At 48.0% G+C, this 70,830-nt stretch overlaps 2 protein-coding genes across 5 annotated transcripts; one reads left to right on the forward strand and one right to left on the reverse strand.

Moving 5' to 3' along the window:
• Positions 1–22,023: 22,023 nt before the first annotated feature.
• On the reverse strand, positions 22,024–34,572 carry LOC138990489 (spidroin-2-like). The gene is made up of 3 exons (XM_070382036.1): positions 34,474–34,572; positions 22,632–22,963; positions 22,024–22,573 (listed from the first exon to the last, which is right to left on the reverse strand). The coding sequence occupies exons 1-3, from the start codon at positions 34,570–34,572 to the stop codon at positions 22,024–22,026; spliced, it is 981 nt and encodes a 326-aa protein (XP_070238137.1).
• Positions 22,207–60,526, forward strand: JCAD (junctional cadherin 5 associated). Of its 4 annotated transcripts, none has more exons than XM_070381830.1 (4): positions 22,207–22,344; positions 36,615–36,956; positions 48,956–52,554; positions 57,903–60,526. In XM_070381830.1, exons 2-4 carry the CDS (start codon positions 36,673–36,675, stop codon positions 57,935–57,937), a joined length of 3,918 nt encoding a protein of 1,305 aa, XP_070237931.1. In that variant the 5' UTR covers positions 22,207–22,344; positions 36,615–36,672; the 3' UTR covers positions 57,938–60,526. The 4 variants fall into 4 exon arrangements, with proteins under 4 accessions (XP_070237931.1, XP_070237932.1, XP_070237929.1 ...); XM_070381831.1 differs by lacking the exon at positions 57,903–60,526 and adding an exon at positions 52,932–53,267; XM_070381829.1 differs by lacking the exon at positions 57,903–60,526 and adding an exon at positions 33,284–33,391 and having other exon boundaries at positions 22,217–22,344; positions 48,956–53,267.
• The last annotated feature ends 10,304 nt before the right edge of the window (positions 60,527–70,830 follow it).

A 70,830-nucleotide genomic window follows, 5' to 3' on the forward strand; every position in this document is an offset into this window, starting at 1 on the left:
GAGTCTGGGACCTTGATGTACTCAGAGGATCTTTAGTCAAATTAGCTCTGGATATAAAGAACTGTGTAGAACACCATTATCCCATGGCTGGGCTCTGCAGCTTTCTGGGTGATACCCCTGCATCAGCGGTCTCAACTTTTTTGGCACCAGTGACTGGTTTTGTGGAAGATAATTTTTCCAGGGGTGGTTTCAGGATGATTCAAGTGCATTACAGTTATTGTGCACTTTATTTCTATTATTATTATATTAGCTTGACCTCAGATCACCAGGCATTAGATCCTGAAGGTTGGGGACCCCTGTCCTACATGAAAGATGGTAACAGATCAGCACCATTAGGTTGAGAAGGTGAGAGTAACCAGGTCATTGAAGTTCACTAGTGGGACACAAGGACCATTTTGGACTATTTTCATGACCATAATTGGGAACAAAACACATTTTGAACTCATTTTGGCACAATCACATTTTCATGAATTGCAAATAGCTTTTATACTTAGGGGCTTCCCTGGTGGCTCAGATGGTAAACAGTCTGCCTGCAATGCAGGAGACCTGGGTTGGATTTTTCCTGTGTGGGGAAGATCCTCTGGAGAAGGGAATGGCTGCACACTCCAGTATTTTCGCCTGGAGAATTCCATGGACAGAGCAGCCTAGCAGGCCACAGCCCATGGGGTTGTAAGAGTCAGACATGACTGAGTGATTAACACTTTATACATACAGCAGAGTTGATGGGAGTGTGTGTGTGTGCACTTTAAAAGCCTCAAAATACAATAAAGCCTTGCTGTTCACTAGACAGCTGGCATCAGCTGTTCTCTTCCGAGTGATTAACTCACCTACGTGATTCCTCACCACCCTGGATAAATCAGTGTCACTGGCTACAAAAATGGCGGTGGCCATCCCATATCCTAGGAAACAACTGTCCAGTGAGCACCAGGTCCAAAAGGGTCTCCCAACATTTCTGTCCCTAGAAAGCCATTAGCGACAAATAAAAAATCTGGAAGGCACATCCACGTTTCACAGCCCACATCCCCGATGTTCCTCGGAGATTCCCCAGATGGAGGCACAGCAGTCGTTTTGTGAGTGACTGCCAAATGGGGCAGGCAGACAAGCAGGGGAGCAAGAGATTCTGGGAGACAGATGCTGGTCTCTGAGCCTTGCTCACTCTCAGGTAGCCATGCTCCCATCAACACCTCCGCAGTTCAGTTCCTCTGCCAGGCGGAGGCAGCTGGAGGCAGAAGTCCCGCCCTCACCAGCAATGGCTTCTCAAAATTTACCCCAAAGAGGGAAAATAAAAATCTCCATTTTGATTCATGAGCATTACTGTTTGTACATCATCATCCTTCTTGGGATCGAGATCAATGGTCCGTGTCATGTCTTTTCTTCCCACATCAAGGCTTGGAAACCAAATGGACTTCGTCCAGCTCCTGCTTTAGGGTCACTGTGTTCCTGACCCTTATTATTTTTAAAAGAGAAAGAAACTGAAATGCAATCAGGCCCTTTATCTTGCTATCTCCTCAACTCTTTGATTTAAACCTGAACCCTGAGCTGGCAAACATCTCCCTTTGTTCTAAGTCAACACATAAATCTTGGAGTTGGGGCGGGGGGACTTCTTTGAGTTCCTGCAGCGTTGGCTGAGACCCCAGACTCAGAAAGGTCGTGTGTTCTGGAAGTCCTAAGGGTGACCATTCTCTCCTGAACGTCCCACGAGGAGAAAGACTGCTGTTTGCTCTTAGAATGCTAATGATCTATCTTTGGGAGTTGGAAGTCACATCAACTACTTCCAACTGCCTGTGTATAATCTTCACACTCAACCTGCTTGGTTTTTTTTCCTACCAGATCCACTCTCTCTACTTTCATTCATTTTAAGCCAAATTGACAACTCCAGCGGGGTTCCAGGGTCCATGCTAGGTCTTTTTGACTAGAGACAGAGAAACAACCTCCCCTACTAACCTTCCCCTCCCACACTGGGAACTGGTTAAGCCAGGCAATTGTATTACTGACAAAATGATGTTGGACAATGTTCCTCCCCAACTTGACAATCAGATACTAAGTTGGCTTCCTGCCTGGGATAGAGAATGTGCAGTTGTGAGAGGCTGATAGGGGGAACAGGTCTGCCTCCACCACACAGCTATTCCTAACTCAGAAGAACTGGGACTCCCACCCTTGGCTCCAGCCCCCAATCTGGAGTTCATCTTCTATGTCTATCCTGCTATTCTTTTTTTTTTTTTTGCTGCCCTGGGTTTTCCTTGCTGCGAGCAGGCTTCCTGTAGTTGTGGTGAGCAGGGGCTACTCTCTAGTTACAGTACTCTGGCTTCTCATTGCGGTGACTTCTCTTGATGCAGAGCAAGGGCTCTAGAGTGAGCAGTCTCAGTAGTCGCGGTGTGCAGACTTAGCTGCCTCATGGAATGTGGGATTTTCCCAGACCAGGTATCGAACCCACCTCCTCTCCATTGACAGGTGGATTCTTAACCACTGGACCACCAGGGAAGTCCTATCCTGCTGTTCTGACAGGTAACATTGGAACTTCTTTAGCAAGAGATAAAAATCTCCCAAAACTAAGATGTGCATTCCATACTTTCCAAATATGAGAGACATTTATCAGTGTACCTTTTAGAAAGACTACTTCTGACTTATCAGGAAGACCTAGCTTCTTTGTATATAAGAAGTAGGTGAACATATTCAGATCATATGCCTCAGATTGGCAAGCGTTCATATCTGCTGGCTGGAAAAAGCTAGATGGACATTGCCCATTTCTTGATCCAGAGTATAAGCTGCGAGAAGGCCCAGGATGACAAAAGTGAGGAGGCCTTTGTCTGTTGGGACAAAACACTGAGTGACTTTTTCCAATAGTGGAATTGGATTTCCACCCAACCTACATAGTATTAATGATCTAGATTTGCAACATGTCTCTCAGTATGAAGAATTCACTGTTGAAAGTTCAGCACTAAGACAATTGCTAAGGTTGAAATACAGACAGAACGTTCTACCTTGGGCCTACTGACACCATCCTGCAGGCAAAGAAAAACAAATGAGCTCTTCATTGCGTTGTTGAAGGCAGCTCATTTCAAACTGGGGAGCAGACTCTGTTTTCTGCCCTGTCAGTAAAAAGCACAACAGACTTGTCTGCCAAAGGGACAAACCAGGCCTTTGTGGAGGGAAAAAGTTTAATATCTAAAAAGAGGCAGACAATAAGTAAGCTTTGTTTTCCTGGGCAGTTAATCTTTACTGTGCTTCGTACATGTTCATTTTTCCATGAGAAAAATCCCTTTTTATAAAATTTCATGTACAGTTTTATTTTTTTGGTGACAGTTTAATGCTAAAAATAATTCTAAATTGCCCATTTTTCAAGAGTTGGTAGAGATACAGAGTTTTGTCATTTTTGTCTATGAAATTTGTCATGTAATTTCAATTTTGAACATTTTACTGGAGTTCATTTAAACAAGTAGACTTTTCAGAGGAAGGACTAGATTGATGTTAGAATCTGGTTAAACAAAATTCTCTCTGATGCCATAGATTTCTGCTGTGCTGATGAGAAGGGCAGGCAGTTAGAACCCCATGGATTGGACATCACCCTGAGTCCATGGGACTCTTAAACAGAAAAGTAAACTGAGGCATGGATGGTGCTGGAGATGAGTTCTCAGCACAGTTGCAAAACAACTGAAGAGCATCTTGGGGGTCAGCCCATCATTCCTCACTCACACACACACTTTCCAACACACCCCTGTGGTTCTTGAAACTGCTTACATCTTTGGCTCATAACTCCTATTGTCCATTACTTGGGAGCCCTTCCTTCTTCCTATCCTGTAAGTTATCTCATCTCCTTCAAGTACCCTTCTGTGAATGCGTAGCTCTGACTGGCCCGCCTTCTCAGATTTTCCACAAAATCTGTGTTCCACATTGTAGTCCAGCACAGTTCTTTCTATTTTAATTATTAAACTTTTTATTTTGTATTGGAGTACAGCCAATTATCAATCTTGTGATAGTTTCAGGTGGACAGTGAAGGGACTCAGCCATAAGTATACATGTATCTATTGTTTCCCAAACTCCTTTCCCATCCAGGCTGCCATTTAACATTGAGCAGAGTTCCCTGTGCTATATGGTAGGTCCTTATTGGTTATCCACTTTATATATAGCAGTATACACATGTCAATCTCAAACTCCCTAACTATCCCTTCTCACCTTTGGTCTAACTTGACATTAAATTTATTGAAAGCAAAATTATGACTTTGATTCATTACAGAATTCTTGAGCTAGAGGGAATCTTACAGTAAAGACTAAAGGACAAATATAGAGATAGTGAAAGTGAAAGCAAAGTCGCTTAGTCGTGTCCGACCCTTTGTGACCCCATGGACTGTAGCCTGTGAGGTTCCTCCATCCATGGAATTTTCCAGGCAAGAGTACTGGAGTGGGTTGCCATTTCCTTCTCCAGGGGATCTTCCCAACCCAGGGATTGAACCTGGGTCTCCAGCATTGCAAGCAGGCAATTTTACCATCTGAGCCACCAGGAGGCTCTGGAAAGTAAAGACCAATGCAAGGTCACATAAAAAGAGTGGCAAATAAGCACTATTCACAATAGCCAAGACATGGAAACTACCTAAGTGTCCACAACAGACGAATGCATAAAGATATGTGGTACATGTATACAATGGAGTAGTACTCTGTTATTAGAATGAAATAATGCCATTTGAAGCAACATGGATGAGCCTAGAGATCATACAAAGTGAAGTCAAACAGAGAACTCGTGCGTATTTGAAAACTCTGGAAATGTGCACTTTTAGTCTGGAATCAGTGGCATCACTTTGATTTAGGTTTCACATCATTTGATCAAAGAAGCTTTTTTTTTTTCTTCCAGTTTGTGACCTTCATTAACAGTGAGCTGTCATAGTCTTCCCAAGGCAATTTTTTTTACAAAAGAATTCATATCCTAAGGTATTAGAAAAAGTGAAAGCTTTTCTTAGCACTATCTGAGAACTGACTCTATTTTTCTTCCCATGGGAAGCTGAGTTTGACAGCTAATGGGTCTGTTTTGCACTAAAACTACTATCTGTTCCAAGGCACTTTAAAAGGTTCCATCATCACCATTATGTGTGAGATACATAAATATATATTCAAAATTATTCATTTATAAGAAAGAGATAAAAACAGTTACACTTAGGCTTCAGAGTATATAACATTTATACAAATGCTGCTAAGTTTAAACTGCAACAAATAAATGAAATTGATATACCTATAGACCTCCTACTTATATACACAATTGACTGATAGCCCTAAAAACTAACAGAACATCTTTTTGCACCAGGATTTCAGGCAGTGCTGGAGGTAATAGTATTATGGTGGTAGTGGTGGTGGTTTAGTCACTAAGTCATATCCGACTCTTTTGCAACCCCATGGACTGTAGCCTGCCAGGCTCCTCTGTCCATGGGATTTCCCAGGCAAGAATACTGCAGTGGGTTGCCATTTCCTTCTCAGGGGATCTTCCAGACCCAGGGATTGAACCTGCATCTCCTGCTTTGGCAGGCAGATTCTTTAGCACTGAGCCACCAGGAAAGCCCGTGTAGAAATTAGAACCATCATTCGTTGTTAGTGGGATGTGAAATGGCACAGTTAGTGTAGGAAATTGTTTGAAAGTTCCTCAAAAAGTTAAACATAGAGTTACTGTATGAGCTGTAATTTCACTCCCAGGTACATACTCAAAAGAATTGAAAGCAGGGACTTCAACAGACATTTCTGCACCACAGTTCCTGAAAGTATTATTCACAATAGCCAAAAGGTATAAACAACACAAGCATCTATTGATCTATAGACAAATGGATAAACAAGGTGTGACATATACAAACAATGGAATATTATTCAGCCATAAAAAGGAAGGCCATTCCAATCGATGCTGCAACATGGACGAACCTTGAGGACATAAACCAGACAGAAAATGAGAAAACATAGAATAGGTAAATTTATAGGCAGAAAATAAAATTGAGGTTACTAGGGGCTGAAGGGAGGAAGAATGAGGACTTACTACTTAAGGGGGAGAACTTCTATCAGGGATGATGAAAAATTTCTGGAAATGGATATAGTGATGGCGGTTGTACAACATCATGAATGTACTTAGTGTCACTGAACTATACACTTAGAAATGGTTAAAAAAAAAAGGTATGGAAAAGTAAATTTTTTTTGTTCAATTCCTTGCCAATGGTGTAGACACCTCAGTTCCAGATACCACCTTCTGCCCATACCTGTGTGTCACCTCACCACAGGGAATCCTGGGAGCTCTCCCTCTGGTGTAGGTGGCACTGGACTGTTCCTGGTGCCTTGCAGCAGCATCGTTAATATTCTCTGTGATTCCAAATGTTTTTTCCCATCTTCCCCAGCTCAATCACCTACATGTCCATTTTTTCTGCCTGCCATTCTGGGCAAGTGAATTCTGCTGGGGAATGTCCCTTCTCCTCTCCCTCAAGCAACTCTCCTCTGAATAAAACATGGACCCAGGCAATTCAGCCTTTGCAGCTGGTTCTTGCAGGCGTATAGTGTGGCTTTTGTTTCCTTCCAGCCTCAACAAGTATGATGGCTCAGGCTGATTTCGATTTCTGGGAAGTTGAGGCTGGCAGGTGTCTTTCGGTCCCATCACACCAGAGTCCAATTAATTTGTTTATTTTTCAAAAGACTTATGCATTTATTTTTTTTATTTTTGGCTGTGCTGGGTCTTTGTTGCTGCACTGGGTGTTCTCTGGTTGCAGCAAGTGGGGGCCACTCTTTGTTACGACGCACAAGCTTCTCATCACAATGGCTTCTCTTGTTGCGGAGCAGAAGCACAGGGGCTTCAGTAGTTGTGCCTTGAGTTGTGGTGGCTCAGTAGTTGTGGTCCATGGGTTTAGCTGCCACATAGTGAGTGGGATCTTCCCAAAGCAGGGATTGAACTTGTATCCTCTGCATTGGCAGGTGGATTCTTAACCACTGGACCACCAGGGAGGCCTGAGAGTCCAATTTAGATGGACTGGCAAGGCCATGCTCCCCAGGACTACATGTGTGTACTATTGTCCTCCCCCGCCAGAGATGGCCATTCACAATCCAACCCCACAACTAGAGAAGGGATAACCCACACACTGGGATGCGGTCCCTTGGTGAATGGGGCAGCCTCACCTCTCTATCTGGTGGAGTGAGCCCCACAGTCTTGGAGCATCCCACTTTGAAATCCAGCCCCAGCTGTGGTTCTTGCCGTCAAGGACCACCTGGGCAGTGTAACTATTTTGATAAAACACTGGTGTGCAAACTCAAGAAAGGAATCCCTCTGTCAGATTTCTGAGTGGGTACCAAATGCTCAAAAAGTCCCTGCATGAACCATATTTCTAAATGAGAAGTGAAAACACGTCTGCCCCAGGAAACATCAGGCTAACTCCGTTTGTCATCTCAGTGGAGAAGATTCAGAACAAATGACAGAGCTGGGAAGCGCATGTTATCACGAAATGAGGATACAGGAGCGGCAGGCTGGGCAAGCAGAGGTGTGACAGCTCTTTGCTTTTTTACTCTAAGTCTTCCAAGATGCTTTTTCCCCCTTTAGCAGATATTACTGAAACAAAGACAAACTGCCCTCATTTCGAGTGCATTTTCCCTTCCCCGCTTGCTCTGGGTTCTTCCACCGTGGTGCTCCATAATCTGATGGCACGGTTCTGACAGGCTGGCATCTGCCAGTGTTTGGTGTTTGGCATTTCTGATGTGGCACTGGCTTCACTGGATGCAAGGCATTTTTCTCTGGAATCAATGTAAGTTTCTAGAATGGGTTAAGGGGAAAGCCTTGTCTCGAAATCCACCCAAGTCGGAGCCAACCTTGGGCACCCTTTCTGCTTAGCACACTTGTTATATAACAATTACCCAGTGTCATTGCTGCTGACAGGAAGATTAGATCAATGAGGCCATTCCCTGGAGTTGGGATAAAGCTGTGTGAAAGTCACTAGGCTAATGGGTTTAACGAGGAGAGGACTTTATTCCTAAGGACTCCTACTGAAAGCAGATTGAAAGCAGCATGTCACAGAGTCTGTGCCGTGGGCTTTTTCTTGGACTCAGAGGGAACTGTGATTATGTTGGACCCTCCATCCTTAAAACCTGTCTATTCCCTTCAGAGAGGAGGACTACTGTAGCCCACTACCCTCTGGATTCCAGAGGCTTTTGCCCCAGGGAAAAAGCTGTCTATAGAGATCTGCTTGTGTAATCTAGACTGAAATAAAATAACTGAAGCTTCTCTAAACTAGTTGAATGTAGGAAATGAAAAAAAAAAAAGTGGGGGAGGGTCCTGCCTTCCAGGACTCAGCAGGTATTGAAAGCATCATGTGATGGGATGGGTGGATACAGGACAGGCACTGGGGGGTATGACACAGCTGACATCTGCCCCGTCACCTTCCACCACAGCCCTGCTCCCTTTGTGGGTTCCTGCCTGCTGTAGGCGTCACGGCAGCTTCAGATCCCCGGAAATCACAGCCAACATGTGTCCAGATGGATGCAGAGCTGTGGCCATGAGCACTACACCTGCCATGACACACCCACACATGAGGAACTGAGACACGAGCCACCTGGGGACATTTAGAAGCCAGGCCAGACAGCCAGGCTGGCTCTTCAGAACGTCTAGGTCAGAGAATCTGCCTCAGGACACACAAAGAGACTTAAGCTTGAAATCATTCGAACTTTCAGTGAATTTTTTTTTTTTTGGTGGTGGGCATGCCACGTGGCTTGTGGGATCTTAGTTCCCCAACTGGGGATTGAACTCGGGTCCTCAGCAATGAGAGCATGGAGTCCTAACTACCGGACTGCTAGGGAAGTTCCTCGGTGGGTTTATAACATGGTCACACTCTGTTATAAAATCTCCTCCCATTAAATTTGGAAGAAAAGGGTGCAAGTCAGTGCAGTAGTGTCCTGGTGGCAGGTACACTGTGTGTATCATCCGGAGGAAGTCCCGCTGATTTACCCACTCAGGGATGCTTCAGAGCACTGAGTTAGTGTCAGGTGGTTACTCGGTCCACAGTGTTTTTGTCAAGATTGCGAACACATTTCTGCATCCTCTCATCATTGGGCTAAAACTACTCTTCTAAATCCTGAAAGCTAGCCCTTTTACTGCCCTCTTGTCAGACACACACACATACAGAGACACACCACACACACACACCCCACAGACACACACACATACACAAAGCCATGCGCTCAGATTAAGCTCTGAGCTGTCACATCTCACATTAACTGAGTCCTCTCATTAAATGTTCTCTGGGGATCTTGTGATACCTGGGATTCCTGGCGGAATGTAGGGAGCTCTTAGCATCCTGTCTTACGCGGTCTCTTATCTGAATGCATTTGACGTTTAAGTAGCTTTCAGAAGCTCTGACCCTTTGTTATAACTTGAAAATGCACATGCTCTTTGTGATACCATTCTCTCATCTGCAGAGAAGGAAGGAAGGAAGGAAGGAAACCAGCCTTGGTTTTCAATTAAGAGGCTAAGTGGAACAGTCCTTCTTACAATCTGTTAATCACCTAATATCTCTGTAACGTTTTTCCTGCAAAAAGTGAATGAATCCAAGCAGGCCTCACAGATATTATGGGTTCAGCTCCAGACCACCTTGATAAAGTGAAGACAGACATAAAGCAAGTCACACAAATGTTTTTGTTTCCTAATGTGTATGAAAGTCATGCCCATACTATGCTGTAGTCTCTGATGTGTGTAATAGCATTATGTCTAAAAAACATTTTATTGGTAAAAATACTAACCACCACCTGAGGCTTTTTAGTGAGTTGTAGTAACAATGATCACAGATCACCATAATAAATATAATCATGAAAATATTTCAAATACTGTGAGGATTATCCAAATGTGATGCAGAGACACACAGCAAGCAAATATTATTGGAAAAATGACGCCCATAGACCTACTCAGTGCAGGATTGCCATGAACCTTCCATTTGTCAGAAACACGCTATCTGGGAAGCACATTAAAGCAAAATTCACTAAAACAAAGTCTGCCTGAAGAGAAATAATTTTCTCTCTTGGCTCTCAAATTAGGGGATGGCTCTCAGAAGTTACATGTTGTCTCCAGAACATGAAGACACTGGGAGCTCTTACTGGGAGAACACATGATGGCCAGGAGTTCACATCACTCTCACTCATTCTCGTGTGGACCCCTGGAAAGGCACAACCTTTAACATTTATAATGGCTAACATTTATGGAATGTCAACTCTATTCTGAATGCTTTCATAAAAGATCTCATTTGATCCTCGTAACCACAGTGTGGTTTGTTATCCTATAAGGAAACTGAGGTTCAGAGAACAAAATGATTTCCCTAAAGATACATGGTCAATGAATGACACCCTGGACACCCAACCCAGACCTATCTGACTGCAGTCTCAGTGCTTCTTCAGGTTATGTCACTGCCTGACAAGCAGGGGGATGGGGAGGTAGGTCACACGTGAATGTTTTATTCCCCACCCTGGACAGCCGATGGCTTTGTAGTTAACAAGGTCTACAAGGCAAATGAGGAAGCCTCACAAGGAGGACCCGCCAGTAGTAAGTTAAGAACACGATCTGTCATAAACCATGGCCCTTGAACTTTGCTGCTCATTTGAACCAGGGAACTTGTTTAAAATGCAGATTTGCGAGCCCCATCTCTGAGTTCCTAGCCACTGACAGCTACCCATATTTTTTTTTCTCAAATGGCCCCAAAATTTAATAAAATCAGCTGACATTTCCAGCCTTAATGGTTTCTGTTGTGAATGGTAGGTTGTCATTGGGTGTCTTGTCTTTAAGAAGCTTACAATCTGTGAGATGAAAGAGGACTTTGTATGTGTGGGTTCTGCAGGAAAATACACTCTTATTTTGAAATATTAGTAAAAATAGTGGCTTTCCTGGTGGCTCAGAGAGTGAAGAATCTGCCTGCAATGCAGGAGATCTTGATTCTATCCCTGGGTTGGAGAAGGGATTGGCTACCCATTCCACTACTCTTACCTAGAGAATTCCATGGACAGAGGAGCCTGGAGGGCTACAGTCCATGGAGTTGCAAAGAGTCAGACACAACTGAGTGACTAACACTTTCACATAGCATGGGACATAAAACAGAGCACATAATCCAGAGAATGGGAGTGTTCAATAAATATACTTTACTGAGTAGCAATGGCAGTTAACTGTGCACTAAACATGTTTCATGGACTTTAATTTAAATGCCAGGTATGTTTATGTGATACTAACCTCTGGTCACCCCCTTTTATGAAAAAAAGGAGAGGATTTTCTTTTTCCAAAGCAATGATGTATTGGCGTCTGTAGGGTTCTTTCTTATTGTCCTTATATGAGTATTTCAAACCTGCAGCTAAGAAAACCTATCTCTCTTTTAACTTTTAAATATATTCCCTTAAACATAGGTGTTACACCTCTAAAATCGAGAGATGATCGTATTAAGTGAAGTAAGTCAGACAAATACCATGTGCTATTACTTATATGTGGACTCTAAAAGCAAACAATACAAATACACTTATTTACAAAACAGAAGTAGAAACACAGACATACAAAACAAAATTATAGTTACCAACGGGGAAGTGGGGAAGGGATAAATTAGGAGTTTGGGGTTAAAATATATACACTACTATATATGAAATCAACAGACAACAAGGACTTACTGTATAGCTCAGGGAACTGTATTCAGTATCTTGTAATAGCATATAATGGAAAAGGATCTAAAAAAGAATATTTATTTGAATATATATATACACACATAGGCTTCCCAGGTGGCTCAGGGGTAAAGAATCTGACTGCCAACGCAGGAGATGCAGGAGACACAGGTTCTATCCCTGGGTCAGGAAGATCCCCTGGAGTGGGAAATAGCAACCCAGTATTCTTGCCTGGAAAATTCCATGGGCAGAGGAGCCTTGTGGTCTACAACTCGTGGGGTTGCAAAGAGTAGGACACAACTGAGTAGCTGAACACACACGTGCAGATATATATATATATAATCTGAATCACTGCTGTACACCTGAAACGAACACAACATTGTAAATCAACTATACTTCAATAAAAAAGACCTTATCATTTTATATCAAATGTCTGAAAGTCAGTTTTACCATCCTGCAATTGCTTCAATATCAGAATATTTTATCCTCATATCCTCCATCTCTGCACCCATATGGTGTCCTGTTCACACTGCAGTTCATTAGCAAAGGTGGGGAAAGTAAAAATGAAAAATAAATAATAATAATAAAACAATTTATTATGAGTTAGCAGCAGAGAATTAGTAACTAGGAAATTTTAAATTACCCCTTCAACATATAAAATCTATCATAACCTCATATACAGATTTGCTCACTGATAAGCAGGTGGGCCCTGACCACAAATCAGGCAGTGTTCTCTGGAAAAGATATTAGTTTTGTTTATGAATAGCATCTGTTCAAGAATGTATGATATTATGGCTCCAGTGTATACCGTGTAGAGAGGGAAAAAAAATAGGGATGAACTTAATACGACATCTGTGACTAGTTAGTTATGGTAACCTCCAGGTATTTGGTGGTTTCAGCAGAAGTTCTAATATACATTCCAGGCATGAAGAACTACAGGGAAGCCTGTACAAATACTGAGACAAAGATGAATACATTCACTAGTTTGAGAACACTAGGAAATACACATGGCTCCCTGCTGACTTGAGAGCTGCACTCAATTTCTCCTCTCCCATGGGAGGTGTGTGCAGGTTCCCACGTGCGGACAGAGGCTCTGGCCACCCCAGATGCTGAGATGGGGAGTCACTGGACCTTATTAGTGGTGACCCCCCACAAATGGACTAAGTTTCCATGTATCCAGGGGACGGTGGCTGACAAAAGGAACATGCCAGGAGTCACGGAGTTATCCAGGCGCTTCCTAACCAAGTGTTCCAACCAAGTGAGACACTGGGATTGGACTTTTACTGTTATTTTGTAACCACTGCTGATGAAAAGCTGACGTTCACTAATGATTTATTTTCTTTTCTAAGACTTACATTTCATGTCTGTTAGTTAGCTTCTGACAAACCGTTAATTCTTCTCCTTGGCTCTCTTGTTTGCATGTTTTATATTATTTGCTTTTAGAAAATGTAATTTTGTTGGATTTAGCCAAAAAGCAAGCAATCTGATACATAGCTATATATCAGATTGACCATATATATATACATATATATATATATATATATAGATTGACCATATATATATGGTCAATCAATCACCAGGAACTTAAGAGGCTAATAAAGTTTGAGAACACTAAGCTGGGTTTATGATAGAATACAGAAAAAGCAGAAGTAAAACTCAAAACAGATTTAAAACAAATAGACCAAAAATTCAAGAAAACTCAGGCATTTTCTAAATGTGTTGGTCATCTTTCCTTTGGGGACCCTCAGCCCTCTGCTTCCTGTTTTCACTGTGTGCATATTGTGAGGATTTTTAACTCAGAATTTGCACAATGTCAGTTTAGATGGCCATTTTTCACTTCAGATACATTCAATAATTCAGTGGAACGAGCAGTTGTTTTATCTACCTGTTCAAAGGTGTGGTTCGAGGTTGCAGTGAACAGAGGGGTTGATTTGGGTCTTAATTTATAGAGGTGGGTGACAATTTGGGCTTCCCAGCTGGCACTAGTGGTAAAGAACCTGCCTGCCAATGGAGACATAAGAGATGTGGATTCAGTCCCTGAGTTGGGAAGATCCCCTGGAGGGGAGTACGGCAACCCACTCCAGTATTCTTGCCTAGAGAATCCCATAATCAGAGGAGCCTGGCGGGCTGCAGTCCATAGGGTCGCAAAGAGCTGGACATGACTGAGCGACTAAGCACACATGCTCGAGTGACAATTCAGAGAGGCCAATGGTTTTGATGGAAAAGTTTAGTGTCGCTCACAATTCCCCTAGAAAGGAGAGGCACGCAGGGCCGCGGGGGAAGCACCAGTGTCCACCAGGCGCCAGAGAAGAACAAGTGGACAGCGTGGGCCACAGCCTTTGCTGCGGTGCCTGTGGAAAAGGGCAAGGCAGGGCTAGGGAGCCAGCTTGGAACCGGCTGGTTTGAGTGGCTCTGGGGGACTCTGGGGCATCAGGGCTTTCCCTGGTTGCCTGGGGGGGATTTAGGGAAGGGACAATACTGGCTTGGGGTGTGAGGGTTAGATAAGGAGGTAGTTTCCAGCCTGGGCCCCCGATCACAGAAGACTTGTAAACAACCGGGCCACTGCTCTGGCTTTGTGATTAGTGGATGCCAAAGAGATAAACATGGAGCCTAAGAAAACACAGGACAGAGACGAACAATCCAGAACTCAAAATCCAGCAGCTGAACTAAACATGCAGGCTGATACAGCAAATCCAAGATATATCATGATAAATCCAATCCTAGAAGCTTAAACCAATTGCTGTGGGTGTTTTATGAACACAAACAAGCAAAGATGTAGAAAACTCTCTTTATATGGGAGATTCATAGCCTCTCCAGCACTCAACTCAAATCACTCCTTCAAAATCATCCAACCCTGGGCTTCCCTGGTGGTTCAGACAGTAAAGAATCCTCCTGCAATGCTGGAGACCCAGGTTCGATCCCTGGGTTGGGAAGATCCCCTGGAGAAGGGTATGGCAACCTACTCCAGTATTCCTGCCTGGAGAATTCCATGGACAGAGGAGCCTGGTGCGCTACAACTGAGTGAGTAACCCTGGTAACAAAACTGTGGAAGAATTTAAGTCAAGGCCTAGCCACATGCCTGGCACACAGCAAACATGAAAGGAAGTTCTTGCCTCTCCCCTGGCCTTGGTGTCATCTTTGTATCGCTTGCTATCACAGACCCAATAAAAGCCTGATAATGTTATTCTCTCCCCCAGTGGAAGGCTTCCCTGATGGCTCAGATGGTAAAGAATGCACCTCCAATACAGGAGACCAGGCTCTTTTTTTTTTTCTAATTAATGTTGATAACCAACTTGTTTCATAGTTGTTCACATATCTCCCATTAAAAAAAAAAAGTCACACAGGGTAAAGAAAATACTCAATGTTTAGGACTTCACTGGTGGTCCAGTGTTTAAGGTTACACACTCCCAATGCAGGGGGCCCGAGTTCAATCCCTGGTAAGGGAACTAGATCCCACATGCTGCAACTAAGACCTGACCCAGCTAATAATTTTTTTTTTTAATGAAAGAAAAAAGAAAATACTCAGCTTAATTCTGGTAGATTCTCAATCAGCTGGTGTGAGATGGCAGGAGAGGAGGCCAGACGTGCCTGTGTGTGGACATGCCAGCGCTGGTCCACTGTCCTCTGGAAGCCACATCTGTATCTCCTTTGTCCCAGGCAATTCTAGCCAGCCACTGTCATTCCCTGGAAAACAGGAGAACTGGGTTTTCCTTATGAATCTGGCAAAGCACCACAGTCGGCAGGCAGGGGGATGCTTGGAATGAACCTCAATTCTGCTCCAGTGGGTGGTGATGGCGCTCGGTGGTAGTGCGTGGCGGGGAGGCCATGAAGGTGTAGCCTGATGGAGGAGAAAGTGGAGAAAGAGACAGCAAGTGATTTTTCTCATGCAATAACCATGCAGATCCTGTCTCCTTAGAGTGAAGGTATAGTACTGAAATGTATTTGTCATCCTTTTTCTTAATCCCCATGGTTGTAAATTTTCTGTTTGGGTTGGTGCCAAATCTCTAAGGCAACAGTTAACACACCCCTAATGCACTTTATTTCCCTGGGGCGTCTTCCAGCCTCACGGAGTGACGTTGATGGCTACCGTTCTGGGAATGTTTATCGTGTGCCAATCATTCTGTTAGGCCCTCCACACACTAGTTCTTCCTCTTGTACTCTTTCTCTGCTTCTCAAACTTGCCCATGTGTATGAATTGTCCGGGCACGTACTTAAAATAGAGATTTCAGGCTCTCGACTGTAGGAATTAGAAATTCTGATGGTGTCCAATGAGGCCCAGGAGTCTGGCTTTTAGTCAGACCCCCCCGAGTTGATCCTGAAGCGAGCGATCCATGGAGCACACTTGGGAAAACATGCCTAATTCCTAGTTCATGGTCAAAAGTGATTATGCAGCATAGCCTCTAAATTAATAGAAATATCTATATCTAAAAACAGGTTTTCTTAGCACTTGTGAACATAAAACCCTTTCTAGTTTTTGTATAACTACTATTGTCTGACTTTCCAGAACAAGCCAACAAGAGGGACTTTGAGATCTTATCGAGAACATTAATCTTTTCAGAGAATAAGAACTGGTAGTGTTTTTACAGACTGAGAAAAACATCAAAGAATAATGAAGTTAAAGGAAACCTTGTGGTAGGTCATCACTGAGGCCCTAAAGCAAGGAGGGTTGTTTTTTTTTTCACTGAGTCCTTGAAAAAAAGCAGCAAATCAAAGAAACAAGGGTTTTGCCTTTTTTTTTTTTAATTTTTATTTTTCCTGAAGAAGACCGTTAAGCATTCTTGCTCTGGTCATCTCACATCTGTCCTGATGACTCAGTAATCCAGTTCCTTCCTGAGTCTGTGAAATCCCTTCTCCAGAACCCGCAAGGAGGCGGGGTCGTGGAGGCAGCCAGGGAGGCATCCTGGCTCAGGGTCCCGGGCAGCATCATGCTCAGAGTTGCTTTAAACCACATTTTCTGTTTCCTCACAATTACATAAGCAGGCGATAGATATTTTTCCTGTGTTGAAGTCTCCCAAAATCAAGTAGGTGAGAGAGAGAGGGGTGAAGTTTCCTTATAATTGGGAGATTGGGAGGCGAGGTGGTGAAGGAGTGGGATTCCTTTTATGGGCAAAATAAAACCTATGCAGGTGCTTTCTGAGTTACAGAGACCTGCCTGATGAAGAAATGCCCTTTTTTTCTAAAAATATAATAACAAGCGTACATATACATGTGTGCTCAGTTGTGTAAAACTTTTTGCAAGCCCAAGGACTATAGCCCACGAGGCTCCTCTGTCTGTGGAGTTTTCCCGGCAGGAATCCTGGAGTGGGTTGCTATTTCCTCCTCCAAGGGATTTTCCTTATGCAAGGATCAAACCTGTGTCTCTTGTGTCTCCTGCACTGGCAGGTGGGTTCTTTACCACTGAGGCATCTTGGAAGCCCCATATACCCGTGTGTGTATGTGTACAAAAGGCAGAAGACCACAGGCATATACATGTATACACAGTTGGTTCTCATCTCTCACGCCCACCACTCCAGGTCCAAGTACTATAAACTAGTGTGCAATGGGTTTTTTCCTCCTCAGCTTCCACCTTCATTTGGGGAAACACCACGCCCCGTCTATGTGCTCTTTAGACAGTCACCATCCCATACTCATTGCCTTTTTTCTCTTGCCCTTCTTCCTCTTCACAATTGTAGCCCCAAATCTGCAGAAAAGGCTCCCATCTTTTTCCTTGCTTCCCACCCCCTGCCCCCACTCTGCCCCATCCTCATTTTTTTCATTCTCCTTGTGCATCTGAAATGATCTTAGTCATGGCTGGAAGGCATGAGAGCTGGGCCAGGGATGTATCTGTGCTGGAGAAAGCAGAAAGGCAAACATTTTGGAATGAGCTTATCATGTTAGAGAGCTGGTGTCAGGAAACCACAACAATCTAGGAAATCATGAAGTCATCTTCTCCGGAATCTGTGATAGTGCAATCTTGTCACCTTCCTCTAAAGAAAGCTGCCTTCACCCACCTTTCTGCCCCAACAGTTTCTTATTACAGAGGCTTTATGTGGGTTGATTTAGCTTGTTTCTCCCTTTGCTTCAGTGTTGTCTTCTGCTGCAAATACACAGCCATTCAGCTGCATTAGGACACTTCTGCGGGGTTGACCCAGAAACCCAACAATATAACTTTGTTCCGTGGGAAACCGTGTCCTGATCTCAACGTGCTGGTTGATAAATGATCTCGTGGGAACATTTGGCTCCATGTGTGTGCATACTGCTGGGCACATAGATGCTCCACAGCAAAAAAAAAAAAAATTTATTTCATTGAGTTGACAAATTGAGGACAGATGGGAATGGTGTGTCACTGAAGCAGTCTATCCCTGAGACATGCTTTCATAACAAGAAGTCATGTCACTGCTGTATATAACTATGATTTCTTAACTATGATTTCCCAGGAAAACTTCTGCATATCATTTTCTTTGCTTTTTTCTTATCTTATTTGCCCAGCCTTGCTCTGCCTAAGTGCAACCTACCAGGCCTTTGAGGCGTTTCCCATGAAGCCTTCCTTCCAACAGAGCACCATTAGAATAGGTGTTAGTGGTAGGAGCTGATATTTCTGCCTTCTTACCTTGTGCCAGCACTATGCTGGTTGCTAAAGAGGCCTCATCTCACTTAATGCTCAGGGCTTCCCTACAAGGTGAGTACTGTTGTTGTACTTATAGTATTAGGCAAGAAACTGAGGCTCACAGAAGTCACACATCTATAAAGTAGCATGTGCTCGTTGTATCTGACTCTTTGTGATCCCATGGACTGTAGCCCACCAGGCTTCTCTGTTCATGGAATTATCCAGGCAAGAATACTGGTGTGGGTTGCCATTTCCTTCTCCAAGGTATCTTCTGGACCCAGGGATCGAACCTGCATCTCTTGCATCTTCTGCACTAGCAGGTGGATTCTTTACTACTGTGACATGTGGGAAGCCCCTAGAAAGTGGCAGGAATACCCAAGATCAAGTACGCAAGCCATCTGCCCCTTGAGCTCCAGAGCAAGCTGTCTGCTCCCATCTTCCCCTCCTGGTTTCCTGGGATACAAGAAAGATGATTTCACCACATGACCCTTGACCATATCGCCTTTCTTTTTCAGCACAAGCGTTTTGGCTTTCTATGCTCTCTTAGACTGCACACGCCTTGTGGTTAGGGTTCAGAATGAGAGTCTTGGGCCAGATTCTGCAATTGCCTACCAGCAGGGCCTCTCAGAGCCCCGGTTCCCAGTGGCACCATCTCATAGGACAATGGTGAGGACTGAAACAAAATCATGCACTTGAAGGGCTCATCCTGGGACTCCCTGCAGTGACAGTGCAATGACTTTAGAGATTATTGGTGTGATGGCAAAGAGCACAGCCAGAAATCAGTAATGTGACTGAACAGTTTCCTTTCTTCTTCTTTTTTAAAAAATGTGTTTATTTGGCTGCATCAGGTCTTAGTTGTGGCTCCCCAGATCTTCGCTGCAGCACATGGACTCTCTAGTTGTGGCATGCAGGCTCCGTAGGGATAGCTTACAGTGAATGATGTCAGATTTGTGATCTCCAAAGAAGATTTTGCTTCAGGACCAGGGACCAGGCTTCAGATACTCAGAACTTCATGTGGCAAAAGTTCTATTACAGCGAAAAAGGACAGAGAAAGCTTCTGACATAGACATGAGAAGGGGGACAGAGACTGCCCCAGTCACTAGTCTTATCAAGGCCTTATATACTTTACCAGATCCACCGCCAGAACATACATCTTAAATTAACAAGATTAGAACCAGCAATAGAAAGATCTTACCAGACCCACTCCCAAAACATAGGTCTTAATATAACAAGATTAGTCAGAAGGTTCTTGTTAAGAAGGAGAAACATGTCCTTCATTGGACACATTGTTGTTATATAATAATTCAGTTTAGTTCAGTTCATTCACTCTTTGCCACTCCATGAACTGCAGCACTCCAGGCTTCCCTGTCCATTACCAACTCCTGGAGCTTGCTCAAACTCATGTCCATCGAGTCAGTGATGTTATACAACCACCTCATCCTCTGTCGTCCCCTTCTCCTCCTGCCTTCAATCTTTCCCAGGATCAGGGTCTTTTCCTGATCCTGAGTCAGTTCTTCACATCAGGTAGCCAACGTATTGGAGTTTCAGCCTCAGCGTCAATCCTTCCAATGAATATTCAGGGCTGATTTCCTTTAGGACTGACTGGTTGGATCTCCTTGCAGTCCAAGGGACTCTCAAGAGTCTTCTCCAACACCACAGTTCAAAAGCATCAGTTCTTTGGCACTCAGCTTTTTTTATAGTCCAACTCTCACATTCACACATGACTACTGGGAAAACAATAGCTTTGACTAGATGGACCTTTGTTGGCAAAGTAATGTCTCTGCTTTTGAAAATGCTGCCTAGGTTAGTCGTAGCTTTTCTTCTAAGGAGCAAGCATCTTTTAATTTCATAGCTGCAGTCACCATTTACAGTGATTTCGAGCCCCCCAAAATAAAGTCTGTCACTGTTTCCATTGTTTCCCCATCTATTTGCCATGAAGTGATGGGACCAGACGCCATGATCTTCGTTTTCTGAATGTTGACCTTTAAGCCAAATTTTTCACTTTCCTCTTTCACTTTCATCAAGAGGCTCTTTAGTTCTTCTTCGCTTTTTGCCATAAGGGTGGTGTCATCTGCATATTTGAGGTTATTGATATTTCTCCAGGCACTCTTGATTCCAGCTTGTGTTCATCCAGCCCGGCATTTTGCATGGTGTACTCTGCATATAAGTTAAATAGTCAGGGTGACAATATACAGCCTTGACGCACTCCTTTCCCAACTTGGAACCAGTCCATTGTTCCATGTCCAGTTCTAACTGTTGCTTCTTGACCTGCATACAGATTTCTCAGGAGGCAGGTAAGTGGTCTGGTATTTCCATCTCTTGAATTTTCCACAGTTTGTTGTGATCCACACAAAGGCTTTGGCGTAGTCAATCAAGCAGAAGTAGATGTTTTTCTGAAACTCTCTTTGCTTTTTCTATGATCCAACAGATATTGGCAATTTGATCTCTGGTTCCTTGGCCTTTTCTAAATCCAGCTTGAACATCTGAAAGTTCTTGGTTCATGTACTGTTATAGCCTGGCTTGGAGAATTTTGAGCATTACTTTGCTAGTATGTGAGATGAGTGCAATTATGTGGTAGTCTGAACATTCTTTGGCATTGCCTTTCTTTGGACTGGAATGAAAACTGACCTTTTCCAGTCCTGTGGCCACTGCTGAGTTTTCCAAATTTGCTGGTCTATTGAGTGCACCACTTTAACAGCATCATCTTTTAGGATTTGAAAGAGCTCAACTGGAATTCCATCACTTCCACTAGCTTTGTTCATAGTGATGGGCCAAGGTCCTAAGGCCCACTTTACTTCACATTCTGGGATGTCTGGCTCTAGGTGAGAGATCACACCATCGTGGTTATCTGGATATATAATCATTAGTATAGAGCTTAAGGAAAAACATACCCTTGACCAAGATGAGTTGTTTTGTTGTGTAATCATTAGCTCTGGGCTTAAAGAAAGTTATTCTTAAAAATTGTTGCCACAATAACTCAGAGTTTAAGAAAAAACGTCTTATGTGACTAAGACAAAGTGATGTAGAAAAAATGTTTGTCCCTTTCTCCCCCTCGAGAGCCCCAGACCCCTTTCTCCTCCTTGGGGACTCCGGGTTTCTTATCAACCTACCTGAGAATTCACTCTCTCAGTAGTTACGAGGCATGTAGGGTCTTAGTTCCCCAAGGAGAGCTCAAACCCAAATACTCTGCCTTGCAAGGCAGATTTTTAACCGCTGGGCCGCCAGGGAAGTCCAATTGAAAGGTTATCCTTCTGCAGTGACCGGCGGCTGACTTAGCCAATACCATCGCCCTCTCCATGACTCATCAGCAGTTGAACATTTTGTCTTTTCTCTGCCCTCCAAAGTGCAAGGACTTTTGCCCTTGAGCAGACCTGGCAGCAGTCTGATCGCGGCTGTGAGGGAGGTGGAGAGGCCGGGAGCAGTATGTGTTCAATCTGTCTGACCTCTGCCTTCTCCTGGCTTCCCGTTTCCTCATCTACCAAGAGACAGGATTGAGTAGCTGACCTGTAAAGGCTCCCCAAGCCTCTAGCTTAGATACTCAGCCGTCTGCTTTTAAAGGAGATTCCAAGCACTAAGCTGTTGTCACTGTCTTCTGCTCTTCACACCTTCCCTGCGTGTATGTTTTTGTGAAAGTGTGTGTGTGTGTGTGTCTGTGTGTGGCTGTATGCATCTCTGTGTGGCAGTGTACGTATGCATACGTGTGTGTGGACATTCGTACAGTGTTGAAGCTGCCCAAACCCAAGAGACTGGAAAGAGGAAAAGATGACCAATTCACCTGTGCCGTAGGCGGGGCCGGAGTAGGCCTGTGCCTTTGGCTACCGGTCCGCCCCCTCCCCGGGTGCCGCCCTCCCGCCCAAGAGCAGAGCCTGGAGGCCGCTCGTCGGACGGGGCGGGGCGGAGCGCGAGGGGTGGAGCGATGGGTGGGGCGGGGATCGCGAGGCCGCGGGGGCGGGGCTATGGGCGGGATGCTGGGTCGCGGAGGGCGGGGTGATGGGCGGGGCCGCGGAGAGCGGGGCGGCGGCGGCGGCGGCTCCGGGCATGCTCGGCCGCAGAGGCTGCGAGCGGGGTGGGTCGCGCTGTTCCCCGGCCGGCCCGAGCGGCGGCGGCAGCGCAGGGCAGCATGAGGGAGCCGCTCGGTAAGTCCCGGCGTCTGTCGCCCCTCCTGACTCCCTTCGTCCATCTGGTCCGCTCCCTCGGCGCCCCGTGGGCCTCGCCCCAGCCTCCCGCGTTCGCCCCCCAACTTCTCCAGCCTGGACGTGGGTCGGGTCGGCGCCCTCCCCAGCGCCGGGGGGGATGTCCGCACCCAGTCCAGAGCCCCCGGCGCGGCCCCCAGCCCCGCAGCCTCGGGTCGGGGGCGCCCCTCTGCTAGGGTGGGGGGGATGAGTCCCCGTCCTCAGGTGACCGGCCCCGGGCTCGCGTTAACCTGTCGGCGCCGAGGGCCGCGGCTGGCGTTGGCGCTCGCCTTGCCCCTCCACGCTGGGTCGGGGCTGCGGGGGGTCGGGAGGCGGGGGTCGCTGCCCAGCTCCCGGCGTCCGGGCCACCGCCCGGGTCCAGCCCACCCGCTTCTTCGCCTGCGCCCTCCGACTTCGCGGGCATCTCCACCGCGGGGAACTGACAGCCGCCGCCCCCAGTTCCCACTGGCGCCCCTCCTGCCTGCCCCCACCCGCGGCTGCTGGGACCTGCCCGCGGGACGTTGGGAGCCGGCGGCCGCGCCCCCGCCCCGCCCCGTCTCCGCCCGGCCCGCGCGCCCACCGCCTTGGGGTCAGGGCCGGGATTAGGGTGCTAATCGCCGCTGCCTCCTAGCCGTGCGCGCGGCGGCCCGGCCCTCCCCCAGGCGGCTGGCGCTGAAGCCAAAGAGAGAAAAAGGAAAACAGGGTGGGAGAAAGGAAAGAGCCCCGCCTGAGAGCGCTGTAAATCCGTTAATAAGCCCACTTCTGGGATCCGGAGCCCGCCCGCCGGTCCTGGGTCTCCGCGCTCACCCTGCGTGTCCACACCCCAAGTCGCCATCAGTTCACCCCGAAAACCAGGGATTTCCTAGAAGACCCGACCGCAAGACCTCAGCACTTACAGCTGAGAGCGCCGCTTTGGCCCCCTGTCACTGGCGCCCCGGATTCTTCTAGGGGTTTGAAAAAGAAGCTGTGATTCCACTACTGAAGAAAAAAAAAAAAAAACCCGGGAACTTTATGCCCGCGCCACCTGGTTACGCCCTAGCTCTTGCTCATCCTCACTCTCTAGGAGAGAGGACTTTGGGGAATTAGCTTAGGCAGTTCCCCACCCCCAGCCGCCCACACCCACACCCTGCCACCCAGTCTCCCATCCCCTTCGTCCCCGTCCCACCCCCTTCAGCATCTCCCTCCCCAGATCTGGTCGCCTGGCCTGTCTTGGGGAGAGGGTGGAGCGGTGAGGACCACACAACTAGGAGGTTTTCTGCCTTCCCTGGCTGTTTTGTCTTTTCAGATTTGCAAGTAGAGGCGGGGTGGGGGTGGGGAGGGTATGGGGGTTTGAGTGGAGGGTTGGAAGATGGGAGGGGGAGTGGAACGGGGACTCAGGCAGCCAGAAATGCGTGGACAAAAATTGCAGACTCAGTAGTTTGAGTGGGCAAAACTTCAGGGGAGTGTCGTCCTAGGTCAGGTAGTTTTAGAATTTAAGATAACTGGACTAAGACCATCCAGCAAGGCAGAGGCGAGTGAAAAGTTTTTTTTGAAGTTTCACGCAGATTCTATTTCCAGGAACTTGTGTTGGCTTTGATGTGACCTGGGAAGTGTGGTAAATTGGTTTGGTTTTCCATAATGTTCTGTGGGTTTGGACTTTATGTTTACCTTGATATTAGGTGTCTAATTCTAGGCCACCAGCTGAACAAGCCTCCTGAAGGGCTCCAAGTGTTACTCAAGGCAGGCAGCTTATAGAAAATGGTTCCCCTCCCACTGGAGGGGTGAGCAAATATTTGTTGAACAGAGGCCTTCATCTACTGGGCCTTCCTCCCGCCAAACTTCACCCTCTGCTGCAGAGATCGGAAGGTCAGGCCCTTGGCAGGCCCAAGAGATTTAGGGGGATTGGGTGGGTGGAGGAAGCCTGTGCCAGAAAGAAAAAAACATTCTTTTTACCTCCTTAGAACATAACTTAAGATGCCAGGGTGTCCACAAGCTCTGGAGGTCTTGACAGCTAATCACAGTTATCTAATAAGGCATCTGAGTAAGTCACAGATTCCAGAAACATTTGGCTGTAAAATTTTAGCTATAAAAGGTAACTGGAGATTGGAGGTACACAGGAGAATAAATAAGGACCAGTTTTTCAATTAAAAAAAAAATCTTTGAAAAGATGCTTGGAGTCTTAATTTTTTTAATGCAGTTTAAAAATAAGTTCTAGAAATGGCTATCAGCAAAGAAAACCCAAGGAGTCTGCACCCCCATCAAGTCCTCATTGTCCTTGCTGCAGAGCTCTGGAGTTTGGAGGACAGTTAACACCATGGGGCTGTAGGAGCCCAGAGTTTTTCTAATAATGAGCTTGGCGGGACTTCATGCTAATTGATCTAAAGAGAGTTTAGAACACAGAGCGTGGGATTGAGACAATTGTTCTGTTGTGGTTTTTCTTTCCAGAGGCAAAGACCATGTCTCTGAAATCCTCCAGGCCGATCGCTGAACCCATCACTGAAGTTCATTTGGTTTTTCAGCAGATGTTTTTCACCTTTTGGATGGCAAGGGTTATCTCATTCACTGAAACTTTGCTATTGGTCTTTGTTATGAAGGCTGGCCGACTTCAGGAATGCTGAGGGGCACTCAGTTGCTAAAGCCAGGAGGCTGAGAAGTCTCCAATGCTTTGATACAGCCTTTAAACCTTTCATGTCACTGAATACAGGAACCGCCCAGATGCTAAAACCTCAATTACCTTGATTTGAGTTTGCGGTATTTTGTTTAAAATTTGACTTTTTACCTTAACTTTCTTTGACCAAATATATTTCCCAGAAACTGTCTATAGATAATATAGTTGAGAACAGCCTGGCCAAAATGACAAAACCTTATTTTTTCAGACCACTAAATAGCCTTGTGGTTTGTTGCTTTCTGGTTATCTCTCTGGAGTTGCCTATTCAGCTTGTGTTTTTTCTGTATGGAAATATAAGAATTTAGATACTATTATGAAGACACCAAGATAAATATTTCAAAGAGGAGAGGGGGAAAAAGGGAGTGAGAGAAAGCAACTATACATAGTAAGACTAGTTGGAAAAATAGAAACCAGATGGTTATTTCTTGACACAGTGGAGTTTGAGGCAACTTTTACTTTCTAGTTAAACACTGAATTTTTCAGTGTTTACTTCTGGAATAATATTATATGACTTTCATAATTAGAAAATGAATAATGTAAGAATTATACAGGTTTGCTTAAACTTTGACATTTTTATAAAACCTTGGGTGTTCTATTCTAAAGATATTTAAAAGCAAAACTAGTGTGTTGTAAGTTTAAGAGATTATTTTAGAAATCTTTATGTGTGGAATTTGACATCTGTGATGATAGTGGAATTTAATTCTAACCTATTATAAGTTTTAGAGTTGTTTTTGCAGATAGTCAACAATTCCAGAAGATTTAGAAAATGTTACCCAATTTCAGTCCTCTTTTCTTAATGACTGCTAATGTTTCAGAAACGTTAATGAGATACTTAGAGTCTCTTAAAAATGGTTGAGGTCTCCAAAGCAGTAATTGTGTGATAGAATTTAGAGGTGAAAGAAGGCAGGAGAGCGTGAGTGTGTGTGAGTATATATGTGTGAAATGTGTGTGTGTGTTCATACAGTTGGTAGGGGAAGAGATAAAGAAGTTTAAAAAGGTAATATTTACCAAAAAAAAAATGAGGTCCATGGTGTTTGGCTCTGTACTTTCTTCTCTTTTTGAATCAGTGCCTTAATACCAACCCAACCCAGCAAGGTTAGCTTTCCAGGAAACTCTTGATCTTAGACCCAAGATTTCCTTCTCTTTTTTTGTTTCATTTGTTTGTTTGTTTTGTTTTTGCCACCTTAAAGAAACTTAACTCCGAGATGGCTACCCCACTAAAACCACAACTTCACAGATTCAATATGCTTTTTATGTCTTAGGAGATTGTGACCACTTGAGGGCCCTGGCAGAAGTGGTCATCCCTCTGTGGTGTGGTGACGACACTGTCTTTATTTAATTAATAAGACTGGAAAGGGAAATGGCAATCCTATTGCTCATAATAAAATCCATGACTCTGCCATCCAAGAAAACAAAAAAAGCTGTAGAGAGTATTAAAAATCTGTGCATCAATTAGCAGCCTGCCTCAGTCTGGTTTGTTTTGTATCTTGGCTATTTACCTCTTGTTTAAAGAAAGTACTTTGTTGTATGTTAATCACAACTTTAGACCGAAAAATTGTCAGTTGGAGAAATATTTATAGTCAACTGCCAACAATTTGAAGGACTAATTGCATCTTAAGGGTGGAATGTCAATGAATACAAGAGAGAAGCCTTAGGTTTTCTAGTACCAATGTCTCATCAGGACCTTTAGAATGCCACTTGGGATCTTGTATTCAGTTTTATCAGCAGGTTGGGATTTTAAGCCTGCTAGATTCAAATTAAGTATCTCTTGGTAGCAGATAAGACATAAATACCATATCCTAAACTCTTCAAACCTTATGTAATTTACTTTTCATTTATTCTTCTCTCCTGTGTCTCTCTTATTCTCATTGAGTCTTGAAATATGCAATATGTTTTTGAAGATATTTTCTCTTAATCTTTCCTATATGTAGCTTTTTGTTAAGTTCTTTTTCCCCCCGATGATGAATTAGTAAGTATAAGAAAATGCCACTACTTGACCACTTTTTACCTGTAAAATGGCAGCTTCGTATGGTTCGATCTAATATATTTCATGACTGAATATTATAAATACAGGAAAGTATAAATAAAGGCATTTAAAAAACTTAGAATCCAGTATCACTGTTGCTATTTTGGTATGTCTCCTCTTGGTGTTTCTCCCCATACTGTATTTGTATTTATTTACATGGCATTGGTATTATATACACTGAATCTAGGCTTTTGTATCCTGTCTTTATTATTTAACATGGTGCCATGAGCATTTTCTCCCTGTACCATTCAATATCTAAAAACATCATTTTATACACATGTGTGCATATTATAATCTTCCACATGGAGGTACCAGAATTTTTTAGCCATCCCTTAAATGACTGTTTAATCTAGCTTTTTAAAAAATTATTATCATAATTAAAACTTGGGTAAGTATCCTTATATAAAACTTAGTATGTATCTCTGATTATTTCATTAGGTTGGATCCCAAGACGTGGGATTATTAGTCTATAGGGTCTCAGATTTTTAAAGATTTTATAGCATTAATCATTTTTAAGAAAGGAAATAGCCGTTTACATACAGACCTATTCCCCCCACCAACCCCACTCATACACTCACGAATGGGAGAACCCTGACAGCTCATTCACCATGCCCTCAACAAAAGCTATTGCTTTCTAGAAACTTCAGTAATGTGAGAAGTGGATAGTGGCTTTTGGGTTTAATTTGCATATCTTTTATCTCAGGTGAGGGTGAACATTTGTTTGATATTTTTAATTGAGTATTTGTCTCTTTCTTAGTTTGTAGTTCTGGGCGGATGTTTAAAAGGAAGAAAAGTGCTGGTCGATTTCGTGAGTTTATTAATATTTTGTTTCATTTCCCTGTCTTGAGGAGCCTGAGAAGCGCCAATATGAAAAGAAAACATATTTTTACAGATGGGAAGGGAGCGGGCAGTGGAGCCTGTGTAGATAACATTCATTTGCGAGGCTCGTCCCCTAGTGATGAAGGTGCCTGTGACTTCAGTAACGCCTCCCAGCTTAGAAGGTTCACAGGGGAGGGTGTTGATGGGGGCTTCTTCTGTATCTCCATGTCTTCAGAGCCCAGGGCCTGCAAACCTGGTGCAAAGCAAGTTGCAGTCAGTGGGCGTGGCTGCGCTCCGGGTCTCCTGGGGTGGGCGATGCTGGGTGCTGGACTCCCCTGGCCCTCGCCACCTCCCCCTCCTCTCACTGTGTGGCCTCTTAGCTCTGCTTTCTGGGCTGGCCTCTGTATGGGTGCTGCTAACCAGGCCAAGGTCAGAGGGTCTATCTTCCTGTGACCCAGTTAGCTTTATTCTGTGTCACGGCCACAAGCTGTATTCTCTCCACCGAGCTAACTGACTGAGAAATGCATGCTGCTCATCACAGGGGAGAAGAGGCCAGAGAGGGGGGCCGTCTCTAGAGCTGGAAGGACCCAGAAGATCCTCTAGTTCAGCCTTCTTAATTCACTTTTTGGGAAGAAGACCGAACCCCATAGGTTCTCCTAGGCATCGTCTTAGGCTCAGTTCCTACAGCAGTTGTGTATTAAGCCACTGTGGCGGGATGGAAATTCATCCCTACTGTGAGGGGGTGGACAATTCCAGTCCATGCCCAAATGCTATGAGCTGTTATCAGCATCCTTTCAACCTGAATAGAAAGGATACAGCTGATAAGGACAGAACTTAGAAGCCCACCACACTGGAAGATGGCTTACTGTGGTCTCATTTGGGTTCTCTGGAAAGAACAAGAATTCTGATGAAAAGCCATTGGAGAATGATCTGGGTACAAAAAAACTTTGCAGGAATAAGTTGGCTAAATCAAAATCAAATGACCCGTCATCATCTCCAACTGAGTGTTGTTTCCGATTTCTGTGTTTCTCATAACAAGAGGACGATTACTTTAGTCACCAAGACCAAACTTCACTGTACTTCTTCCCTGGGAAGTTACACTCATTAGTTTTCTTTTTTCTTATCTCCCGCCCTCCCATCCACCCATGCACATTACAACAGAAGGGACTTGTGACTATTTGTCCACACATCTGTCCTGTTCTGCCCGCATTACTCCTTCGCTCTCCTGCCAGAGTCACTGTAAAACACCTTTCCTTTATCTGCCCAGACCCCTCGGTGGTTTCCCACAGTCTACTAATTCAAGTCCAGATTGTATTAACACTGCAGAGAACAGTGGCTATTACTATGTAGATAATTTTTTTCTCTGAGAACTTAGTTTTTTACAAAAGTTACAAGCTCCCCTCCCATTTCTCATAGATGTAGTTTGTCTGCTTTTCAGCTTCACACAGCAGGTTTCATGAGAACTCCAGGTCCCTGATGGAGAGCCTGGAACTCCAGATAATTGAAGAGGTCTGCTGAAGGTCACAGAGCATCACGTGGTGTATTTGTGAATGAATCATGTTATTTGCGTGTTTAGAAGTCAGTGTTAGTATCGCCATCAAGACACTGCAGTGAAGTGAAGCATCAGCCTTGTGTGTGTGCATGCCGCAAGGGTCACCTCACAGAGCCATCCTAGCCCAAGAGAATAAAGGAGTTTTCTCATTTTTATTATTGTATTTCATCTTCATGCCACCACGCCTTCTATCCTTTCTTATTTATATTTTATGCATTATTTGGTAAACTGGGAAACTTTTGTTGCTATTAAGGAAGAAAATTTAGAGCCTAAAATAGTAGCATGAGCTTTGAAGCTAGACAGACCTTGGTTTGACCCTTGAATCTGCGCCTACACACTGTAACCTTGGACTCTCAGCCTCGGTTTTCTTGTCTGTAAAATGGAGACGTTCATATCTACAGCAGGACGGTTCCTGGGAGTGGAAAATAAAGAGTGCCAGGCAGCCAGCAGAGTGGCTGGCACATCACAGATGCTCGGCGGATGGATGATGATGTTATCTCTCGTGTGCTGCTATTCTGAGCTTAGAGAACAGGCTCTTCCTTCTCTGTGTATAGGGAGAGTTAATGAGGGTAGTGGCTGGGTGGGGGGTATAAATTAACCACGAATTGGAAGATGTTCTTGGTGAATTCATTACGCATCTCCTGGAGGGCATTTGAGCATCTTACCACTTATCCCAAGCATCCTCAAGGGGGAAAAAAGTGATCGACTATAAATCTAGTGATGTAATGAATCAATAGAAAAAAACCCAGCCTAGGAAGCTCGGCTGTTCAGCATTCGTGATTCCTCTCCCTGGGTTCCCCTTTAAACCACCTAACTTAGAGCCCGCGTGCCATAAGCATTTCTCTTTGGGTCTCTTCTCGTGACTTTAATCTAATTTAAACCAGTCCTGTCGAGGTGAACAAGAGAACTGTAGGCTGAACGCAGACTTCTCACCCAGCTCCGTGTTCCTCGTGTTTGTTTCCGTCACTGTTTCTTCCGTTATGTTAGTTTTGACGCTTGTAAGCATGCATTTTCATAACAGAACAGAGGGGAAAAAGCTAAAGTTTGCATTTCGCTTAACTGTCTTTTGGAGTGTTGTTATACACTGAGCACAAAAGTTTTCTCCTATAAAAAGCGACTTGTTGTAAATCCAGTTTGCCTTCTTTCTGTACACTGTCTACAGAATTTGCTTTCATTGAATGACTGAGTCGCTCAACTCAAGTTGTATAACCAGGTGAGACGTTCTCTGAGCCGGGGGTCCTGATCTGTTGTTGTTTGGTCGCTAAGTTGTATCCAACTCTTTGTGACTCCATGGACTGTGTCCCATCAGGCTCCTCTGTCCAGGGGATTTCCCAGGCAAGAATATTGGAATGGGTTGCCATTTCCTTCTCTGGGGGATCTTCCCAACCCAGAGATCGAACCCACGTCTCTTGTGTCTCCTGCATTAGCAGGCAGGTTCTTTATCACTGAGCCACTTGGGCAGCCCAGGTCGGGCCCGGGTTTCTCTTTGGTATCATCGAGCAATGCCACCAAGTCCAGTAGGAATTACCAGCCTGACATCCTAATAGCTACTAGATACCACATACTTGTCTTTAGCATAAGTGGCCGATCCATTTAGAAAACTGAGGCTTGGAAGTTAAGCCCCTTGGTAACAGCCATCTTCCAAGCAGAAGCTTGATAGAAGGAAGCCTTTCTATCAAGAAAGCACACTGATCTGCTCCGTTTTCACTCAGATCAGGTGGGAGAAAGTCTGCAGGCAGGTTCCGCGTGAGATGAGAAGAAACAGCTGAACACACGCCACCCAGGGAAGGAGACCCACCAGGACACATGTCCCTTCTGCCAGACTGTCAGGCTTTTTATTAGGGTGGTAGGGTTTTTAAACTGCTTTCTCTGTTTTGTCTTTGAAATGATGGGCTTACTCCAGGAATATATGGGGCAGAGAACAGTCTAGGAAAAGATGAAAAGAGCCGTAGTGGACTCAAAAGAGACAAAAGTCTGCTTCCTGGCTCTTTCAAACCAAAAAGAGAATAAAAGCAGCAGTACTGTAGGTACCGTTCATCCTGAGGGTTCCTTGGCGCCTTCCACGATGCTGGCTTTATCTGTCAACCAGTGGTGCTGTGTTCTGAGGCCTCGGGTCTCAAGCCCCAGGTGGATCACAGGTAGAGGAAGGAAGCAGGAGCCAGGATGTTCCCTTCAGGAGAGTTCTTTCTTTTCATCTTATGCTCTTAAGAATAGGAAAGCAGCTTCACTTAGTTGCTGTGGCTTTTCTTGGAAAGGAAATTTTTGATCAGATAGAACAGCTGTATTTTGCTGTTGAGAACAAAGCAAGGAACTTGTTAAGGAATTTCTCATCGATTGATGAGATCGTTGAACTGGACAGAATTTCAGGGGTCATCTAGTCCAGCATCCTGACCAGCACAGGATTGATTTCTCCGTTAGTGCTTTCCAAACGCTGGGTTCTGATCAATTACTGTGACATCAAATTTAGTGTGTAGTAACCAGCATTTTTCAAAAGTGAAATAGAATAGAAAATATTACAGTGCCCCTCAGGATGTGAGGGTAAATATGTGTGCACACCTTCAGTGGGTTGCTGTAAAAACAATAGAATTTGCAAATTCATTGCCTTGACCTCCACTTAAGACTCTCCCAGCCAGGAACTCCTCACTACAGGCCTTGATGGACTGTTCTGTTAACATGAGAATTTTTGTTTTTAATAATTTTATTTATTTTTGGCTCTGCTGGTCTTCACTGCCGTGAGGGCTTTTCTCTAATTATGGTGAGTGGGGGCTACTCTTCATTGTGGTGTGCAGGCTTTTCATTGCGGTGGCTTCTCTTGTTGCAGAGCACAGGCTCCAGGGTGTGTGGGCTTCAGTAGTCGTGGCTCCCAGCCTCTAACCACAGGCTCAATAGATGTGGCGCACAGGCTTAATTGTTCCAAGGCACATGGGATCTTCCTAGACCAGGGATCGAACGCGTGTCTCCTGCATTGGCAGACAGATTCTTTACTGCCAAGCCACTAGGACAGCCCAACATGTGTATCCTTATCTTAATTGTCTGCCCTGCATTTAGTCATAGAATGAATGAGTTACTGTAAGTGGGCTCCTTAGCCTCTGGTCCTTGTGTTCTCAGGATTCTGTCTCTGAGAACATATCTGGGCACGAGCACTGCCTGGACCGCTCTTCTTAGATGTTCCACTCTGAGTATTTGATGCAAGGTGACAAAGTAGCAAAGGAAGACATTTCTTATGTGAACTGACTGGAGAAGCATCCTTACAGGGTGACCTCACAGCACAGCTTCGCCCTGAAGGGTTTGTTTGGCTTTGACACGCTCTTCTAGAGGCCGTCCTGACTCCCTGAGACTGGGTGAGGGTCCCATGTTCTCCTCCTGTCCTTGTCCCCATCGCAGTGCTGACACTGTGGGGAGCAGGCACGCTCCCGTCACTAACACACGCCTGTGCCGTGTTTCCCTGGCCTGCTCTCCTGCTGTCGCTGCAGTAAACCTCTCAAGGGCAAAGAGTGGGTCTCGTTCATCATTACAGTGTAAGTGCCCAGTGTGTCCCAAGCCCTCGGAACGTGCGTGTGCGTGTTCTGGACTCTGTGAAATAATGTTTGCTGTCCTCGGTGACTCAGATGGTGGCAGAAGTACCCCTTCCTGGAAGACAGGAATCTGGGAGATAGAAAGTGGGCTTGATTTTGGGAATCAAGTCACAGGCCAAGTGATCCATGAGGAATCAGGGAACGGTCCAGCGGTCACAGCGAGTAACTACGGTGAAAGCTTTCCATGAGGACAGGCAGCCCTTCAGAGATGGACCCGCCATTGCTGCGTGATAAATGCTATCTCAGATTGTGTGTGATTTACGCTTTTACGTGTACTTACATAGCCCTTGGGAAGCCTGGCGTGCTTCAGTCCCTGGGATCGCAAAGAGTCGGACACCACTTGGCAACTGAACAACACCGTGTGGCCCTTGGAACAGTCTGGGAAGACAGATGTGAGTGCCCCTGCCATTTTGCAGATTGGAAAACTGAGGTTTGGTGCAGCCAATGACTTGCTCCCAGGACCACAGCCGGGGCTGGTGTCAGCACCACCTGGGGATGAAAGGGCTCATGCCAAGCCCGTGCTGTTTTAACTTGAGTGGCCCTTGAACAACTTGGGTTTGATTTGCGCGGGGCCAGATTCTTTTCAGTAAGCACCTGCTTACAGGGTATGAGCCAGCCTGGCCAAGGTTTGGTTGAACCTGTGGCCGAGGAACCTCAGATATGCATACGGAGGGACCCCGTATACAGAGGCCTGACTGAAAAGTTTACCCTCAGATTTATGATGACCCGGGTGTCAGTGCCACAAGGGCCCATCATACACACACACCTTTTCATGTGAAATACCATGTTCTAATAATTTACACTTAGGTCCAATTTTGTTGTGTGCTTCTCTGAACAGCAGCCCTTTGGGTGGTGGGTGGGGGGTGGCCTCGAATACCTTTGATTTGGAAGGCTGCTGCCTCAGGGCTGGGCGGGGACTTTGAAAGGACTCCCCTCCTCCTCAGGTCCTTGGCATGACCTCCTGGTGGCCGTGGGACTGATGTGTTAGAGATGCGCTGGTCCATCCATGGTAGGGAAGGATATTACAGGAAGGATGCTGAATACAAAAAGGACTGGATGGTCCATGAGGCTGTTGAGAAGTCTGTCTGCTGGGAGCAACGATGTTTGACATGGGGCTGGAAATGAAGTAGAAGCCAGGCTCTGAGCTAGGGTCCACAAGGTGGCGGGTGTCAGCCAAAGGAAGGAGTCCTCTGGGGATTGGGGGCACCCCTCATCTGGGTCATGGGGCCTGTGCTGTGGGTCATCCCCTCTCGTGGGGCCTGCACCCCAAGTGCTGAAGCTGGTGTGCTTCATCCTCCTGCCCCCCACAGGCTGCTGGCTTCCACGAGACCAAGTTAAAAGAGTCCCCCTACATCAATATACATTTGACCTCAGACCTGTAGGGTCAAGGACAGTTCTTACGAGTTTGTACGAAAGATATTCATGGCTGGGCCTGATCTGTTGTACTGTTTAAGGGTTTGCAAAGTGTACTTACCTTGCAGACAGAGGCAGCATGGACCAGCTCGCCTATCCCCAGGAGGACAGTGACCCTCTGGCGTTTTTCTGGAAGGTCATTGCTTCTTACCACCCTCATAGTGGATTCTGTCGTTGATGCTGGCCTGCTCTTCTGTGTAATGGGTGGCCAGCTAGGGTGCTATGAACTTAGCTTTGCTTTTAAAGAGCCTGATGTAGTAACAGAAAGGAGCTGAGTGTCCTCAGACCTGAACTCTGACCATGGTGCCAACTGTATGTGTGACACTGAGTCTGGGAACCCACAGTCTCACCTGCAGGATTCTGTTGCCGTGTCATTTCTTTCCCCCGGGATGATTGTACCCTGAATCTATTTTAAATGTTAATTCCCCATCTCATACACATGTGCATGTGCAGTTTATTCAGTGAGCTCCTAATCATTCTTCAAAACCTAGCTCAAACATCACTTTCTCCCACTGTGCCTTCATTTGACAGTGATTTATTGAGCACGTACTATGTGCCGGATGCTGGGGGCGTAGCATTGAACGAAGCAGAGCTTGCCTCGATGTTCCCGCAGATGTCTCGATGTTTCCACAAACACATCCTGGGTTTGTGATGGGGTCCCTGTCCTCTGCAGGCCCAGCCTGGGGATCAGAACAGTGGACTCAGAACAAATGCTCGCCCCTCTGGTCCTGCCATTTCTCTGTCTGTCTTGTGCCAGCCCCTAGAAGACGTGGAGCTGGAGCGCAGCACTGGGACTAGCCGAGGTGCTGCGGAGCTACTTCTCCTACTACAGTCCCTGCAGGAGCGTGTGGATTTTCCATAACGTGGGGACCTGATGGAGAACCACAGGCTTCCAGAGCCTGATCCTTCCTGCCCTCTCCATGCCGGCAGCAACTTGGCTGCTGCTGGAGCCCAGTGTGTGCCGAGGACCGGCACAGTCAGCAGGATCCTGTGATGAGCCCCGGGGAGAGGCCCCACTGGCAGGAAGCACAGGGGCCCCCCTTTCACCTGCACGCGGGGGCAGGCATTTCCTGGCTATTGTTTGCAGGGGCTGCCGCTGCTGATAGTTGCTATTTCCGTCCAGCAGCCAAGAGGGGCTGGAGCAGCCGTGTTCTTCCAGGCCCGCCTCTCCTGTGCTGCTCACCCAGGCCCGCCTCGTGGCCCCTGGGGAGGCAGTGGCAGGACTGACCAAACTGCCTACCACCGCGTTAGCAACAGGAGGTCTTGGGAGAGGAGATGCTCCCTTGTGAAAATAAACGCAGCAGCCCCACCTCTGCGCACACAGGCGCTTTCATGTAGGTTCCCTGTTCACTTTCATTCTTGGCTGGCACCATTGTCTTAGGACCGAGTGTTTTTGAATCGTTGCTGCTGTTGAATTCATGCACCCTGGCAGGACTCGGATGTGGACACCCTGGGCTCAGAGATGCAGACTGTCTCCCCAAGATAAACTGGAGAGAAATCTGATTCTTCAGAGTTCCGTATGGGAAGAAGTTTGGAATTGTGTAGTGCACGGGCTGTGTAGGCTTGGTTAGCATTTCTCATTATGAGCTGAAAGACTTAAGATCTATTTTCGGTGGCTCATTACCCACCCAGATTGCTTCCGCCGAAGTGCATCATAACCCTGGGTTGATTAAAGATCTTGCCTTGCCCTTTTGGACCAAAAGGTGTGTCTGCGAGATGAAAGCAGGGAAGATAATAAGATGGAGCTGGCCGCTGGGGGTTTCTCTTTTTAGCAGCGTGGAATAGTAATTGCGGCTTCCGAGTCTCTTTATTTTTACCTTTCTCCTGTGTGTGTTGTCTTTAGAGGTCTGGGGTGGGGGACACTGGTCGTCATTCCGTGGCTTAAATGCTGTTCTGGACTCTCCTGCAAGTGGTGGCCATCTGGGGAGGGGTCCCCAGAGTCAGTGCCCCATCCTGGCTCTGTGGAATCCAAGATCAAATGCTCCCTCTCTGGTCCAGAAGGGACCATCTCACCCAACCACGGGAAGGCAGCCCTCCTGCCTCCACCCTCTGTCTGAGTGAGATGAAGAAGCCCCCTCCTCTTCTCTTTCTCTGCAGGCACCATGACCAGGGTGCCATATGGTCAGGGTCTGGGAGGGAGGAGGTACAGGAGCCCTGAGGGCATTGTCCACAGCTCACAAGACACTCTCCTTATCCCCACAGCGTGGGCCCTGCCACCACGACGGTCCCAGCGGTGGTGCTTTGATGCGGCCAGAGCACTATGTACAGTGTCGAAGACCTGCTGATTTCCCACGGCTACAAGCTGTCGAGGAAGCTGCCAGCCCCGCACGAGGATGATGGCGAGCGGCGCCAACCTGCGAGGACCACGGTGCCCACGGGCCCCAGCCTGCTGAACGGTTGCGATGATGGCCCCGCCGCCCTCCCCCGGGGCAAGGCCTCTCCGGGGACGGGCCTCCTGAGTGACCCTGAGAGCCGCCGCCTCGGGCCACGGGGCCACGGGGAGCGCCCCAGCACTGCTGCCGCTGCCAGGATTTCTGAGGCCGGGTAAGCTCCACCAGGACCCGCCAGCTTCCTTGGCCCGGGGGTCTGGTAGCAGGTGTACGCGTGCATCCTGGCCACCGCCTCTGTGTGGCCAGGGCCTGGGAGGGAGGGGAACTGAGTGGCAAGGCTGCATCTTCCCTGGAGCATCTGGGATGCTCTGTGGCACCCAGTGCAGGGTCGGGTGTGTGAAGCCTTCAGCACACAGTGACGAGTGAGCGGATTCTCTCCTGCCAACGCAGCATTTTAATCCTCAGCCTCCTTATTCCCTCATAGTCTCATCCTGTCTCCTCAGCCAGGAATCATTTAAAAACTCTAGAAAGGCCAGTTCGTGTCAGGCACACACTCCAAGCACATCCAGGCTCCTTGTTGACATGTTCCAATACCTGACAGAGTTGAAACACCTGTACGTACCTGAAATACAGATGCGTTCCAATATCTTGTACATTACAGCATTGCGAGATGCCTGTGGTCCCCTCCACTTGGGCAAAAGCAAATCCTCTCTTCTCTCATATTCATGTCATTCCACTGGCCTCTAACCCGCCTTTTCCCAACACTCATGGGCCCTGAGGTGAGCATCTCACCTCAATACAGCTGCATCTGTGGGTGTTTTTTTACAACTGAAAAAGAGGGTGGACTGGCCGGGGGATGGGGACGGAGGTAAATAGGAGGGAATCTGGGCAGCTCACTACAAACCCTGCAGCCCGCAGCCAGCAGTTTTAACCTGGAGGAACGTTTGTCATCGCTTCCTAAAGCTGTGTTTGTCTTTAATGCTACGTGGACACTAGGCTTAGGCAGGAGGGTGGCCTCTGTCTACAAGTGGAAGCAGAGGCCTGTGTTTAAGGCAACAAACCAACACGCAAACAGGACAGTGAGTCAAGTCCAAAGGGGATGAATGGCCTCTTATGGTTTCAAGTCACCCGTCTGTCCACAGGGAGAATCTTTCTTGTTGGTTGACAGACTTCAGGCAAAAAGGGGAGGGGTCTTGCTTTTCCAAGTCAGAGCAGTCAACCCCTTGGTCATGGAGTACTCCCCAAGGGGAGGGCGCCTCTTCATGCCCCATGGAGCAGACACAGGTTTGCATTACTACCCAGACCCACCTCTTCAGGGAGGGCTAGTGTTGTCAGCGATGGGGCAGGTTCAGGAGGGATGGAGAAGGACTCGAAGCTGCTTCTGTTTAACCGTGTCCTTCAGAACTTGCAGTTGTGTCTACTGTTGCCTGGGGCCCTGGTCTTGGCAGCCATAGTCCCTGAAAAGCCTGCCCACCATGGACTTTGGAAGAGGGGGCTTGTGGGTGCATGGGCCGAGGGTCAGGACAGCCTTCGCTTCTACCACACAAATGCTGGGTGTTACTCTGCCTCCTGGGCTTCTGGTTCTCTGCAGAGTGTACCTGTACCTCCCACCGTGGATTTCGGGGCGCCGAGGTTGCACCCTACCCCCCTGCCCCATGTGTCCCACAGAGCTCACTCCAGTGTTGCACACACGGGGTGCTCAGGATAAGCCCCGAGATTTAGTTCATCCTTCCGGCCTCATGACAGCCATCGAGGAGCCGAAGGCTCAGTTTCTAATGAGGTGAAAAGATGGTAGTCATGTTATCCCCATGAATGTGCCATATGTGGGGTCCTCTCAGTCCGGAAGGGCTGAATCAGAGATTAGGGTTGGGTCCTGGGTGGTGGGGGAAACAGAATCCCCTTTAGGATTCTCTGAGGGCAGTGAGACCCCCGCCCCATCCACAGCCTGCCCAGGACTCCCCAGGCCCCTGTAATCATGGGGCCTGAGCACTGCAAGGCCCTATAGCCCAGCCTCTGTCCAACCCTCGGGTGCCTTTCCTCCTGTCTTGAATGAGGGGCTCAGCTGGTTTGAGAGCGTCGCTGGCACGGCTTTGTCGGTCCATAGAGTTCTGACAGATCCGACCATTCCCTCCCAGTTCTGAGGTCGGCTGGTTAACTTGGGAGGTGTTGAGCTTTGGGGTTGAAGGTTGTCTTGTAGGGTAGAGAGAGACAGTGCACACATGTTGGCAAAGACCCATGCCAACGCCCAGCACCTCAGAAACCTGCTGCTTGGCTTCCTGGGTTGAAATGAAAAGACATTTTCTCTTTCAGTGGCCATTAGAGAGCTGGAAACAAGAGGCAAACGGAAAGGTAGGCAGGAGGAGAGTTATTTTTCCCTTTCAGGAGAAATGTGCTCTGAGGGGAAATAAATAAATAGGAAATAAATAGTTAAGGCTTCAACCTGTGAAGCCAAATTCTCTGGCTCCTGGGAATTCTGAATCTGGATGGATCAGTGGTGCTTGGCCACATCCCAGCCTTCAGTCACTGGTCCTCACAGTGACCCCACTGGCCTGGCCTCCGGGTCTGGTCGGGGAGGGGTCAGGCGATGGGGCCCAGGAGGTGCTACCCAACTCCTGGGCATCAGGGTGACCTGAAGGCATCATGAGGACTCCCCACCTGCGGTTTCTCGTGAGGTCCTGCACTGTGTCTCTCAGCACCCCGTGGACCTCCCGGCGGTGGCTTGGAAGGCCACAGGGGCCAGAAGGGGACTGGGCTGTTTTATTTTATTCTGGCAGGCTGGCAGAGAGGCAGGCACGTTAGCAATGTCATTATAGCCAAGAGCGCGGAGCCCAGGGAATGTCAGTGACTCTGTAAGGGCCACTCGCTCAGTGCTTCCATGGAGGGAAGCCAGGCTCTGGCTCCAGAGACAGTGGACCTGGCCGCACCCTCGCTGGCGGGGCCGTCCCCGGGCTGGACCACCCTCACTTCCTCATCCTCTCCCGCTGCTCGCAGGTGGGGGATCAGCTCCCCAGCATGGCTGCGCCCCTTCCTGTCTAGGGAGCTGCACAAGGACCACATCTGTGCTCCCAGACCAGAGCCGGGCACTGATGCCAGGCCACACGGGTGGGGGCACCATCGCTGTCATCTGGGGCGTGGCTGGAACTTCAGGATTCCTGAGGGAGGAGGATGATAAGACTGATAAGTACCATCGCCTTAGAGTTTCTCACGTATGAGCTGGTTGTATCAGGAAAATGCTTAAGGAAAATAAAAGCGGGGACACATAGCAGCTTGCTCCTGTGAAACTTGTAAAGCACTGTTATCAGGCATTCTGTTTCCTTACTGTGTTCCCTTTCAAATGTTATAATTGAAGGAAGCTGTAAAATAACGTAACATAGCAGAGGTTTGAATCTGAACCTTGTAGCATAATACGCTGTTCTCTGCTTACCCCAGAAATCCCGGCTGAAGTTTGTGCTGGTTAACCGTGAGACTCGCTTGTAATTATCTGCTGTCATCAGCACAGTCGTGACTGATTAGAGACTCCGCAGTCTGGGAGGGTCTCTGATGTGGGGTCTGGGGAGGCTTCCATCTGCTCAGTGAACATCGTTTTAGGTGGTGCTACTGGACTCAGTAAACAGTTCCTTTTTGGAGGCTTTTTAAGCTTCTCTCAAATCCCATCTTGCTTATAATGGCTTTCCTAAAAAGGGATGTCTCGAGTTTAACATCTGGTTCCATGTATCTCTTTCTCTGTACAGAATGACACTTCCACAAACATCACTGGTCTTGTTTCATCTCCTTGCTTCATTTCCTAAGTGTTAGGCCTTGTTAATTTGACCTCTTCACCGAGCAAAGTAAGAGTTGTGTGAGCTGGTGTCTCAGCCGCACACGTGAGGATTCGGACCTTCTGTTTCCCCACTGCCTTGTTGTAAACTCTTCTCCTGGGGCACTTTGTTCTTGTTCGTCGGCAGTGTAAGCTTCCAGAAGCCTGGACGCTGGTCCTCTCTGCACACATTCCCGTGTTGCCCTTCTGTCACCATGTTTTCCCAAGAAGAAGCAGGTTGGACTGTTTGAACATGAGATTTCAGGAAGAACAGTGTGAACGGGTGTTTCAAAATTACCAGGAAGACTTCAGAGAAAACAGTGATGGGAGGGTGGGGCGCTTCCAGAATTAGTGGGAAGACAGAAGTGCAGCCTGGAGCTCCATTTGTCTAAGAGCCACGTTACCACCAAGAGGAGACTTGTTGGTGATGAGTTTCTTCTTTAACTAGAGAACTAGTTTAATTAACAAGCTAAGAAACGCCCATATATATCCATAAGTGCGTTAGTCGCTCAGCTGTGTCCAACTCTTTGCAACGCCATGGACTGTAGCTCACCAGGATCCTCTGTCCATGGAATTCTCTAGTAAGGAATACTGGAGTGGGTAGCCATTCCCTTCTCCAGGGGACCTTCCCAATCCATGAATCAAAACCAGGTCTCCTGTATTGCAGGCAGATTCTTTTCCCACATGGATATGGGAAGCCCGTATCCATAAGGATATATACTTATTACAGAGAAAATAGGAAACTCCTGGAGTAATCTGCCTTACTTACTGGTTTACTGGGTCCCAGCTTGCTCTTCCTGCTTTGTTTGAATAAACTAAACACTGGATGACTGGACATCATGGTTATGGATCCTCCCTTAGAGACCGGCCGGAGGGGCAGGGTCTTGTTATGACAGTCAGGACATCGTGGCTTCCTGGTATTGTGAAGGCCCATTGATCACAGCTGAGGAGGGGACAATCTCAGTCTAAAATAAGCCTGCGCAAAGACAAACACTCACTCTTTCTCTCTTTCCTGCGTGGCCCTCACCCTCTTCCTTGGACGATGTGAGGCAAGAGCTTTGAAATGGATCCTACTCCACTGAGAATTGATATTAATTGGGTTCAGATAGTACTAATAGCTGAAAACAAGGGATTAGTATATCAGACTCTCTGCCAATCATGTAACATGTATTATCTCATGAATCTCTCGCAACACACTTGAGGAGGAAGACGTTAGGAACACCCACTCGATAGCAACGAGGAGTCTGAGGCCAGAGGGGGTGAAGCGTTTTGCTGAGGACACTGGTGACAAAGCCAGGTCCCCCTCGTCAAGATGCACACACACTCCTGGCAGGTTGGCCACCCTGCTCTCTGGTGGCATCATCGTGGGTGGTCCCCTCGGCCCTGGGCAGCTGCCCTGTGGTTCACAGCCCTGTTGCTGGTGGGCAGCACTCTCTGGGGACTGGCTGCAAGTTTCCCGGTAGCCTGATCACAGGCACCATCTTCTCATCCCACTGTTCTCTGTTTTGAGCCCTTTCTCCCTGAAGCCTGGAAACCCATCAGAAGGCGCCAGATCACCTGGAGTAAGTGTGGGGGCAGCTGCCCAGTCACTGGGGATGGGGGGTGGGCTCCACATCTGGGAGGGGAGGGGGGCTCTCATGGATCCCAGAACTACAGCTCTGGGCAGCGATTTATAAAAAGCAGGTAATGACCCCAAACACCCCTCCCTCCTGGGGCAGGGCCTCTGACTTAGGTCTTTGCTGCTGCTGCTGCTGCTGCTGCTAAGTCGCTTCAGTCGTGTCCGACTCTGTGCGACCCCATGGACGGCAGCCCACCAGGCTCCCCCATCCTTGGGATTCTCCAGGCAAGAACACTGGAGTGGGTTGCCAAACCTCAAAGCATCAAAAGGCTCTTGAAGTCCTACCCCAGCGATGATGTGGAAAGCCGCCGGCCCCCACAGGAGGAATCTGTGTCCACTTCCAGCAACGTCTGATTTCATGGTTGTGCAGCAGAGCAGGCTGGCCCCTGGCACCATCACCTCCCCAGGAGGCTGCCCATTCTGAACCCATCTCTGTAGAACTGGACTCAGGCTCAGTTATTCAGACCCCCACATGGGGGACCAGACTCAGAGCCTTCCGTCTCCAGTGTCAGCAGGCAGGTTTCCCAGGTGGATCTGCTTGGTCACCTGTGTGCAGTGAGTGCTCTAGACTGTCTTGCTACCCTACCCCCACCCCCCATATGCTAAAGTTAGCATCATTCATCAGTCCAGTCATTCATAATGCTTCCTATTTCCATTGTTCAGTGTGTGTATTTAAAAAAAGATAATCAAACAGTAACCTCCTGAAATAGTCTCCCTGCTCCTTGATCTCAGCTGGAATCATTTGCACTTACTTAGCATGACATAGCGGCTTCCCTCAAGGCTCAGATGGTTAGAATCCGCCTGCAATGCAGGAGACCTGGGTTCGATCCCTGGGTTGGGGAGATCCCCTGGAGAAGGGAACGGCTACCCACTCCAGTATTCTGGCCTGGAGAATTCCATGGACAGAGGAGCCTGGTGGGCTACAGTCCATGGAGTGGCAAAGAGTCAGACAGGACTGAGCGACTTTCACTTTCACTTTTCACTTCATCAGTACACTGTGAAAAGCAGGCCTAACGGTTTGCTAGTCATGTGGCCCAGCAGCTGTGTGTCTCCTAGTTATATCTATGCCAGTGCAACTAGCAATTCTTGTTCAAATTGAACTTGGCTGCATAGTGATCTTCATGCAATATGTTCCCAGACCAGCTTTATCCTTTCTGATGGATTTTAATTTGTGCTATCCTCTTAACCTCTGTCATGATCTCCTCTTGACCTTATAGCTCCCTTTTCCAAAATTAGTCTATTACTCTGAGTCAGAGGGCCATTCACCCAGTTGTAATATGTTGAATATACCACAATTGGCTGAAAAGTAAAGTTTCAGGCTTCCAAGCCAGAGAGTGTTAAGAGCAAGTTCTGTAGCATGAGATGGCTGACCCCACCCCAGAAACACCTAACACTGGACTGATAACTCCGAGTCACTCGAAAGAGATGCCCTAGTGCCCCTGCCAATCCAGAAGTAGAGAGCTTCTCCTTTAAGGGGTGGGGGTTTCTTTAAGTGAGACATGCTACATTTATGCTCAGACTCCACCCACCTGGAGGAGGGTGTGGCTTCTGTAGGACGTGGCCCTGTTTCAAGGTGATGATGGGTGGTGCTGGCAGCTGCTAGATTGGCGGCCCTGCTGATGGGAAGAAGTCACTGGACCGGAAACCTCTTCAGTGGGGCCTTCTCCCTCCACCCTGATCTTTACAGGGAAGACGAGACTCCAGAGGCCCCCTGGGGACCCACTTCAGGATTTTGTTGGTGGAGGAAGGAGGGTGTCTCCCCTGACCCATGGGGCAGCGGGCACCCAGCTGCGCTGTGTCGTGCCCGGGTGACACTGCCTGTGCTGTGTCAATTCCATGGTCTAGGGACCATGGAAGGGATAGTCCTGCCACGGGTGGAACCATGGTTAAAAGTCATGGCGTTGCTGCCCTTCTAAGTAGGCTTTCCTTTCTAAAAGGATGGTGGGATTTTCTGTTGCCATGGCAAATGTCATGTGAACAGACAGGTCTCATGTTTTTCATCACCAGCTTTTATACCTTCAGCAAATAGATATGCCTTTTTTCCAGTAGACATGTTGTTTGCCCCATGTTCCTGTTTCAGAGGTTTTCTAAACACCCTGTATCAGTGGTTTTGTCATCAACATGACACTGCTGATAGATCAGGGAGCTGCTCGCAAGTGTAGCTTCTGTCTTCTCTCTGACCTCTTCTCCCAGGAATTCTGCACAAAGACCCTGCTTGTCTCCCTAACCTCACTGACACTATGTATTTGGGCTCACACACTCCACTTGGCTTCCTTATCTTTTTCCCACCCTGTTTGAATGTGTTCAGCATGTTTTTGTGGAATGTCCCATTGTTAATGTTTGTGAATGTAAATTTGGGGCTTCCCTGGTGGCTCAGACTGTAAAGAATCTGCCTGCAATGCAAGAGACCCAGGTTCAATCCTTGGGTGGGGAAGATCCCCTGGAGGAGGGCATAGCAACCCGCTCCAGTATTCTTGCCTGGAGAATCCCATGGACAGAGGAACCTGGCAGGCTACAGTTCACAGGGTCAAAAAAGAGTCGGATATGACTGAATGACTAACAAACTAGGTGCACTCTAGATGTTGGTGAACTAATCACTTTATAGTTTTCTGTGTCATGTATACTTGTTAAAATAGGTTATTTAAAGTTCTCCAAGTGGCCCTGTGTTTTCCTTAAACTGGGATTTTGGTGTATGGTGCAAATGGAAAAAAAAAGTTTAGCCCAGAATGCTTGGCCATCTTGATTAATTACACATGGCAACTTGGATGAAGTTAAGGTGATGTCGCAATTTTCAGCAGGAAGGAAACTGACCCCCTTCCTGGTGCAGGTAGCTGCAGCCTGTTTGTGTGCTTGTCCTGTTTCTGTCGTCCTTTGTTAGTCTCCAGTTGTGCTCGTGGCCCAAACGTGGGAAGACCGCACCTTGGGATTTCAGCCCCTCTTGGTATTTAACAGATCATGCATTTACAGGGAAACTGGAATGTCTGTTGACCAAGTGAGCAAAAGCCAGACAGCAAGGTCTCTTCCGTGAAGCCAGGGGCCGCAAACGTTCAGGGGTCTGAAAGGAGCCAGTCAGTAGGTGTGGAGGGTGAAGCCCACTCACCGTCAGCTATAGACCAGGCGAGAAAGGAGATTCCCACTCTGGGCATCGACCACACACTCCGGGTGGTTTGTTTTACTCTCTTAATTAGCTTTGCAATGATTGTAGCATCTTATGAAGCCTCACTTTTGAGTCTTGCCCTTGGACTTGGCACAGAGTCTAAGACCCTGAAACCAGTAGATGCACCATGGTTCACTGTCAGTATCAGACTCGGGACAGGCAGCCAGAGGGTGTCCCTAAGGACAGGAACATTAGCTTCTGAGCTCTGGATGCCCTGTGCTGGCTCAGCTGAGGGTGAGGGTGGGGGCGATGCACGCGGAGGCCAGTGAGGCAGCTTCCACAGGGACCAGTCCTCATAGAACCCAACCCGAGGAAGGCTCTGTCAGTCCTCAAAACCTAAATGCCCCCAAACACCCTGTGATGACGACAAAGGCAACAAAGAACTTGACCTTCAGCTGTGGGCAGGGTTAAGACAGCTTGCGCTGTGTGTGTGCAGTAAATGCAGAAGCAGTTAGGCGGTTCTGGCAAACGCTTTACCTCTAATCCATTTCAGGCATTTTCTGCTTTTTCAATCCATGACTCAGCTTTACTAAGTGGCTGCTGAAGTTACTGGGGGGCAGGGGGCGGGATGCAGGATGTGAGAAGCTGCCTTCACTTTTTAAGGCAAAGAAATGAATTCCAAAATAAAAATGACAGTATTTTAATACTGTCATTAATAATAATAACTTTTTACCATTTGTTTACCATCTAGCTCCTGTAGAACAGCCCTTCTTTCTGCCTGTGTGTTGCAGGGGTTGGGGTGGGCGTCCCATCTTCAGCCCATAGCCCACAGTGCCTTGTCCCCAGGCCATCACCTTCTGTGGCTGCAGGGGCTGGGCATCCTCCCTGTTTTCTGTACCATCCTGTCAACTGGAAAGTGGACTGTGGCATAGAAATCATTCCAAACCACAAAGTGTGGTCTAATGGCACCTAAGTGCATAAAACAGTAATCCTCACTAGTAATCACAGAAATGCAAATGGAGACCAATGGGAGATTGCTTTCATTTCTCTAGTGCAGAAACAAATGAGCCCTGATGATCAGATGCGGGCACAGTCCAGCAGGACCAGCTCTGCTCCAACCTGCGGGCAGATCGCACAGCAGGGAGAACCTGATCCCCTGACCTGCTGATGCCTTCTCTCAGGATTGATTCTTCAGAGGCTGAGACACGATTAGTGATGGCGAATAGCATTTCTCCTAAGTGTTTTAGAACTAAGAGACACAGATATCCACGTCTTCCTGGTGGCTCAGTGGTAAAAAAAGAATCCACCTCCCAATGCAGGAGGCGTGGGTTTGAACTCTGGTCCAGGAAGATTCCCAAGAGAAGGAAACGGCAACCCACACTAGTATTCCTGCCTGGGAAGTCCCATGGACAGAGGAGCCTGGTGGGCTACAGTCCTTAGGGTTGCAAAAGAGTCGGACACGACTTAGCAACTGAACAACAAGAGCACGGATGTCCAACAGCAGGGTGACAGTTAAATAAAGCATGACTCATGAGAGACTGTTCTCCCACTGAAACTGTGCAGCTGAGGAATCTGTCATTATGCTGGTAGAAGTAGAACGCGGTGGCTGATGGGCTTTATGGTCACCTTCGTTGGGTTTGAACTCTTCTCCCACCACTTACAAGCTGTGTGACTTGAGAGAGTCGTTGAACCTCTCTGCGCCTATTTCCTCCTACCTCAGAGGGGTGCTGGCGGAGCTTGGAGGAGTTAGGAGGGCACTTAGTGAGGATCTGGAGGGCTGTCACCGCTGTGTGAGCGTCAGCTGGCATTTGTGACACAGTTGTTGGGAAACATTCACGTAAAGCCAGATCCCAGTAGAGTGACACTAAGGCCGTTTGAAAAGCCCACGTTGTCAGACAAACACTAGAAGCTGTGAATCACAGTGAGTACCTCTGGGTAGAAGGACTGCCAGTGACTTTTGATTTCTACTCTTTCCTGTATTTTTCCAAATTTTCAGCAATAAATTACATATTACTTTTATTTTTATTTATTTACTTATTTTTAACGGAAGGATAATTGCTTTATGCGTTGATAGGTGGCAGAAAATGACAGAATGCATATTTCTTCTATAATGTGAAAAGCAAGTAGCACTGTTAGCTGCTTGAAACCTTTTCTGGTTTCAAGAAAAGTTGAACCCTTTCTGGATTAGCCCGTGGCCAATCGAGCTCATGGAGTGCCCCAGGCTTCCCTCTGCCCAGTGGGTTTTCTGGGTTACAGCCCTAGTCTCTGCTCCCTGTGGTCAGCAGCTTAACATTTCTGCACAGTGTGCCAGGGTTCTTCAGGCTGTTTCTTTGGCTCCATTACAAGGGTGATTCTCAACTCAGGGTGTGTGTTAGAGTCATTCAAGGAGGTACCAGGCTCCTGGCTAGACAGATTAAATCCCCCATCTGGGGTGGGAGGGACCTGGGTCGTAGTATTATTTAATGGCTCACAAGGAAATTTCAATGCACAGTCAGGCGGTGGGCGGCAGCCTGGGGTCGGCAATCCTCGGCTGTTGCCGGTGCTGCCCTTCCTTGCCTGGCAGAGAGCTCTGCCCACAAGCAAGACCCCACTTCCTCTGTCAGTCTCAAAAGTCAGTCCGAGCGGTGTTTCCCCCATCGCCCTGAAGAAAAGATGCCCCTGACAGCTTGCTTAAAATAGACGTGTTAGCCTCTCAGTCGTGTCCAACTCTTTGCAACCCCATAAACTGTAGCCCACCAGGCTCTACTGTCCTTGGAATTCTCCAGGCAAGAATGCTGGAGTGGGTTGCCATTTCCTCCTCTAGGGGACCTTCCCGACCCAGCGATCAAACCCGGGTCTCCCGCGTGGCAGGCGGATTCTTTACCATCTGAGCCACCAGGGAAACACCCAGACCCTAACCCAGACCTACTGAATCAGAGCTTTGGGGGCAGGGACTTGGTAATGTGTGTAGTTAATGAGCCCCCTGGGTGGCTCCCACCATCACAGTGGTGTGGAAACTCTGCTCTGCTAGAGCCAAGGGGCCGTCCCAGTCACACGCTGGGAAGAGCTGGGGTCCCACCTGCCTCTCCACCTGCCCCTGAGACTCTGACAGGTCAGAGCCGGGGTACTGCCTAGGCGTCGGGAGGGGCAGGGTCCCCGGATGGCTGTGCAGCCGTGCTTGATGCCTGCCGGCTGTGATGTCCTCAGGGGTCGCTGGGATCAGCAGTAGCCACAGCACCCGGGACCTGTTAGAAGCGCCCTTTACAGAGTCCCCCCAGGCCTCAGAGTCAGCATCAGGGGTGGGATTCCTGCACCTGCTGGAAGCAGGTACCCAGACTTGCTCCCAGAAAGCAAGGTCTTCCGTTCTGAGCTGGGGGTGGTGGACCCCAGAGGCCCAGGATCACACTTGCGAAGCCCTGCTCTGGGCTCACCCATGTCTCTTGGGCATTTCAGGTGCCACTCAGGTACAAGTCTAGTCCTAATGCTCTTGTGGGCAGCATGTCGCTGCCACTCTTAAGTCCGTGATGGCAAAACATGTGGCTGCCTTCCAGCTGTAATTCCTGGGCCATGGTTTCTTTCAAGTGAATGAGTACCGTGGTTGGAAATATGTCTTTCAAAGCTTCTGACCTAAGTTTGACTCAGAACACCGTCCCATAGGCAGAGAGGTGCGCGCTGCTCCCGTGGGCTTCCTCCAGGTGTAACCTGTGGCCCTCTGTCTCGCAGGTTCTACCATCAGCCGGTGCTCGCGTGGTCCTCGCAGCCCCTGACCAGCCGCAGCCACGCCTACTGGAGGAGAAGAGAGCAGGAGGCCCGGGAGGACCCAGGGAGCCGAGGCCCGGTCCCCAGCCTGCCCGCGCATCCGAGGGAGGGTCCCTGGGAAGTTGGAGGAAGGTCTGAGCACGTGATGAAGAAGGCTGTTTGGGAAGACGAATTGGGAATGGCGGGTCCCGCCAGATGGCAGGACGTCAGCGTTAGAAGCTGGAACCAGCCCCCGAGACTAGGCAGGCAGATGTCAGACGGTGTTGGCGAGAAGTTGTTTCAGGACCTGTACCCGTTCATGCTTGGGGAGCACGGGCTGACCTCCCAGAGCAAAGGGAAGTCCCAATCACTGCCTCGAGTCCTTTCCCCTGAGAGCCTGAGTTGCATGGAGGTCCCCATCCCTTTGAGCGATGGCCATTTACCAGGTGTCCCTAAAGTGCCACTTCAGCCTCCAAATTGTGCTTCCAATTTGGAATCCACCAGGAACCCCAAGAAGGCTGGCACCTCGGCCCCCTTGCCCCAGCCCAGGTTTGGGAGACCCCTCAAGCCCCCGTCTTATGGCTCCCAGCCACACTCCAAGGCCGGAGCAGAAAATGGCAGCTACACAGACAGCCGGCAGCTGGACCCGGGTGCTGCCCACTCAGCCAGGACGAACAGTGCCAGGCAGGACCTCTACGGGCCTGACCCCGGCCTGGAGCCCCCAGTGTACGTGCCCCCACCCTCGTACAAGTCACCACCGCAGCCCGCCCCACACCCCTGCCCCGAGGAGGCAGTGTCCAGGCATGAGGGCAGAGGCCGCCGTGTACCGCAGCATCCAATGGAGAGGCCTGCTGCTGGCGGTCAGCCTCTTTCTGGCTCCCGGGGAGCTGGGAGTGAGTGGGGGGCCAGCCCATGCTCTCCTGTTGGTGTCCCCCCACAGCCCCACCACACCACGGCTTACGACGGCTCCATCCTGATAATTCCCTTCGACGACCCACGGATACGACACATTAAACTACCCCGACCCCATGGATTCTGGGAAGATGTGAAGCTGGATGGTGCGGTCCCTGCCCCTGACCCAAGAAGCCTGCAGCAGGAGGGGGCCGTGTGGGGCCCATCAGGGAAGGAGAGGGGTCCTGCCCCTGCTGATCCCAGCCCCTCGTGGCTGTGGGGCCAGCCCCCCAGGAATGGAGAAAACGGCAGCTCTCCTGACCAAAGAGACCCCTGCATTGTCACACAGAGAAAGCAGCCTGATGTGAGTGGCAGCCCACAGGAATATCCAGAAAGCCTGGTGTCCTCCCCGAGCCCCCAGGGCGAGAGTTCATGCGAGATGCAGACCCAGCTCAGAAAGTTCGAGGCAGGGCTGCAGCCCAAGAGAAGCTCAAAGAAAAAAACGAGCGAGACGATCTTTTGTTTGGTTTCCATCCCGGTGAAATCGGAGTCCCAGCTGCCAGGTACAGACACGAACAACAATGACCTGAAGCAGAGCGCGGCGTTACAGGAGCAGAGTGTGCTCAGCTTGTCCTCCACCGACCTGGAGCTCCAGGCGCTCACGGGCAGCATGGCCACGAGGACAGAGCTGCCAAGACCAGACCCAGGGGGCCCGGGACGGGGCCGGCAAGCAGACGACCTCAGATTTCCCAGCCCTGCAAAGCACCGCGCGCTCGCATGGCCTGGCCCATGGCCTGGGCACCACTTCCGAGACCAGCAAACACAAACCAGCTTCGCTCACGAACCTCAGAGCCTGCAGCCCCTCCCAGGGGAGAGGCCAGGGGGCTCCCCCGACCCCGTGCTGCCTCCAAGGTGTTTGGACCCCGCACCCTTCGAGGTTCAGATGCACATGGCGTTGGCATCCAGTGACCCGAACCAGAGGCCCGGGGCTCATTCCCCGAAAAGTCAAGGGTCCCTCAGCCCATCCAGCAACAGCGCCTTCTCCGGGTCTTCCTGGCCCCGGAACCAGGGCCCCGTGCCAAGGGCCAGCCTGGGTCAGCAGGGCTCTGATGGCCCTGGCCGCCGAGCCAGCCCCGTGTCCAGGGGCGAGGTGATCAAGGGGGAGACCACAGGCCCCTGCAATAGTAGACAGCTGTTCGGGCAGTTCCTCCTGAAGCCAGTAAGCCGCCGCCCCTGGGACTTGATCAGCCAGTTAGAGAGTTTCAACAAGGAGCTTCAGGAGGAGGAAGGAAGTAGTGGCAGCAGCAGTGATGGTAGTGGCAGCGAGGACAGTGACACAGAGCTGCCCTGGGGGAGCTGTGCCCGCCCGGCACCCCAGCTGCCGGGCCTCCTGAAGGACATAGTGCCCGAGGACCCCAGGACCAGGCCGGGCAGAGTCAAGAGCAAGTCCGAGAGCTGGAGCGAGGAGGGGAGGCCTCGGTCCCCCAGGCCCTGGCAGGCAGAAGGCAGAGGTTCCGTGTGGTTGTCGCCCCCCGGGAGCTGGATTGCTGAAGATGGGGACCGAGAGGTTGAGGACAGGGTGGCCCAGCTGGCAGTCAGCCCAAGGCCTGTGAAACGAGCAATATCTTCTGGGTTGAATGATGCAAAACCCGAGCCCCCACCCGATCCAGCAGAACAGAGGGAGCCCCTGCCCAGCCAGGAGCTCCTGGGCAGTCGCGGAGCTGTGGAGCTGAGTGCAGCCGGCCCTCCGAGGGCGGGCGGTGGGGAGCAGGGAAGCACAAGGGCGCCCCTCTCTCTTGCCGGCAAATCCCGGGGCCTGTCTGCACCAGACTTGAGGTCTGTGGGGCTGACGCTGGTGCAGGAGCACAGTACCAGCCAGCTAGCGGGGTCTCCGGGTGATGCCAATGCAATAGAAATACCCCCAAATGAGTCCCTCGAAGCCAGGGCCGCCAGGATCCTCGGCATCGAGGTGGCTGTGGAATCCCTGCTGCCAGGCGCCCAGAGGGCAGGGCAGAGACGGCACCCCGAGCCGGATGGAAGTGCCCTCAGACCCGAGTCCCCCAGACAGGAGGCAGCGGCCAGCTTGGCCCAGCCCAATGAGTCCACCGCACCCGCCGATGCCTTCTATGGCAGGAGGAAGTGCGGCTGGACCAAGAGCCCTCTGTTCGTAGGTGAGAGGGACAGCACCCGGGAGGTTCCCCGGGCCTCTGAGCCCGCGGATGTGGACGGGGCCGTCCCCACCAAGGCCCCCGAAACTCCGCCCAGCCCCCTGGAGTCCCAGCCTTTCCTTCCCAAGGACGTGGAGACAAAGCCACCCTTCAGGTCCACCTTGTTCCACTTTATAGAAAGGACCCCAAACTTGGCATTCTCAGAAAAGAAGCTCCGAAACACTTCCAGAGTGATCGAAAGTTTACAGGAGAAGCTGGTCTCCCCGCCCAGGAAGGCGGACCCAGACCGCCTGACGAGGATGAAGGAGGTGAGCTCTGTGTCTCGGATGAGGCTCCTGACTTCCCGGGCCGCGGACTCCGCGGAGGAGCCCAAGGCCGAGAGGGGCCCCGGGGCGTGGCTGGGAGGCCTGGTGGCTCCCAGTGCCGGGCACAAGCTCTCCGACCCTCAAGGTGCTCTGTCGCTGGAAGCAGATGGGCATCCAGCAGCACGAAGGGAGAACGGCGGCCGGGACTTCTGGTGCCCAGGTGAGGAGTCAGGCAGAGGGGCGGGCGTTCAGGTTGCATTTGACGTCCAGAGAACATCTAAATGCCTAGTGGGTAGATGATGAAACCTGAAGATTCAGAAAAGATGAGATCGACTCTGTGAATTATGGTGCTCAAAGAGTCTTTATTCTACCCAAGAATTATCCGGAAGCTTCTCTTAATAGTAAGACCTGGCATTTTAAATGATCCAGTCTTCATAGATATTGTCTATGTAAGTGACTAGATAAAATTACCTATATAAACACCCATGGGACCCCTAACTCTGAAGAGGTACATCAGTAAGCTATGCCAGCCAGGGTGTAGGCACCTTGATCGGTCTCCTAGGAGACTAGGGCGTTTGTATTCTGTTCTCTCCCCAGATAATAGACATTCCCCCAGATAACCCTCGGACTTCCCAGGTGGCTCTAGTGGTAAAGAACCCGCCTGCAAATGCAGGAGACACGAGAGGTGTGAGTTTGATCCTGAGTCAGGAAGATCCTCTGGAGGAGGACATGATAACCCACACCAGTATTCTTGCCTGGAGAATCCCATGGACAGAGGAGCCTGGAGGTTACAGTCCATGGGGTTGCAAAGAGTCGGACACGACTGAAGCGAATGAAGCAGGAAGCGGATAACCTGCATTGCTTGGTTAGCCTAATGAGAAAAGACATACCCGAGTGATTCAATAAACTTCCTGCCCTGGGATTCTTAGCGAATCCTTTGTCCTCCATTGTTATCTCTTTTCGCCACCACACCATTCATGAAAGACTTGAGAGGTTTAGACAGAATTAGCAGTTTGCACTTTCTCAGCACCAGCCCACACGCCCCTCGAAGCCCATGGGCCCACCCTGTTTCTTCCAGCCCCTCAGCTCTGATCACTTGGCCCAGGGGAGCCGGTTCTGGCAACAGCCTCCTGCAGACCTGAAGCCCCACGTGTTCTCATCTTCCCAGGTCTCTCCAGTCTTCTTCGTTGTATAGACCACGGGGCAGGTTCTCACAGCGGGGACATTGTGCCCCCAAACACCGTTCTCTCTCCCAGCTCTGACAAGAGCAGGCGAGAGAGCCCTGGGAATTTCTGGTCCAGGCCTGGGGGTTATCAACGATATTACCAGTTATATTCCCTATACGTGCTTCAAGGAGGGGAGGCGTCCATCTTGAACTACCGACTGGAAGGGGCCTTTTTCCGGGAGGGGCAAGGGTGCCCTGTCCTCAGTGGTCTGGCGCTGCCCCTACCCCAGCCCGTCCTGGCAGCCAAGCCCTTCTATCTGCCTAGCTGCCCTGACCGGGTTGGTCCTCCCCACCCCTGCCGCTCTGCTTTCTGTTTTGAAATCAGGTTTATAAGGAGATGGAAAAGATCACTTGTTTCAGCTGGAAGAATCCCGAAATTTTTGTTCAATTAAAAAAAAAATCTTCACATTTTTTAAGTTTTCTCCCAAATGCAGAGGAATCCTTAATGCTCCCACCCTCTCATAGAATCCAGGATCGACGGAAGCCGTCTGTCAGGGCCCTCCTGGGTCATCTGAGTGACCACGTTGGTCTTTGCTGTGGGAGAGAACAGCAGGGGTGTGGAGCCTCGGCCGTTCCGTGGAAAGAGCTCCATGGCCCACCTGTGAGCCGTTGTGAGGCTGCAGCAGGAGACCTCCCCCGACCCCCACCAAAAATAGACCCCCTGGCTATTCGAAAGCCATCATAGGCTTTTTCTTTTAATTGAAGGATAATTACTTTACAGAATTGTGTTGTTTTCTGTCAGACTATCAACGTGAATCAGCCATAGATGTACATATGTCCCCTGTGCCGCAAGCTTTTAAAGTGAGTTTCTTATCTGTAAAGTAAATCAGGCTGAGAGTGTTAGTCCTCCTGAGAATTAGAAGAATTTTAAAGGAAGATGCATCCTGTTATAAGAAAAACATCATTTTGTAGAGATTTCTATGCCTCCATCCATGGCCACGTATTTTGGGGAATGTGTTATAAAATTTCTAGTTTCATTCAGCTCTCCCTCAATTCTCAGCCTGAGTATCTGGCATGTGAATGGGGTCAGATGGGTGTCTGAAATCCCCCAGATAACGTCAGTTTCCATTTTAACCAGCCATTCAGACACCCTCACCTGTGACTTAATATTATCTATCTTGTAGCTGTAGTTTCCAACCATTAGAAATTTTTAATTACTTTTTTGCCATTCCGTTTGGTGCATTTGCTGTTTAATACACAATAAGATGACCAAAAATCTCAAGGCAGAGAGCTCCTTGTGGGGACAGCTTCCTGAAGTGGCCACATAGCGAGACCTATAAGGGCGACTGCTCATGTGTGCAGCCACTCATGTACCCCCTTCAGCCTTCCACATGCTGGTCACCAGGTCTCACTGTGCAAAGCCAGTCCTTCCAAGAGGCCTTAATCGAGGTAGGAAAGCCTTGTTGCTCATAAGCTTTTGGACTCTCCTTTTGATGTATTTTTATCAATTTAAACACAAAAGTCATCATCTCCATCCTCGCCCAACCCCTGCCTCTGTCACCTCAGGGTGTGGGACCCGCTTCACTGCCCCAGAGTCACAGCCCACTTAAATTCAAATTTTGTTCTGGAGTTTTCAAACAATATCGTACCTCATATATCTGTAAATCACCCCCCCACACATTCTTCTAGAACTTTATTATCTGTGTTATGTACCCATCATATCATAAAGACTTGCCTTCAGCTTAAAGACAGTCATTTCAGCTAACATTGTTTTAGTGGTTTTCGGTCGGGGGAGCTCTGGCTAAGAAATCAGCAGCTCAAAACTAATTCAGGTCACAGCATTCCCATCTCCGCTGGATGGATTATGTCAGAAGCCTAATCCGGCGCATCAGTGTCTGAGCCTGCTGGTCTGGTCCCGTCCACCTCCGCTGGCCGCTCTCCTGGTACACGTTCAGGAGGAGAGTGGGGACAGCTTGTCCTCTTCGGGCCTGGGGTGGGGATAACCAGGGCAAGCTTGAGGGGAGCCTCATGATGCCATTAGAAGGCTGGGCGTCAGCACATCCTCACAGGTGGTAGCCTTCGAGGGTGTTCATATGCAAAATACCCACCAGGGTGGGCCTTAGTGATCTGTCTTCCCCCGACACAGTGCCCACAGGAACCAGGAGGGGCATGACTTCCCTGTACTCTGGCACCTCTGCCGGCCAGTGTGGTGGCCCCTGGTCACATGTGGCTCCTGAGCACTTGAAACATGGCTCGTCCCAATTGAGATGGCCTGTAAATGTGTGATACGCATGCCAGAGTTCAAAGACATCACCAAAAAAAAAAAAAAATCTAAGATGTCCCAATAATTTTTTTTGGTTACCTGTTGAAATGATAACATTTTGGATATATTTGGTGACATGATATGCACCATTGAAACTATTTTCACCTGCTTCCTTTTGTTTGCCCTAACATGGCTACTAAAAACTTTACCATGCTGCGGCTCACATTGTATTTTTATTGAACCCGACCCTCCATGGTCTAAAGAAGGAGTCCTTGGTCATACTGATTTCTCTCTGTGGTTCTGTCACTGGGTCCTCAGCTTCAGCAGTTGGGGTTGGGCTGCAGGCATGTCCTATAGGGCAGTCTCCACATACCTGCCCTCAGGTGGGCTGCTGAGGGCCGGGCTCTATGTCCCTGGAGGCTCAGCCCCTTGAGGCCTCTCCTTGCCGCCAGCGCGCCCTTTCATCCTTTCATGACCACCCACCTCCATCTCATCTTCGCTCATGGGGGTCCCCCAGAATCGGCACTGAATGAGGCCAGCTGAGCTCAGAGAGGGGCTCAGCTACTAAGACCCATGTTGTCACAGTGGGTGTTAAGTGTAGACCCGCAGAAGGCAGCTTGTTCATGGGATCTCTGCCTGCTTTCAACAAGACGGGCACTTGGTGCTGTTTGAGGAGCAGCAGACCCCTTCCAAAAAGTGGAGCCTGTCCCAAGTGCGATAAACGCTGTCTTAGTTGTCGCAGTTGTGGTGTCTCATCATAAGTACATCCCAAGGAGTCAAGAAGGTGTGTGGTGTGTTAGTCGTTCAGTCGTGTCTTTGCGACCCCATGGACTATAACCCGCCAGGCTCCTCTGTCCAGGGGATTCTCCAGGCCAGAATACTGGAGTGGGTTGTCGTGCCCTCCTCCAGGGGATTGTCCCAACCCAGGAATCTAAGCTAGGTCTCCTGCATTGCAGGCAGATTCTTTACCATCTGAGCCACCAAGGAAGCTCAAGAATATTGGAGTGGGTAACCTATCCCTTCTCCAGGGGATCTTCCTGACCCAGGAATCGAACCGGGTTCTCCTGCATTGCAGGTGGATTCTTTACCAGCTGAGCTACCGGGGAAGCCCAAAGTCCCTCAGTCGTGTCTGACTCTTTGTGAGCCCATGGATGGTAACCCTCCAGGCTCCTCTGTCCAGGGGGTACTCCAGGCAAGAATACTGGAGTGGGTTGCCATTTCCTCCTCCATTGTCAAGATGTGCAGAGGACACAGCAAGATATCTTGCTGCCAGAGAAGTGGGACTCTGCATGGCCTTCAGAATGCACTGTCGTCCAGAGGGGTTGAGGAAGAGATGGCTCTGTGATAGTTTTAATACCTGTTAAATTGTACCGTCCTTCCAGACTTCTTACGTATTTGCTCTTAAGAACTTAGGAGCCCTTTGAACTGCCATGGGAGGAGATTCTGACCATAGGAGGTACACGTGTGAGCCTCAGATTTGCCTGGACCCCAGAGATCTGTAATGCCCGAGGGCCCAGCCACAGCCCAAGTGATGATCTAGGACCGTTGTTCTATTGTATGGTGTCCCTTTTTAGAAACCGGGGCCACTTGGGCCCCGTGTGTGTAGCTGTAGAGTGGATCAGCATGGCAACTCAGACTCACACACACTGCTGTGTGTGGAAGGCTGGCGGGTGAGCCTGCAGCCGGGGCCTGCATGCTGGCTGTGGGGTCAGAGATAGGAGGCCTGCCATCACCAGGCCCAGTTCTCAGGGTTTCAGCCCCACCCTGGGACATCACTGGTCCCACGGCAAGCTTTCCTTAGAGTTGCCGTTAACGTACATGCACACAATATCCTGCTTAGCGTCAGCTGAGAGCGTCGCTACTGCTTTACAAGAGTTGCAGTTAAAGTGAATTATGTTCCCTGTGAACAACAGGAAGGGACGGTCAAAATACTAAGCTGCCCCCATTTCCCATCTGTGATTAGGCATGGGTCATACCCGTTCCTTCAAAACAGCCTTTAGATGGTAGCCGTTTACTCCTAGATAAAAAATACGGTCGGTGGGCCTTGATCCCTACACATTTATTTCTGGCCTGAGGATTAAATAGAAAGCAGACCAGTGGAATATACTACTCATCTTCTTTTGTTTCCTTTTTTTTGCAGATTCCTATGACCCAAGCAGGGTGGAGAGGGTGTGATGGCACGCCACTGGAGTGTGGGGCCGCGTCTTTTGCTGACGGGTGACCCCCCAAGCTGGCCTCAGCCCCGCCACCTGGGAGGAACCTCACTGGGCCATCCTTCCCCGTGGCCAGGACACACGTCGACTCCACAGAGTCACTCTGTGGAAATAAAGCAGTAGTCTGTTGAAAGCATCTGTTTTTATAGCACAAAGGGTTAATACCTATGTTTAGAAAAGAGTCACAAGGACCCTCCTTAATGATGGATTTAGCCCAGCTGATGGAGCATTTGGTGTTAATCTGGCTATATGTGAAAACTCAAATGTAGGTGGTTTAATGAGTGATTTTGAAAGGACCAAGAATGTCATAAATCCCCCTTCGCATCCCTGTGGCCTGCTGTCCACGCTCACTTTCGGGAGTTTGGGGAACATAGGCCATTGCTAGTGTTTTAGCACTTTGAGTTTCCGGGAAATGTGAACACGTATGTATGATCCATTTCTCATCAATTTGGCCTTCTGCTGCTGAAGTCACTTTACCTATTAAGTAACTTGCCATCAGCAGATGAAAGCGGTAGCTTGCAAGTTTCCAAAAGATGAAACCTTGTACCATGATGGATAAGAGTATTATTTATCGGCAATGAGACGCTCTGATCTTTTGCAAACATGCCATCGTCTGCTTTGCACTCAGTATTATCTATTTTTATTTCCTGTATGGATGTCTAGAAATTCTTTATATGAGAAATAATTGCTGGTAAAATAGACCATTTTAACAAAGTAACTATATTTCTTTTTACCAAAAAATGCTATTTTTCTATGATGTAAACAATTGTTAGGTGGCAGATTTTTAAGGAAGTTTATTGTATTTAAGAGTCTGTATCCCTTTGTGTGAGAGGAACCCAGAGAGGGTTCACATTTGCTTTAAAGCATAAACCCCTCACCCATTCACAACTCTTGCTACTCTTAGTTTATCTTAGAAAGAGATGTCAATAGAGACATTTTTCAGGGTTAATAAAATTAACTTTTCACAAGTTTTTTTTTTTTTTTAACAAATGCAGCTATAAGGTTATATTTGAAAATAACCCTCTTAAAACCAGCCAACATCCTTACAACAAATTTTTGCTGCCATATTCACTAGAATTACCAAAAAAACCCCATAGTTTCATCTTTGTTCGTCTGCAGGGATGTGCCCTGAGACCAGATCCCCCCTCCCCTCACCCCCACCGTCCCTTTAAAGAAATGTGTATTTTTATCTAGAATGATCTTTAATTAGCGTCTGCATATTTTCCAAAAGTGCTAGAGACATTATATGTACGCCGTTACGGAAGTATTATGAGGCCTATGTATTCTGCCGTTTACTATTGCATTAATCTGCACAAAGTTTATGCATTTTTTTAATGCGTTTGTCACTTCTTTCTAAGTCAGGCTTTCTCGTGAACTAACATTTCCTCAATGGTTTCTGTCTCCTCCCTCCCTCCCTCCTTTTCGTCTTTTTTCCTTCTCTCTCTCTTTCAGAAATCACCTTATCAATTTCTAAGCATTTTGAATTCCTAAAATGTGAACTGTTGAGTGGTCTGCCATTTGGCCCTAAAACAACTCTGGGCTCTCATGGCCTGTTTTTATCTGTACCATATGATTTTATTTCATCAGAACTTCATGTATTTGGACAGTAATAAACAACACAGAATCTAAGCAGTTCTGAGAAGTCTTTTCAAATCCACTTTGCAGCTTTGCTTCTTCCCTGTTTCTCATGGTCACTCCTTTCCAGATTTTAGTTCGTGTGATATTAGAAGCTTTGCTTCTCACAACCCGTGGGGATGACGGGCCAGGCCTCTGCCGGGAAAATCACTGGAGTCATCTGGTACCACTGGGAGCAGCCACCTGGGGGTCCTCGTGACGGGGTGTACATCCCTCTTAGGTGCAGATGAGAGAGGGTGTATGTATATACACATACACGTATATACATGTGTCATTGTGTGTACATAAACATGCATATAGACGCATGCATGTGTCATGTATGTACACACACACAGACACATACATACTTGTGTGTGTCATGTGTGTGCATACATATTACCAGTTCTGACTTTCCCCTTACAGTCTTTGATTCCATCTAAAACATCTTTTAATCAAAAGAGGTCAATCAGAGCTTATTCCTCGAGAGAAAGAGAAGGATCCTAAAGGGAAGAAATCACAAACAAACCAGAATATGATACTCTGTTTTCTTCTAAATCCTTGTATCATATCACTCTGAAACTATTCTAAAAATTTAGGGGAAATTATCAGTATTTATCCCTTTAACCTTAATTTCTAGATTCTAGCCTGTACATAAGTTTTTGGGAGGAGAGGTACCTGAAAATGTGACTTTTAAACTTGCATTTTCTGAGGTAAATAACGATTTCTAATCCTATAAAGTAGCTTTTCCAGAGGTTTTGAACTTTTGCTAATTATTTTTTTATTATTTCTATTTCTCATACATGCACAGCTCTCTTATCATTTGTGGCTGGAAAGGAAGTACTCATATTTTGTATTTGTCATTCTTTTTCTCATTCATATGATTTACTGTTGATGTTTAATATTTGGGGGCTTATAAGATTAAAAGTTCTAACTTTGACTATTTGGACTTAAAAAATGTGAGGAATCACATTTGAAATGTATTTGTATCTCTTGTTTTGCAAAAGAAGGGGGAAAATATTGGCAATATAGCTCTAATTACCTTTCTTTGAAGAAAATTCCTGGGCCATTGAAAACCAAACGTCTTTATTATTGTTTTGAACCTTCAGTTTCTGCAAACTACAGAAAACTCCCTGTGAAGGATGCACCATCCCTGACTGCATCTTTAGAATCCTTTTCCATGTTTGTACATAACTATTTGGGTCCCTTTTTTTTTAAAACATCCCTTAAAAATGTATGTACTATGAGATCCTGATTTCCTTCTGAGAGTTGTAGGTTGAGGTTTGATTCCTGTGGAAATTCTAAGTAGATCCTTGTCTGTTTCACGTGACGGTTTGTGAAGGGCTGTCCGTTGTTCACAGAAGTCCAAATGTCTAAACCCAAATGACCCTATTGAGCTTAGACTCAAATGACTGCTTTTTGCAACAGCAAAATGACTTTCTCTGATAGCACCTTGGTTGTGGGTTTCTGGGGAAAAGATGAATTTGATTCTCAGTTGACACAACTACTTCCCAGCTCTGAGCAGAAAGGGCTGATGGAAGATAAGGTGAACCCACCATCTCATCCGTGACCTTCCAAGATTACACTTGTGCGTCTTTTGTTTTGTTTAAAATGACTAAATGATACACAGTTAAATGTCAGGTTAGCATCCCCTGGAAACAGGCCAGCACTGCAGAATCCCTTTAAATATCTGGGCTCAGGGACCTGGACGCAGTGTCATCAGTCTTTGGAAGGTCATTGTTCTGCTAGGTCCACCTGAGCACAGAGATGGAGTGAAGGATGCAAGTGTGTTTCTTAAGCCGAAGCTGTTGCAGGCCTAGGGGACTTCTGCATTTTCTTTCTGTTTTGTTTTGAACTCCTGATTCTGCACATCTGTTTGTGGGAGGAGGGTTGCTACTCAGGACAGGATTTAAGAGACTGATTCCAAGTGACCTTTAAGAGTCTGCCTGGTGGGAGGTCCTTTTCCAGGAGTGTGGGTTTGTCCTCTCAGGGACCCCTCAAGCCAAGAAGGAGGAGATGATAAAATAACATGAAAGATAGAATGGTCCCCAGCCTGCACATCTTTTTTTTTTTTTAAATAAAAGGTGGGGAGGAGTGGTAAAGACTGTAATTCAGCCTCTGGGAAACGTTGATGGGGTCTAATTCACAGGCCCCCAAAACAGTCTCAGGTTCATGGGCAGCGGCGGGAGGGACAGGGCGCCTGCGGGTTGTGTGTTAGTTGCTCAGTCGTGTCCAACTCTGTGACCCCAGGGACTGTAGCCCGCCAGGCTCCTCTGTCCGTGGGATTTCCCAGGCAAGAGTACTGGCGTGGGCTGCCATTTCCTCCTCCAGGGGATCTTCCTGACCCGGGGACTGAGCTTGTGTCTCTCGTGTCTCCTGCTAGGCAGGCAGTTTCTTTACCACCACGCTACCTGGTGGTTTCCGAGTTGTATATAAAAAAAAAAAAAAAAAAAGGTCCTCTTTCCCATCAGCTTTTGCAGACTTGCCCTCATCCTTTCCTGGCTCCATGTGTGTGGAGCTCAAAGCTCAAGAGTTCCAGGGCCCTCTCCCTTGTCTGAAATTTCAGATCATGTCAAGATGCAGGCCTTAAAATGAAGAGCTATTCCCTGCCAGTTGGTAATTCAATGCACATATTAGAATATAACTGGAAAAGAAGTCCCTTGACCAAATTAATGCTGTAGGATGAAGCACTTGGGCCAGGAATTGGCTTTAAGCTCTGCCTAAACTCTCTGTGACCATGGCCACCTCTGCTACCCACTTGGAAACATTGCCTAAGTGGGGGAAAGGGATTGAACTATATTAGCTGGTTTCTTCCAACTCTAAGATGAAATAACTATTGTTTGGTGAAATTGAAAGTCCATAGGGTCTTTCGCCCTGACAGAACAGTCCAAGAGTAAAATAATTTGAAAACTGCGGCTGTACATGATGGAGGACTGGGTCATTCCCGGGGTAGGGAATCTTGCCATGACTTAATCTTTCACCGGGGTGGTCCACGTCCCCCTTCCCTCTTCCAATAACTTATCATGCTTTTGTTCCCCACCCCCCGCCCCCCACCATAGTACAGACCAGCCAAGAGACTGACAACATTGAATTCTCCCAAACATTTTTCTTAGGTTAGAACAGGGTACCGGGGTGTTTATGAGCCTGGCAGTCAGTCCAAGGCATTAATCTGCACTGTCCGTATAGACTGCTTTTCTCACAATTTAAATGCACTCAGGTTCGGAGAGTTCGTCTCTCCCCAGCTAAGTCGGCCTTTCTGCTTCTACCCGAGCATAAATCTCCCCCAAGATAGTCAGTTTGTACTTCACAGACTGGAAACGCTGTCGATCACCCCATTGCTCAGCACTGGGGACAACAGCCCTGTGGGAAGCATCGTTCCTCCAGGCCCAGCCGGTGTCTGGTCTGGACTCAGTGGGAGAACCCAGCTCTTGAGGTAGAGGTTTGTGCCTGATCACACAGAGGCTCTATCTGCTGTGTCGTCTCATGGCTACTTCTGTCCTGTGCTTCCTGCTTTACTACCTATGGCTGTTTTTACCTTGCCTAACCCCACTGGCATTTCAGAGGTCATCATGGCAGGGCCAATCTGGATAGAAACAAACCTAAATGTGCGTTTACCTGAAATTTCCTCTGAGTATTTAAAATCAGGGAACTCTCCTACACTGTTGGTGGGAATGTAAATTGGTACAGCCACTATGGAGACTAGTATGGAGGTTCCTTAAAAAACAGAGCTACCATCTGATCCTGCAGTCCCACTCTTGGGCATATACCCAGAGAAAAACATAGTCTGAAAGGATACATACACCCCAGTGTTCATCGCAGCACTGTTTACAATAGCCAAGACATGGAAGCAACCTAAATGTCCATCAACAGAGGAATGGATAGAGAAGATTGGTACATATATGCGATGGAATATAACACAGTCATTAAAGAGAATGAAATAATGCCATTAGTAGCAACATGGATGGACCTAGAGATTGTCATTCTGAGTGAGGTCAGAGGAGGAGAAATACTGTATGACATCCCTTATATATGGAATATAAAAAGAAATGGGTACAAATGAACTTCCTTACAAAACAGACTCACAGACTTAGAGAATGAACTTCTGGTTGCTGGGGAGAGGGGAAGAAGGGATGGTTAGGAAGTTTGGTATCACAGCATCGTTAATCAGCTATGTGTGTGTGTTACTAGCTCAGTCGTGTCCAACTCTTTGCAAGTCCATGGAAGAAAACAAGGAAACCAACATCGTTGGGTTCCTACTGTGTGCCAGGTATGTTATAGCATAAGTGCAATGTACAACACTTTACAAAAGACACATGGGTATAGAGAAGATAAGTAATTGCTTACAGATGCAGCTCACAGCTGGTGAAAGGGCAGGGGTTCAAACCTATTCCTATACCCCAAAGGCATGCTGCTCATTTTAGCTTGCTGCATCCCTGAGGACAAGAGAATGATCCTCTAGTTAGTCAAGAAATTCAAAGGTAACATCTTACAAAACCATAGGCATCTGTTAGAATAAGGTTCACCTGCTTATCCGAAAATTGGAAAAACCAGTAGCTTAAGTGAAATGCAAGCTTATGTCTCTCACACTTGCAAGGAACTCAGAGGCAGGCAGTCCAGGGCTAGCATGTCCGCTCCAGGGTAACTGGGGAGCCTGGGCTCCTTGTGTCTTTCTGTTCTTGTATCCTCTCATGGTGGCCTCCATCCTCAAGGTAACCTCCTGGCCCAGGATGGCTGCCAAAGTGCCAGTCACCTTGGACACTTTCCAGGTAGCTGACAGGAGGAAGAATTCTCCTCCCACATGAGTTAGCTTACTTTAAAGAGATGTCCAGGAAGTCCTAAACTCTTCTGCTTATATTCCATTTGCTGGAACTTAGTCACAGAGTCAAACTAGCTGCAAGGGAGGTTGGGAAATGTAGTCCTTTAAATTGGGCACCATTATAGACCTGAATATAATCAGAATTTTGTTGCCAGTGAAAGCAAAAGGGAAACTTGTGATGGCTAGTGGGGAAAGAATAAGAAATGTAAGATAGGGCCTGGGAGGATTCATTTTGAGAGCTTTGTAATTTTACCATAGGATCCGCCTTTTTTCATACACAAGCTGTCAGGAGAGTTATTTTTGCCTTTGGGAAGCACTGCATGCATGAACTTGGACAGAAGTCTGCGTTTGAGTCACACCGATATTAAGCCACACAGTTTATACCAATATTTTTTAAATGACTGTCTTTATTATAAATGTCTGTTACTCTTGGAGGATTCCCCTATCAGAGGTATGATCATGCCCATATTATATCTGGTTCAGCTACAATTCATGTACATAAGATTGTACCATGAAGAAAAAGAAGCTAAAGTTTGCAGACTTTATTTCACTCACAGTAGATTTTCTTTTTCAAGTTTGAGCACCTCCAATGGATGGTGTATATGAAGGGGGTTGTTTTTTTCTTTATTCAGAGAAGTTTCAAGTCACAGGGGCTTCCCTGATAGCTCAGTTGGTAAAGAAGCCACCTGCAATGCAGGAGACTTTGGTTCGATTCCTGGGTCAGGAAGATCCCCAGGAGAACGGAAAGGCTACCCACACCAGTATTCTGGCCTAGAAAATTCCATGGACATCCATGGGATCAAAAAGAGTCAGACACAATTAAGCAACTTTCACTTTTAACTTTTCAAGTCACAGAAGCATTGCCTAGATCCTGCCATCACCCACAATAGAAAACCTCTTCTTATGAAAATAAAAGGTGGTTTCTTGAATAAGACTTGCTCATAGTGTAGCGAAGAATCTCTGCAGGACAACCCAGAGTGAGCTTCAAGTGAGCTCTGGGATCACAATCTGGGTTCCCACCGAATGGTCATCTCCACGGGGAACACCATGATGACACAAATGGTGGAGACCGGGTGGAAACTCTCACTCCCACTCCTCAGTCTCTGCCAGGTTGGCTGCACAGTTTTGTTTGTTCTTGAGTGATATTTAAGAAACGTGGCAATTGGTCATTTTTTCTGAGGCTGCACATAAATCCTCCAGTTTGAAGCTGGTGAGTCTCAGTACATCACTGGCCAGGGAGCCAGCCCAGCATGTGCCTCCGTGTGTTCCATCCACTGATTAGTTCAGAGGTACATTGGGGTCCACAGGGTATGATGTTTGGACTACTCCCATTGCCTTGAAAATATGCTCCAGCAGCCCCTCATTCTGGAAAAATGGATGACACACGTATCCCAGTCAACCCGAAGACCTGTAGGCTGAAGAGGAGTCACCCTAGCTGACCACAGATGTGTGAGAAACCAATACTTACTGTGTATGTTCTTGAAATATTTGAGGTTGCTTGTGACACAGCATTATACAGTAACAAAGCTGCTGACTGAGATATGGGCTAATTCCATGGTTCATTATATGCTGTTGTGTTTATGGGGAGATTTGTGTGCTCTCAAGGCATCCATGAATTTTTTTTAAAGCCTTTGTTGAATTTGTTGCAATATTGCTTCTGTTTATGTTCTGGTTTTTTGACCATGTGGCACGTGGGATCCTAGCTCCCCAGCCAGGAATTGAACCGGCACCCCCTGCATTGGAAGGTGAAGTCCCAACCACTGGATAGCCAGGGAGGACTCCATGAATCTTTATAATTTGCAAATGCCTGAGGTCAGGGCCTTTGGGGATATCAAGAATCACCCAGAGGGAGGTGTGTGCTCAAGAGATTAGCTCTCTGCCCTTTGACCCCATGCCTACCTCCGCAAACATGGCTAGATTGACCTGGGCTGGTTGCCTTGGGAAATCTCACCTCTCACCCACCTGGTTTATACCTGAGGGCCAAGTTGACCTCAGATCCTTCCTCTGATGCTTCTTCAAAGGCTAAAAATCATTAGAGGCATCTCTGCTTTTTGGACATTCAAGCACTTCTCCAAAATCCTCACAGGAGGAGATGCTGTGTTTCTTAGTGCTCAGATTCATGTCTTTGGAAATATCGTTGGCTTCCCTGGTAGCTCAAATGGTAAAAAAAAAAAAAAAAGTCTGCCTGCAATGCAGAAGACCCAGGTTTGATCCCTGGATCAGGAAGATCCATGGAGAAAGGAATGGCAATCCACTCCAGTATTCTTGCCCAAAGAATCCCATAGACAGAGGAGCCTGGTGGGCTACAGTCTATGGGGTTGCAAAGAGTCAGATACGACTGAGCAACTAACACTCTCACTCTTGGTTTCTAAAGGGACAGTCACTTGAGAGAAACAAGGAAATACCTCTGAGGTTCGTGGAATTCGAGTTGGCATTCCTGCCAAATAGCAACACTGGCTCCTAGCCGTTGGAATAAATGGCTCAGGTATGAGCGACTGTGGCAAAGGGTGTCCCAAAGTCCCCTCCAGAGGAAGAAGCCCTCCTTGTAGAGCCGAGCCTGCAGGAGGGTGCTGACAGCTCCGCTCAGCCCTGGCATGCTCAAGATTCAGCCCAAGGATGCTCGAGATTGGCGGGCAGGGCCTGGCTGTCTGTGTGGAGAGGCACTGGGAAGAAGCACACTTTTCAGAGCCGGGAGGTGCACACTCTGTCCTGTGACTCCAGGGATGAGAATGACAAGGCTGTCAACCTGCGCATCCTTGGTGGAGGTGTCCCACCAGTGTTCAGACACTAGAGGGCAGCATCTGCTCATTCCGAGGAGGAAGCTGGTCCAGAGCATCTGGTACCACCTGGCTCTGGGGAGGCTGGCAGCTTTTCCCGCAAATGGAACCTCTGACCTACTCATCTAAGATCTGGGTTGAGGTACTTTGCTGCAATCAGTCAGCATGAAACAAAGGCTCTTCAGGGATTCTGCTCCTGGACCCAAACTTGATTTGTAAAAATATGCAGATAACCCACAAGCTTTTTGTTGGAAGCATATATGTGCCTTAGAGCCATGCGGCTTTGGACAAACAGGCGTCTGGTCACTTCCTGTTATCATAGAGAGGGTTTCATGAGGGTCAGATAAAATAACGCACGAGAGAGCTTAGCAAAGCGCCTGTTCAATCAAAGTTCATCAGCTGTCATGCTGCGGCCTGGGAAAGCAGCCATGCTGGGCACATGTGCTGTGTTGCTCAGTCATGTCCAACTCTTTGCCACCCCATGGGCTGTAGCCTGCCAGGCTCCTCTCTCCATGGGATTCTCCAGGGAAGAATACTGGAGTAGGTTGCCATGCCTTCCTCCAGGGGATCTTCCCAACCCAGGGATCAAACCCAGGTCTCCTGCCTTGCAATCAAATTCTTTACTGTCTGAGCCTCCAGGGAAGCCCATGCTGAGTACAAGCCCCAGAGAAGAGGGGGCAGGACCTGGAGCTCTTGCAGGATGCCCCCCCAAAACCTCCCTGCAGAGTCCCTCCCGGGCAAGAGACCCTCCTCGACATCCACAGAAGCGCAAAGATGGACCTCAGTCCTAGGCTGTATGACTTCTGGAGCCTGGCTACCTTTGTTGCATAGAAATTGTCCCTTGGGTATGGATCCTTAGGAGACAACAGCATCGGCTACACAGGCGTAAGGGTACCTGGCTGACCACCAGACTCGCCCCCCAACGCCCACAACCCTGCCCATGCCCAACCCCCTGGGCAGCTCTGGGTCCAATTGCTCCTGGGTGTCCTTAGCTCCCTGGTAACCCTCCACTGCCCCTGCAAGCATGATAACCTGAGACAAAGCCGAGTTATTTTGCACCCCTCTCACCTGTTTTCCAGATTTCCCTGGTGGCTCAGAAGGTAAAGAAGCTGCCTGCAATGCAGCAGACCCATGTTTAAGATTCCCTGGAGGAGGGCATGGCAACCCACTCCAGGATTCTTGCCTGGAGACTCAATCCCATGGATAGAGCAGCCTGGCAGGCTGCAGTCCAAGGGGTCGCAGAGTCGGACATGACTGAGCGACTAATAGTTTTATGTTTTCACCTGTCTTCAAAGGAGCTCAGCTCCAGAAGTTTCTGAGGGCAGTGACTGCCGGGAACTCCCAGGGATCTGTAGGTTGTCGTGGGGATGGATGGGGCTTGAGTGATCTCAGAGGTCATCTTGCCAGAGGTCTGGAGTCTACATTTCGCAGTGTTAGACTCAGCAGTTCACCAATTAGCCAGGTGGCCTGGGACAAACACGTCACCTCTTTGTGCCCTGGCTCCCCATCTGTATAAGCAACACGATGGAGTCATTTTGGCTCCTCCCCCCACAGGGGACAATTGTCAGCATCAGGGCAGTGGGAACACTAGATGGGTCCCCAGCACTTACACTTTCATATGGTGCTTTTTTGTTTTCATAGAGCAGCCACTGTGGAGGACAGTACGGAGGCTCCTTAACAAGTTACAAATAGAGTTACCATTTGATCTGGCAGTCCCACCCCAAGCATGTATCTGGAGAAAACTAATTCAAAAAGATCCATGCACCCAATGTTCATCGCAGCACTATCCACAATAGCCAAGACATGGAAACAGCCTAAGTGTCATACACATATATATGTGTGTGTGTATATATATAACAATATATATAGCTACAAATATATATACGTATTGAGAGACAGAGACAGCTGAGAGACAACTCAGGCAGCTCTCTGTGGGTCGCCTGCCCTTCTGCTGACTCTCTTGTTCTAGATTTTGCTCCAAATCAGCTTTCCAAGGATGTTTGCAAAGTGAACAGTCTGAGATGTGCCCGTCACAGGGCAAAGGACAGGTTTGTGGATAGCCAAGCGGGATAAAGACCGCCTCCCTTGGGGGCAAAGCTCAGGCACCCGTCGCTCCTCTGACCCCATGGGTTTTCAAAGCGCAGGGCTCCTGTCCCACAGGCAGGTGTCACCTGGCCCTCTTCACGGAGCCCTGTGCCAACTAGGGGTTGGGGATTTGGATCCAGGGCAAGACAATACTGCCCCCCGACCTAGTGCCCTTGCTGATGTCACACAGCCCCCATCCTGACTCCTGTGTCTGCTGTCCCCACCCCCCAGGATACCCGGGTGGCCTCCCTTACAAGGTGGGTGGCAAACTCAGGACCCTCTCTTTCTGAACCCCTTTCAGCCAAGGTTGAAACCCTTATTCACCATCATCCTGTCAGCCAGGCACACAGATATTTTCATTCCTTTTTTGCAGGTGAAGCAACAGAGGCTCAGGAAGTTTAGAGATGTTTCCAAGGTCAGGTTATATACGGCAGAGGAGATGAATCTGAACATTGTTGCACCTGTTAGTCCCCAAGTGGTGTCTGACTCTTTGTGATCCCATGGACTGCTGTCTGCCAGGCTCCTCTGGGATTTTCCAAGCAAGAATACTGGAGTGGGTTGCTATTTCCCCCTCCAGGGGATCTTCCTGACCCAGAGATTGAGCCCATGTCTCCTGCATTGGCAGGCGGATTCTTTACCAGGGAGCCACCAGGGAAGCCTCATCTGAAAATTAGTGCTACCTAAGAAGAAAAATACAGTACTGCCTCCAAGCTCTCTCTCTCTCTATATATATATATATGTAATGTTGCAATGAATGTGGGTGCAGACAGCTTTCCAAGTCACTGGGTTTTTTCTCTCTGTATAATTAGCCAGCAGTGGAGTTGCTGGATTATATGGTAGTTCTTTTTTTAAAAAAATTTTTAATTGCCAAGTTTGTGTTTGTTGTTATAATTTTTTAAATTTAATTTTTATTTTATATTGATTTACAATGTTGTGCTAGTTTCAGGTGTAGAGCAAAGTGATTCCGCTATACCTCTATATTTACAGACACGTACATATACTTTGGGGCTTCCCTGGTGGGCTCAGACAGTAAAGAATCTGCCTGCAGTACAGAAGACCGGTTTCATTCCCTGGATTGGGAAAATCCCCTGGAGAAGGCAATGGCTACCCACTTCAGTGTTCTGGTCTGGAGAATCCCCATGGCTGGAGGAGGCTGGCAGGCTATAGTCCATGGGGTGGCAAAAGAGTTGGGCATGAGTTAGCAACTAACCAACAATATATACTTTTTCAGATTCTTTTCTAGTATAATTTATTACAAGATACTGAATATAGTTCCCTGTGCTACACGGAACAGTCTTGCTGTTTCTTTTGTATACAGCAGTGTGTATCTGTTAATCTCGCAGTCTTAATTCACCCCTCCCCCTTCCCCTTTGGTAACCATGTTTGTTGTCTGTGCCTGTGAGTCTTTGTAGTTGAGTTCATTGTGTCGTATTTCAGATGACACACATGAGTGATACGTCTTCCTCTTTCTGACCTACTTCACTTAGTATGATCATCTCTAGGTCCGTCCCTGTTGCTGCAAGTGGCATTATTTCAGCCTATTTTGTGGCCGAGTAGTAGTCCGCT

This window comes from Bos mutus, chromosome 13, assembly GCF_027580195.1.
Source record: "Bos mutus isolate GX-2022 chromosome 13, NWIPB_WYAK_1.1, whole genome shotgun sequence".
Taxonomy (NCBI): Eukaryota; Metazoa; Chordata; class Mammalia; order Artiodactyla; family Bovidae; genus Bos; species Bos mutus.

What these genes read in the sequence shown, in the direction of transcription:
- LOC138990489 (XM_070382036.1), bottom strand. Translation starts at nt 34,572, where the DNA reads ATGAGGGTGGTAAGAAGCAATGACCTTCCAGAAAAACGCCAGAGGGTC. An exon ending in ATGCTGCCTCTGTCTGCAAG is followed by an intron (nt 22,964 to 34,473) that starts GTAAGTACACTT and finishes CCTGACCCCAAG; the next exon opens with GCGGTGGGCGCGCGGGCCGG. An exon ending in GCGGCCCTCGGCGCCGACAG is followed by an intron (nt 22,574 to 22,631) that starts GTTAACGCGAGC and finishes CCCCCACCCTAG; the next exon opens with CAGAGGGGCGCCCCCGACCC.
- JCAD (XM_070381828.1), top strand. Translation starts at nt 36,673, where the DNA reads ATGTACAGTGTCGAAGACCTGCTGATTTCCCACGGCTACAAGCTGTCG. An exon ending in GCCAGGATTTCTGAGGCCGG is followed by an intron (nt 36,957 to 48,955) that starts GTAAGCTCCACC and finishes TCTGTCTCGCAG; the next exon opens with GTTCTACCATCAGCCGGTGC.